We start from the raw sequence: 72,089 nt of genomic DNA, 5'->3' as shown, positions 1-72,089 counted from the left end.
TTGAAGGGTATTATTTATACTCATTAATAATTGATAATGAATGAAATCAACACCTAACTATAAAGCAATAAATGACACAATATTTACATGGTTCGGTCATCAAGACCTATGTCCACGGGAGTTCTTCGGGTTTTTCACTATACTTCAAGAGAGTGACATGTTACAAGTGTAGTGCTAGAATGAGTAGAATCCCCCAACTCTAATGATAGACCTTCTATTTATAGACATGAGAGTGAGCCCTAATGCCTCAAGCCCATTCACTAAGATAATTAGGCCTAAAGCCCCTTAATGCCTTAGTAAATTTATCTTTAACTCCTAACTAGTGTGTAACCCGTCGAAATTCGACGGGGAGCCACTTTATGTTGTAATTATTATTGTACATTTTTTTTATTACAACATATAAATAATTTTTATATAAATTATTTAAAAATTTTATTTTATTTTATCAAAATAAATTGCTAGTATAGATCAAGCCTTTTGGCTAGTTATAGTTTTTATTGAGAGTTAAAATAGATTGTCTTTTTATACATTATTTGATGAAATTTCATAAAAAGTTGATGTAAGCTTGACGATTTTAAAAAATAATAAGAAAAAGATTTAGGTCTATTTGACATAATATATGATGAAGAATTGACACATCGTATTTTTTTGTTAATTTTTATGATGGAGTACTAATTTTCAGGAGTGTAATTTTTATAAATTGATAGACAAAATTTAAGACCATGTTTTATATATGAATATCATCTCATCGGAACCTTACAAAACTTTTGAACATCATCTTATCTGTAGCTTGAAATATCACATTAAACTTTGTACATTGAACTTCTAATCATTATCTTTTTTGAAGCTTGTTATATGAGATTTGGCTTATGGGTATCATCTCATCTTATTCTTGAAAAGATAAAACTTAACTCGTAAGCAACATCTCATTTGGAGCTCATAAGACCATAACTGATTTGTGAGCATCATGTCGTGCGAAGCTTGAAAGACTATAACTAACTTGTGAGCATCTTCTTGTGTGGAACTTGAAAGACCATAACTGATTTGTGAACATCATCTCGTCTATAGTTTGATAGACAGAGCTTAGTTCTAAGAATTACTCACTTGGAGCTTGAAAGGCTGGAGCTGAGTGCTAACCATTATCTCATTTAAAGCTTCAAAGGCCGAAATTAAGTTGTGAACATCATTTTGTTTGGAACTTGACAAACTATATCTAATTTGTGAGCATCATATTGTTAGAAGCCAAAATACTTGTAAGACTATAACTGACTTGTAAGCATCATCTCGTGTAGAACTTGAAAGACTATATAATTGACTTGTAAACATCATCTCGTTCATAGTTTGATAGATTGAAGGGAGTTCTAAGCATCAGTCATTTGGAGCTTGAAGGACCGCAGATGAGTACTAAGAATTATCTTATTTGAATCTTAAAGGACCAAAATTTAGTTATAAACATCATCTCCTTTGGAGTTTGACAAAGCACTTATAACTTATGAGCATCATATTGTTTGGAGCCAAAATTGAGTTTTGAGTACATCTCAAATGAAGCTTGATAGACCATCTCTGATTTTTTAACATTATCTTTCACTCGGAGTTTGAAAGATCAAAAGTAAATTTTAAGAATCATCTTGTTTAGAGCTATACAAAAACATATACCAAGCGAAATGCTTATAAATAAATTAATCAATTTGTATTATCACTAATTTAGTACAATTGACAATTTTCTACGTTGAATAAATAAAAAACTTATGCAGACATATCAAGATAAATTAGTTTTAAATATATTAAGCCAAAATTTATATTTTAGTTTATTTATAAAAATGTTAGTGATCAGAAAATCATCTTATGTTTAACGCACAATTATAATTTTCAGCTTTCTCAATGTTAATATTGTTGTAAACTCGTCATTTTTTAAAATTGAATTAGATAACTAAAAATTTAGAGTTTTCTCATCTACACCAAACTACATTTTCCTTAAACATATATCAAATAATTGAATTTTTCAATCCGGTTATTAATTAATCCAATCAAACTAAGTAGCATATTTAGTTTTTAAAAATTCAATAATAATAATTTGTACTATAGTTGGTTGATTTAATATTATAGGAAATAACAAAGCTAAATTATTTGATCTTTTTTAAATATAACTATTTAACAAATATAATTAACATATGAAAAATGCAATGTATTACGTCATTATTTTAATATATCAACTCACATTATTCATTAAATATAATTATAGCCAAAGTAATATTAGATAAATTGAATTAATTTTTAATATGAATATAACTATTTATTTGGCAAACTGAAAGTTAATTGACGAAATTAAATTGGCGTTGCAAATATATAAAAGATGAGATACCACATACAAATATTATATAGGTTGTAGTCAATATGAACTTGCGAATAAATAGGTACCAATGTCATAAGACATGTGGAGTATCTTAATATATACTTTTTCTACAAAGATTCTACATTTTCTAAAATGTAATAAAAAAAGTGTCATAAAAATAAATATGAAATTCAAATTGCATAATTTTATTTTTATAAATATGTTTTTATATAGATTTTACACTTTTTAAAGTATCATAACGCCAAATATTGAATTATAGAATTAATAAAAATATAAATAATATAAAAAAAATCAAATTTATTAATTCATTATTTTAATACGTGGACTCACATTATTGACTAAATTTTATTATTGGTCAAAATAATGCTAGATAAATTAAATTATTTTTTAATAAAAAATATAACTACCTATTTGGTCAACTAAAAGTTAATTGACCAAATTAAATTGATGGGGCAAATATATACATAATGAAATCAACTAAAAGTTAATTGACCAAATTAAATTGATGGGGCAAATATTATATTGAAATATATACAAGTATTTATATAGTATGTGATCAAGATGGAGTTTGATTAAAAATCATTGTGGGATAACTTGTGAAAAAAATGAGAATAATGATAATAGATAATTTTTGAAATGGTGATATTCTAGATATGCCACATAGTAAACCATTTTCCTATTATAAAGAAGATTCTCACATTAATATTATATTAAACTTTATCATGGAAAAATTTGAATTACTACAAAATATAAATTTTTATATCCACCAAGTTAATTAAAATTGTATGTTTGGTAGATAACTATGACTTTCATTATAATACATCCATAACATAAAATATGAGAAAATAAATTAAATTGTTGCAAGATATGAAATGACACATTTAAAATATAACATAGTAAGAAAATAATTGCAAAAATAGTAATAATGAAAATACATCATAATTAAATTATAATTTTTTTATTTAAACTTATCAAAAATTTAGATCCCATGTCAAACTTTGAGTAGACCTAATCATTTAGATAACGTAATCAAAAGAACAATAAGATTAAACTTCCATTTCACAAGAGAATATATAAAGGATGAGATACTACACACAAGTATTTATATAGGCTTTAGTTAAGATGGAGTTTGATTAAAAATCAATGTGGGATAAGAGATGTGACTTGCGAAAAAAATGAGAATAAAGGAGATTAGAAAGTTTTCAAAATTATTGAACTATAGAATACTACATACACTTCATTTAAAAAAAAAAGAATACTACATACACATTTTCATAGTTCAATTTTATAGAATAATAGTCATCATCTTAATTGATTGCACCATGATTGAGGATGAATATATTCTCTTGTGAAATCGAAGTTTAATGTTATTGTTCTTTTGATTAAGTTATATCTAAATGATTAGGTCTACTAAAATTTTGACGCGGGACCTAATTTTCTTGATGAATAAAAACAAAAATTATAAATTTAATTGTGACGTATTTTCATTATTACTATTTTTGTAATTATTTTCTTACTATATAGATTTTAAATGTGTCATTTAGATCCCATGTCAAACTTTGAGTAGACCTAATCATTTAGATAACGTAATCAAAAGAACAATAAGATTAAACTTCCATTTCACAAGAGAATATATAAAGGATGAGATACTACACACAAGTATTTATATAGGCTTTAGTTAAGATGGAGTTAATTTGATTAAAAATCAATGTGGGATAAGAGATGTGACTTGCGAAAAAAATGAGAATAAAGGAGATTAGAAAGTTTTTAAAATGATTGAACTATAGGATACTTACATACACATTTTCATAGTTCAATTTTATAGAATAATAGTCATCATCTTAATTGATTGATGATGAATACATTCTCTTGTGAAATCGAAATTTAATGTTATTGTTTTTTTGATTAAGTTATATCTAAATGATTAGGTCTACTAAAATTTTGATGCGGGGACTAATTTTCTTGATGAATAAAAATAAAAAATTACAAATTTATTTGTGACATATTTTCATTATTACTATTTTTGTAATCATTTTCTTACTATAGAGATTTTAAATGTTTCATTTGAAGCCTATTATATTGATATCTTGCAGGAATTTAATTTATTTTCTCATATTTAATTTTTTTTATTGATGTATTATAATGAAAGTCATAGTTATATACCAAACATACAATTTTAATTCACTTGGTGGATACAAAAATTTATATTTTGTAGTAATTCAAATTTTCCCATGATAAAGTTAAATATAATATCAATGTGGGAATAATGAATGACTAATGTAAGAATGTGTGAATGACCTTTTATTTAGGTAATGAATTGCTAAAGTTTGATATGTTTTCAATGTGGGATAAATGAATTAAGATAGCAAAGAATAATGATTGGAGAAGATCTCACCTAGGATTGAGGATGAATGTGGTGTGTCTAAAATGTATTGCTTTATAGAATTGATAGATGACTAATGTAAGAATGTGTGAATGACCTTTTATTTAGGTAATGAATTGCTAAAGTTTGATATGTTTTCAATGTGGGATAAATGAATTAAGATAGCAAAGAATAATGAATGGAGAAGATGCCACCTAGGATTGAGGATGAATGTGGTGTGTCTAAAATGTATTGCTTTATAGAATTGATAGATTAGAATCCCCCAACTCTAATGATAGACCTTCTATTTATAGACATGAGAGTAAGCCCTAATGCCTCAAGCCCATTCACTAAGATAATTAGGCCTAAAGCCCCTTAATGCCTTAGTAAATTTATCTTTAACTCCTAATTAGAGCCTTCAGCGCCGTGGGCTTCGTTATCTTGTGACTGCGTAGACAATTCGGGTTCTTTATCCCGCGCGGGTGCTTCGGGCTCTTTATCCTGCGCAGGTGCTTCAGTTCTTTTTACTCCATCGCCTGGAAAGTGGAATTCTCCATTTATCTGTGCTGAATAGTCTCTTCGAACTGCGTAGGTGCTCAATCGAACTTTTTATTATCCCAAGTCTTCACTTAAACCTACGCTGGTTAGTTTACTCAATAACAATAATAATAATAATAATAATAATAATAATAATAATAATAATAATAATAATAATAATAATAATAAATATTATTATTATTATTATTATTATTATTATTATTATTATTATTATTATTAGGTAAAATAGACTTAAATTACTAAGCACAGCGCTGATGAGTATTCCAGTCCTCATCAATAATATATGCTTATATTATTGGTATTAGTTACACCAAATGTTTATTCTATTTTAAAGTACTGATTATTTTTAGTGCTAATTTGATTTTTAGCATGGAGAATAATAGACCTTCTAAAAGAGAAGCAGAAAGAAGCGAGTCTGAAACTGAAAGGTAATATTTATTATGTATAGTTTATTGTTTATTTTTGTTTTTAAAGTAATGATTACTATTAAGAAATATATATTTTGTTTGGTTTGTTATGTAGAGTTGTGAAGCCGAGAAAAATCAGAAAGGACTTAGCAGATGCATCTAAAAGTCGTCCTTTAAAGGTATTTAATTTTATATTTCAATTAGTATGTTACATATTAATTTTATTGATTGGCTTATATTAACTAATGTTTTCTTATGGTATATTGTATGTAGTGAAACTGTGAAAGAGAGTAAGAAACTGAAAGATGTTTTAATAAAATCCAAAAAAGAAAAAAGAAGTTCAGGTAGTTGTCAAGCAAGAAAGGTAAGTTTTATTTGTAATTTATTGTGCTGTATTTCGAAAGTATACATTTGTGCCACAGAATGTAATTGTTACAGTGTATACATGTAAACATTATTAGTAAATTTGTCTAGAAAATGATTCTGATTTTAGAATTTTTACAATATTCAATATAAAAGTATACTTTCTATTTGAATAATGTACATGTGTCTACTCATAAGTATATTACTTTGATTAAATTATTTCAAATGGTATATTGGCTGGAAACTTTCTTCGTGCCCGATAGATCGCCAAATTGGTGAGCTGGGTCTGGGATGTGTAACAACGCCACGTACCTTTAAATGCTTAATTTTTCAATTTTCAATGTTTATTTGCAATGTTTGAAAGTACGTTTTGTGAGGCGAAACGTTTTTCGTTCGCCTCACGAAGCGTAAGTTTCGAAACGGGGTGAGGCGTTAAAAAAAACGGAAATCATATAAAATGCATAAATTTATACCTAATATCATAAAACACTTAAAAATATAGCAAACATTCCAAAACACATAAAAACCTAACAAATATTCCAAAACTCAAAGTTCTTAACTACTAAGAAGTCTTTAAAATCTTAAATTAAAATCGGATAAATCATCAAATGTCCAAGAAGTGTGAAACATCCTCATCTCCATCTCCATCTCCATCTCCATCTCCATCATATTCATCTTCTTCATCCTCATCAATCAATCCAAGGTTCACACCTATATGATCATATAATCTATATGTTAAAGTTCTTCTAGAATATTATCAAGTTTCTTTATTTTAAGAATCTAATAAGTACAAGTAGAGTACCTCTTTGCCTCTTCCTTTGTCTACTTGAGCTTTCCACCGCTTGAATTGTTAGCGGTGATTCATCTTCCTCAAGTTGGCTTGGGTTGGTTATCCACTCATCATCCGAAGCCGGTTCTTCAACCACCAATGGATCCACATCATCCTTTCGTTGTTGTATCATCATGTACTTGTACTTCAATTTCCTATTGTACATGATGTACACTAAATCGTTCAACCTCGCCGTGGTTAAACGATTTCTTTTCTTTGTGTGCACATGATTGAACTGAAGGAATATTATATTGAATTAATACTCTAATGCCCGATGATCATTTCTTGGATTATTATTAATTCATCATACAACGATTAATCTTAACATGCTCCTATGAATTTAACAGCTGCACATTGGTGTTAGGAATACTTACTTGAGAAGCGGATGCAGAGGTCGTTGATGATTGAATCAAAAGACTCAAGTTCTGATCTTCTGAACTGTATCCCGCTCAGCTTTCACCGTTGGATGGACAACGAACTGTGAAAGTCCCAGGAGAGAAAGACTGCTATGCACGATCGGCGCTTCTCACTGCTCTCAAAAACCCTAATTTTATCTGTGTATTTTCCTGAGAGCTGACAGTTGTATTTATAATAAAATAAATACGTGTGAGGCGCCTGATCTCTGTGCTAGGCGTTTTCTTCTCCATCTTGAGCTAGGAGACTTTGGGCCAGTCCAGGGACCAGATACAAGGAATAAAGATGGGCCTCAAATAAATTAATTATCTATGGTCAGTTCAGACCATAAATAATTTATAAATATTAGTTCATTCCGCTAGAGAACCAATATTGACTTACCCATTTATTGCCGGTAATGAGTCGGGGCTTGTATTTAGACTTATTAAATCCCCATATTTAAAATATCCGACATCCATTAATTAATTAGAGCTCTGACAGCTTAAATTAATTAATCTCTTTGTAATCCTTAAGTAGTACCACTCATACCTTATTATTGCGCCTGAACTTAATCAACCTGCAGGGTTTAGCGCAATAAATATTATTGAGCTCCTTAAGAGGATGTCATTATCCTATACCGGACACGAGTACTAATACAGATAATCAAATATCATATATTAACCGTTATCACCCAAGATACAGAGTACTCAAGTTACTAATAACTTTCACTCATAGTAAGTCAAAGTGATATACGAATTAACATATATATATATATGAAATCTTATTAGTATTAAGATCTTATAAGTCTTCGAGATCTTTGATTCTTCACTTAAGTCAGATAGAAGAATATATCTCACTGTGGTCATATCAATACGTAATGACGTACCAGTATAGATAAGTAGCCAAGACAAACTATTTCCATCTATACCGCAGCCTAAACCAATAACTTGTCCTAGAGTTATTTCGGCTGAGATTATTTTATATCTCTTAAGGTTATTCCAATTATATGGTCTTCTGTGATCTACAACACACCATATAATCTACTTATATAGAGATAAAGAACATACATATGCAATCATGAACACAATCAGATAGGAGATTAAAACAGTGAACATAGGAATCATTGTATACAAGCTTAAAAGGTTCTTGCTTTCAGTATACAAATCCAACATGAACATACTCCAATTGCGCTTACATGCGGAGGCTGAACAAGTAAGTCCAAGGATCCTAATGGCAAATGCTTTAAGCTCCGGAACATCATCACCAAAATTGTCCCACCATGTAACTAATATAGAAGAAAACTTTGTATTAACTATTTATGATAAAAAATTAAATTAAAAGACTAAATCATTTAATAATACCTGGTGGACGTGTCATGTACGATGCCAAAGATGCTCGAATGCCAAATAATCCTTTCTTGTGGTTGTACTCATCGAGTTGCATATCGATCTTAGAGTAAGTATTTTGATTCGGAACGAGCCGATCTAAACACTTGTACAAACCACTCTTGATCTCGGAATGTGTGGAAACATTTGGACTCCACCTATATCGGGGATTGAGATAATATCCAGTCGCATGCAAGTCTCTATGCAACTGAGTATCCCACTTCTCGTCAATAATATCCCAAATTTCTTTGTACGAAGACGCTTTTCCCTCGAAGTTCATGGCTATCTTCTTCTTTGCCTCATCCATAGCCCCATAAATGAACCCCATAGCCGGCATCTTCTCACCATCAACTATCCTCAAAACTTCAACAAGTGGCTTAGTGGTTTTAATGGAGTAAACCACACTAGGCCAAAATGTGTTGTCGTTCATCACAATTTTCTTCAATTCCTTACCATCAGCTTTAAGCACATCCTTGCCATTCTCTTGATACAAACATTGTTTGCAACGGTTGCTTCAATTCAAGCATGCTCTCTAATGTCAAGTAGGCAGTGGCGAATCGTGTCGCAGCGGGTCGAAGCAAATCTTTTCCTGCCATCTTTTTGAAAAGAGCTAGCACCCATTGATGGTTGTATAAGTTGCTCACCTTCTTCGCCTTGAGTAATGCATTTTTATGTTGCGGCAACTCACCAATCTTCTCAAGCATTAAGTCGATGCAATGTGCTGCGCATGGAGTCCAATACAATTGTGTCCGCTTCTCCATCAACTTCTTTCCAGCTGCTTTGTAATTGGCTGCATTGTCGGTCACAAGTTGGATGACATGCTCTTCACCAACTTCCTCCACAACAACATCAAGCAACTCAAAAAGTTTTTGAGCATCCTTCACACAGTCTGATGCGTCAACTGTTCTAAAAAAAACAGTGTGATGAGGGATAAGGCCCTCACCAGCGCAGCACCTGATTCGTACCCCATATTCTGATAGCATTAATGATTAACTATTATAACGATTATTGTACAAATTGGGAAACTAACAGTGCAGGATAAAGAGTGAAGACCCCAGCGCTGACTTAAAGACAGCGCGGACGCCAAACGTAGCCGAGAAGGCTGCGCAGACGCCAATGTAGCCGAGAAGGCTGCGCAGATGCCAACGTAGCCGAGAAAGCTGCGCAGACGCCAGCGTAGCCAAGAAGGCTGCGCAGATGCCAACATAGCCGAGAAGGCTGCGCATACGCCAGCGTAGCCGAGAAGGCTGCGCAGACGCCAATATAGCCTAGGAAGCAGCGAAGACACCAGCCCAGCCTAAAGAGCAGCGCAGGCACTAGCGTAGCCAAGAAGACAGCGCAGGCTTATCTCAAGGTGAATGCCCGAAAATGCTAGTACGGGCAAGAGCTTCCCAACTACTTTCTGAAGGAGGCAAAAGCTGCAAAGCCGTTGGAGCAAGGACAGTTACCGGTGACAACGACACCAAGGACGCGCTGAGCACGTGCCATGAAGAGAAAAGACAACTCTACCCCTCCATCTTTGTTCCTTATAAATAACACATCTGTAACAGAATAGGAGGCCGAATTCTAGTTTTTACCAACACATACTTTGTATTCTTGAAGAACTATTCCATTGGAGAACGTTGAAGCATTCATCTGATCTTACTCTTCAGGTTTCGATCTTTCGTTAATCCTTTAGTTTTAGGGCGTTGGTGAACTGACCCCTCACCACAGTGCCATACTGATTGTTCACCAAGAAATTGATTAGACTTCTATTTCTCATATCCGACCAACCATCGGATAATATGGAAACGCCAGTCTTCTTCCAGGTTTCTTTGATCTCATCCACTGTCTTCTCGGTCGTCTTCTTCTCCTCATCTAGTATCCAATTCCGTAGCTCATGCATAGATGGAAGCTTTAGTCCTCGACCATAATTTCCAATCGATTGTACCATACTCACGAATGATGCACTTGTTGCAGCATGAAACGGGATAGCATTCTCGTAAAAGAATCTTCCAATGTCTAAGCAAACTTGATTTCGATGCTCTTTGGGCTTTGGTGGAGGTATTTGTCCATCTTTGTCGCTCGCCATATACCTATCCATAGGACCTCCTACTCCTCTAGTAGAAATAGTACCGCTAGGGTTAGACCCTACATTCTCTGGTATAGGAGCATTGTCAGTGCCACTGCCACTGCCACCACCTACAATAGGAGCATCGCCACCTTGGTAATACGATCCACTATCGACCATCTCTTTATAATTTCTTTGCTTCTTGTGCTTGTTGTCGGTGAAGGCACTCAAGTACATCTGTATCTCTTTCTTCACATCATCAGGTACCTTTCGACATATTGCCACTTCTTTATGATTGCATGCAAGGTGATCCTTCACTCTTTTTACACCTCCAGAAATTTCCTTGCTGCAAAATTTGCATCTGAAGTATTTGTACTTAACTGGTTTATCGGTGGGTGGATCGATTTCATCAGCGTATTTCCAAGCGGGGTCTATTCTTCTGTTATTATTGTCACTTATTGTCTATCTGCGATGTTAAAAAAAAGACGAGCTGTTCAACTTAAATTAATAAAATAAACTTATTGTGCACTGAATATAAATAATAGAGTAAAGTTAAGATACACTAATAGACCTCTGAACCTGAACTCTTTCATAATATTGTTGATCTTAAATAATAAAATAAATAAAAGTGATAAGGCAGTTAGTGCGCCACTTGTGAATTAACACAGCATGCAAATAAGCATTAACATATAAATGCATGCCACCTCTTGCTACTTTTGCTATTAGTGGCCATGAATTAATAATTTAATACCAAATACTATAAATTAAAGTAACAGCCACAACAATAATAAAATACTTACATGCAAACTCTTCAAACTTGATTCTGCTGCCAAGAGATGATGAAGGAGACGAGTCAGACCACTGATGAGTATGCTGCTGCCAACAGATGGAGAGGAGACGCGAGAGAGGAGCCGCTTTGCTGACTGCGTGCTTGAGTTACACAATTCTAGGTTTTTTTTAATATTTATAATCTCTTAGCAATTAGTTTCCTACTCTAATTAAAACACTAATTACTCACAAATTAAACAAGCCCATGCAAATTAGGGCTATTACTAATCAAGCCCAAGAATTTTCGAATAGAATATTTATGGAATTTCTTTAAAAATCCATACATTTACTGAAGTATTTGAAGATTACGCCTTTCACTATGAAACGCCGCCTCACCGCTTCGTTCCGCATCGGCGAGGCGGAGGCGCACGCTCCAAGTTTTGGGATGTAAACGGCGAGTCACAAGCGGTATATTACCGCACCGCTTTGAAACTCCGTTTAAGCGCCGCCTTTTTCCATTTTTTTAAACAGTGTTTATTTGTGAATAAATGAAAAGTAAACTTTCTGTTTTGATAAAAGTATACTTTTTGTTTGAATAATGTACATGTGTCTGCTCATAAATGTATTACTTGTGATTGAATTCATTGAAATGGTATATGTAATGACCCGCATTTTTATTTTTATTTAATATGGTATCGCGATAATTAATATCGCATCTTTCAGTAAATGAAACCCAGCTGCCAGTTATATATGAATCCAGTTTATGGTCCTGATTTTTTTATCAGAGACGGAGTTATTATTTAGCTTTATACTTTTATAACATATGAGAAAAACGTGACGAGAATTATTGAGCCATTCAATAATTTATTATCCAGTTTAATAACTGACTTAGCAAAGTCAAATTATTAATTTATATGCGATAGAAATATTATTTCTATTATTTACTTGGAAGTCGTGATCTAATTCCGAATCATAAGAACGAGTTAAATTAGATATTTAATTCGTAGAGAGCTATAACGAAGCGTCGTTATTTAGTAGAACCCAATATTAGTTTTACAAATACTTGTAACTTCAATACTTTACAAATCATTATTTTTTTCCACTCCCTAATGTTTCCTACACTATACGCATCCACTCCACCAAATCCCATTATACCTACCTCCCCACCACCACTCCTTTTCCCCCACCACACTAGTGCACCACCAACTCCACTCAATCGTTTGGCACCAACAAAGATAGAAAGTTTAAAGAAAAGAGTGTTGCAAAGACTAGTGGAAAGAAGGAAAATATCAACTCCCACCACCCTTTGCTCCCTCTCTTTACAGCCACCAAGAGCTTTCTCCAAAGAGCATAGAAGCCTCCACTTCGTTCAGCCAAGTTCTCAAGGTAAACCTTGCTTTAATGTCTCACCTTCTTCGAATGATCACCTGCAATTACTGAAACAACAACACAAAATTTCAGTTCCAGTTCATTCGACACGCCGTATCCGAAAAGCAAGTTAAAACATTCATTCAATTCTCTGCCAAACTTTAAGGTAAGAGTAGCCTTGATTCATCATCTCCTTCCAATTACAACTTACAGTTATTGAAAGAAACAAGTTTGATCTTTCAGTTCAGTCATTCCAGTTCTTTTAACTCAACATCACAGCAGCCAACCAAGCCCAAAACATTCGCAAGGTAATTCACAATCTCAAATATCCTTTCCAGTAAACATTCATATTAAAGCATGGGCATGATCAATTCAATCATAGAAGACCTTATAGCATCTTGAACTTACTAAGCAACCAACTACGCTTTCATGAACAAGTAGCAGTTCGTATGTAGTTTTAAACGAGCATAATTTGAGTTTATGCAAAGCAAGAAGAGATTACACTTTATTCTTGCCTAATTCACGTTAAGAACCGAGATAATTGAGTAAGAAAAAGACTTATCTTGAGAGGAAGGGCTGACTGCCCGATGACGACGACGATGGTCGGAACAGGGCGAACTCGCCAACCTCATCGGGACCCCAAATAGCAGCAACGATCCGGCGGCTGGACGGCAGCGGCGGCTGGACGCGGGGCTGGAACAGAGGGGGCCAAGTCCGGCGGCTGCTGTTGCTCCGCCGGAGGAGATTCGAGGGAGAGACAGAGGCGACCCCGGCCAAGATCGAACCAAGGCAGATCGTAGAGGCAAAACAAAGGCACGGCGGCGAACCCGGAGCGACAGATTCAGCTTTAAAAGAAGGGGAAACGAACGGCGTTGACCTCGCCGGATTTCAGAAGCCGCGGAGGAAGGCGGCGGGTTCCTGGAGTGTGAGGCGAACACGATGAGAGAGAGAGCGGAGAGAGAGAGAGAACAGCCCGACGCAGCCACGAACGAGACGCAACCGCTCTGTTCGACCGGTACCGAGCCCGAGCAGCGGCTGCTCGGCAGCGGCGACATTCCAGATTCTAGGGCTCGATTGGGTTCTGCGGATGGACGAAGGAGCAGAGAGAGAACGCGGCCGGGGTTTCACGAGTCGGCAGTCGAAGCCGACCAAAGCAGATGCCGGTTGAATGGCCGGAAGAAGTGCAGACGCGGCGGCGGAGCTCGTGTAGAGCGGGCGAGAGAGAGAGAGATGTCTTGAGCGGCTCTTCCAGAGAGAGAAAAGCAAGATTGAATCTTGAGAAAGAGAGAGAGACCGAGAATTAGAAAAGAGAGAGAGATTGGGCTATCAGTTGGGCCGATATATTTTAATTGTTTGGGCTTTTCCCTTTTAATTTTCGGGCTTGAATTTTAATGGCTTGGGCTTCACATCTAAATTCGAATTGGGCCTTTATCTATATTATTTGGGCCGAATTATTTGAGCTTGGGTTTGTTTTATTCTAAAGGAATTGAGCTTCCAATTTAATTGATTGGGCTTTCATTAAATTCGAACTGGGCCAGTCTTTAATTTTAATTGGCCCTTTTCATTAATTCTATTGGGCTTGATTTATTTAAGGAGTTGGGCTGATGCATATTTTATGATGGGCTATTATTCCAAACCTCAATTATTATTTGGACCCCTATTTTAATTGTTTTGGGGTCGAAGACTTTTTAAGTTGGGCTTTAATTCTTTTAAAGCTTGAGCTGAAGTTACTCCTTTGAGCTAAGCCTAGCAGTATCAATTTTTGATGGAGCCCAATTATTTATCAGTGGGTGAGCCGATTCGTATTCAGTAAATGAGCCGCCCAGTTTATTTAATATTGTTTTTGGACTTCAGACTTTAAAGCAAGCCATTACTGTTTATTTCATTAAGGCCACTGGTTTATTTAATTAATTGGCTACTCTCTTTTGAGCCTATTAATTATTTGAGGTTTAGTAATTATGTTTCTATCGAAAAGCCCGATAGTTTCCACGAGCTCACATCTTGAGAAAAGCCTAGTTAATTCTTTTATTTCGAACGAGTACAAAGGCGAGATTTATTTCACGACTAGAATATTCCGATAAGGAAGAAAGAATCACAGCTTTATTCGACCGCGTTATATGAGAATTAGCTAAATCTATTAATGAGGATTAATAGTAGAATTCCCAATTATCGCTCAGAAGATTAGTTCATGCATACCAGATTCATGCATAGTTAATTATGCTTTCTCATTATTTGAGAATTTTCCTCGAGGCAATGTCTTATTTTACATTCTCGTGATTAAGGTCAAGCGCGAGAGTAAGAACTATTCAAGAAGTCACAGTACTTAGCAAAACTTTGCTATCAGGTGGGCAATTTCTTACGCGTAAATAAAATGCTATGCATGTGTTATGCTTTATAATGCAAATTGGATCTTCAAGTATGGTATGCTTTATTATGCTGCACGTTAAATGATTTACGCTTGATTACGCTTATTTACGCTTGAATGCTTTACGCTGATAAGTTTATGCCTGTGATTGATGCTTGCGTCTGTTGGGGGAGGCCTCCCTCAACAGTACGATGCCATGTCCGCTGAGGAGGGCCTTCCTCACGGCGCGATGCCCGTGTCCGCTGAGGGAGGCCTCCCTAGCGGCGCGATGCCAGTATTCCAGTGTTACAGCGTCTATTGGGGGAGGCCTCCCTCAATAGTACGATGCCGTGACCGCTGAGGGAGGCCCCCTTCACGGCGCGATGCCCGTGTTCGTTGGGGAAGGCCTTCTCCACGACACGATGCGTGTTGATGATTGTTAATGATGAAGAATGCGCTCATGCTGTTTATGAATATGGAAATGTTTAATGAGCAAAGGATTTGAAAGAAACTTATGCCTCTTATGCGAAGTTGTGTTTTGTTGTTGATATTATGTTATATGCTTGGCACTGCCCACTGAGTACTCTTGTACTCAGCCCTTCGTATGTTTATGTTTGTGCAGGTTGAGATGTGATGGGCGATGAAGTGTTGCTGAGTGGAGTTTTTGTTGAACTTAAAGTAGGCTCAGAAAGGATACATGTCTTCATACATGTATCTCAGTTATGCATTCCGCTGTAAACACTGATTATTTCAGTTACACCTTCCGTTGCAAACTCTGATAAAGTTTTACTCAAGCCTCTAACGATGCCTTTTTCCTTTTTAAGGAATATAACGCGTATACAAGTTCTTTGAGTACCCTTTTTATGCGAACTATGCCTTTTTCCTTTTTAAGGAATATTTCACGCGTATTCAAGCTCTTTGAGTATTCTTTTATGCACCCCTTTCTAAACCCGCTCCTTAATTTTCCTTCCCCAGTCATGGTTTTCCCGGATTAATTATCCTTAATTAAGGCCGGTCGTGACAGAGTGGTATCAGAGCAGTTCGTTTGCTCTGAGCCTAAGAGTTTATTTAAGCCAAACTTAGAATGGATCACTAAAGAGTCTAGAGTTCAATCGACAAAGCTCAGCACTTCATCGCATCACACTCAACGATGCAAAATGGTATGCTCTTCCAAGTTTTGAGTGAATGTTTACAAAAAGTGAGAACTATCGTAATAGCAAAGTGTGTAACTGTCAATAGCTATGTTATGTTGTTATTGACTGAAATGATTTACATAAGTGCGATTAAGTATGCCTATGGAATGAATCCCTATGAACATAAAGCTATTAAGATATGAGATCACCACTACGACAGAACATAGAAGCAAACATAGAAGAAATTAGATTGTATCTTTTGGTGGCTATAGTGAAGGCAGCAAGATAAGTGATACGTATAGAATAATTCTTAAGCTCGTGATTTTATGGCCCCTATGAATCTCCATGACTTATGCCTAAGTATCCAATTTAGATGATGAGATATTATATGTTTAAGAATTGATATGACTCATGGATATGAGATGCTAAGGACCCTTAGAGCTTACTACATCAATGTTGTCATTGGAGTTATGACTTGTTTACAAGTTAGAATAAGTTAACATGTACAAGAATTCTTTTGAGGCTTGTATTAGATTATGCTAGAGTGTACTAATTGGCACATCCCTGCTATCAGAATGCCGCCTAAGAGAGGACGCCCTGTGAGAAACAATAACAATCGCAGAAATCATAACGCTGTACCAGAAGAACCACAAGATGCTCGAGGACATAACCCATCCCCTCCGCCCCCGACTAGGAGAGTCGAAGAACTCTTTTTAAGGCAAAACCCACCTACGTTTGACGGAACGAGTGAACCAGCTGAAGCTGAGATTTGGGTGCGTGCAATGGAACGCATCTTCAACTTTCTACGTTGTACTGATGAGGAGCGCCTATCTTGCGTCTCATTCCAGCTAACAGGATCAGCTGACTTCTGGTGGGAAGCACGACGAAAAATTCTGACACCTGAACAATGGGCAAGTTATACTTGGGAAGATTTTAAGACAGGATTGTATGATAAATATATTCCGAAAAGTTATAGGAAGAAGAAAGAAGCTGAGTTCTACGAGTTGAAGCAAGGAAAGAAATCTGTGGTTGAATACGACAAAGAATTCTGCAACCTGTCTAGGTTTGCTCCGCAACAAGTGGACACAGATGAGAAGATGGCAGAGAAATTTTGTGCCGGTCTGCGACACGAAATTAGGATGACTCTAGCAAGCCACGGAGGACTCTCATACACGGAGTCTCTGAACAGGGCACTTGACATTGAAGCTGCAATGCCGTCGGACAAGTCAGCCCCACCATTTATCTCAACGCCAAATAATCCACCAGTAGCCTCACATACTCTCAAAGGGAAGCGCAAGTGGGACAACAACGAAGACAATATCAATCAGACTAGTAAGAAAGTGTGGCAAGAAAAAGAACGGGCCGAACAGTTTATTCAACCAAGGCACGAGGCACAGACTAACCTCGAGCCAACTAGAGGTAACCAAGGTCAGAAAGGAATTTCACCTTGCCCAAATTGTGGTAAGATGCATAGGGGTGTCTGTCGTGCCAGAACTAACGGTTGTTACAATTGTGGCCAAAAGGGTCACTACTCCACGCAATGCCCCAACAGACAACGAGGTTCAGCAATTGGGAACACTCGCACCTCCTTGCCAGCAATACGTGGACACTTGCGAAATCAGCCTCAATCACAGCAGTGAAAATCTTATGGAGACACCGCAGACAAGAAGAAGCCACGTGGGAACTAGAAGATAAGATGAGGGAGAAATACCCCGAACTGTTTTAGCAGAGATATGCAAATTTCGGGACGAAATTTTTGTTAAGAGGGGTAGTATGTAATGACCCGCATTTTTATTTTTATTTAATATGGTATCGCGATAATTAATATCGCATCTTTCAGTAAATGAAACCCAGCTGCCAGTTATATATGAATCCAGTTTATGGTCCTGATTTTTTTATCAGAGACGGAGTTATTATTTAGCTTTATACTTTTATAACGTATGAGAAAAACGTGACGAGAATTATTGAGCCATTCAATAATTTATTATCCAGTTTAATAACTGACTTAGCAAAGTCAAATTATTAATTTATATGCGATAGAAATATTATTTCTATTATTTACTTGGAAGTCGTGATCTAATTCCGAATCATAAGAACGAGTTAAATTAGATATTTAATTCGTAGAGAGCTATAACGAAGCGTCGTTATTTAGTAGAACCCAATATTAGTTTTACAAATACTTGTAACTTCAATACTTTACAAATCATTATTTTTTTCCACTCCCTAATGTTTCCTACACTATACGCATCCACTCCACCAAATCCCATTATACCTACCTCCCCACCACCACTCCTTTTCCCCCACCACACTAGTGCACCACCAACTCCACTCAATCGTTTGGCACCAACAAAGATAGAAAGTTTAAAGAAAAGAGTGTTGCAAAGACTAGTGGAAAGAAGGAAAATATCAACTCCCACCACCCTTTGCTCCCTCTCTTTACAGCCACCAAGAGCTTTCTCCAAAGAGCATAGAAGCCTCCACTTCGTTCAGCCAAGTTCTCAAGGTAAACCTTGCTTTAATGTCTCACCTTCTTCGAATGATCACCTGCAATTACTGAAACAACAACACAAAATTTCAGTTCCAGTTCATTCGACACGCCGTATCCGAAAAGCAAGTTAAAACATTCATTCAATTCTCTGCCAAACTTTAAGGTAAGAGTAGCCTTGATTCATCATCTCCTTCCAATTACAACTTACAGTTATTGAAAGAAACAAGTTTGATCTTTCAGTTCAGTCATTCCAGTTCTTTTAACTCAACATCACAACAGCCAACCAAGCCCAAAACATTCGCAAGGTAATTCACAATCTCAAATATCCTTTCCAGTAAACATTCATATTAAAGCATGGGCATGATCAATTCAATCATAGAAGACCTTATAGCATCTTGAACTTACTAAGCAACCAACTACGCTTTCATGAACAAGTAGCAGTTCGTATGTAGTTTTAAACGAGCATAATTTGAGTTTATGCAAAGCAAGAAGAGATTACACTTTATTCTTGCCTAATTCACGTTAAGAACCGAGATAATTGAGTAAGAAAAAGACTTATCTTGAGAGGAAGGGCTGACTGCCCGATGACGACGACGATGGTCGGAACAGGGCGAACTCGCCAACCTCATCGGGACCCCAAATAGCAGCAACGATCCGGCGGCTGGACAGCAGCGGCGGCTGGACGCGGGGCTGGAACAGAGGGGGCCAAGTCCGGCGGCTGCTGTTGCTCCGCCGGAGGAGATTCGAGGGAGAGACAGAGGCGACCCCGGCCAAGATCGAACCAAGGCAGATCGTAGAGGCAAAGCAAAGGCACGGCGGCGAACCCGGAGCGGCAGATTCAGCTTTAAAAGAAGGGGAAACGAACGGCGTTGACCTCGCCGGATTTCAGAAGCCGCGGAGGAAGGCGGCGGGTTCCTGGAGTGTGAGGCGAACACGATGAGAGAGAGAGCGGAGAGAGAGGGAGAACAGCCCGACGCAGCCACGAACGAGACGCAACCGCTCTGTTCGACCGGTACCGAGCCCGAGCAGTGGTTGCTCGGCAGCGGCGACATTCCAGATTCTAGGGCTCGATTGGGTTCTGCGGATGGACGAAGGAGCAGAGAGAGAACGCGGCCGGGGTTTCACGAGTCGGCAGTCGAAGCCGACCAAAGCAGATGCCGGTTGAATGGCCGGAAGAAGTGCAGACGCGGCGGCGGAGCTCGTGTAGAGCGGGCGAGAGAGAGAGAGATGTCTTGAGCGGCTCTTCCAGAGAGAGAAAGGCGAGATTGAATCTTGAGAAAGAGAGAGAGACCGAGAATTAGAAAAGAGAGAGAGATTGGGCTATCAGTTGGGCCGATATATTTTAATTGTTTGGGCTTTTCCCTTTTAATTTTCGGGCTTGAATTTTAATGGCTTGGGCTTCACATCTAAATTCGAATTGGGCCTTTATCTATATTATTTGGGCCGAATTATTTGAGCTTGGGTTTGTTTTATTCTAAAGGAATTGAGCTTCCAATTTAATTGATTGGGCTTTCATTAAATTCGAACTGGGCCAGTCTTTAATTTTAATTGGCCCTTTTCATTAATTCTATTGGGCTTGATTTATTTAAGGAGTTGGGCTGATGCATATTTTATGATGGGCTATTATTCCAAACCTCAATTATTATTTGGACCCCTATTTTAATTGTTTTGGGGTCGAAGACTTTTTAAGTTGGGCTTTAATTCTTTTAAAGCTTGAGCTGAAGTTACTCCTTTGAGCTAAGCCTAGCAGTATCAATTTTTGATGGAGCCCAATTATTTATCAGTGGGTGAGCCGATTCGTATTCAGTAAATTAGCCGCCCAGTTTATTTAATATTGTTTTTGGACTTCAGACTTTAAAGCAAGCCATTACTGTTTATTTCATTAAGGCCACTGGTTTATTTAATTAATTGGCTACTCTCTTTTGAGCCTATTAATTATTTGAGGTTTAGTAATTATGTTTCTATCGAAAAGCCCGATAGTTTCCACGAGCTCACATCTTGAGAAAAGCCTAGTTAATTCTTTTATTTCGAACGAGTACAAAGGCGAGATTTATTTCACGACTAGAATATTCCGATAAGGAAGAAAGAATCACAGCTTTATTCGACCGCGTTATATGAGAATTAGCTAAATCTATTAATGAGGATTAATAGTAGAATTCCCAATTATCGCTCAGAAGATTAGTTCATGCATACCAGATTCATGCATAGTTAATTATGCTTTCTCATTATTTGAGAATTTTCCTCGAGGCAATGTCTTATTTTACATTCTCGTGATTAAGGTCAAGCGCGAGAGTAAGAACTATTCAAGAAGTCACAGTACTTAGCAAAACTTTGCTATCAGGTGGGCAATTTCTTACGCGTAAATAAAATGCTATGCATGTGTTATGCTTTATAATGCAAATTGGATCTTCAAGTATGGTATGCTTTATTATGCTGCACGTTAAATGATTTACGCTTGATTACGCTTATTTACGCTTGAATGCTTTACGCTGATAAGTTTATGCCTGTGATTGATGCTTGCGTCTGTTGGGGGAGGCCTCCCTCAACAGTACGATGCCGTGTCCGCTGAGGAGGGCCTTCCTCACGGCGCGATGCCCGTGTCCGCTGAGGGAGGCCTCCCTAGCGGCGCGATGCCAGTATTCCAGTGTTACAGCGTCTATTGGGGGAGGCCTCCCTCAATAGTACGATGCCGTGACCGCTGAGGGAGGCCCCCTTCACGGCGCGATGCCCGTGTTCGTTGGGGAAGGCCTTCTCCACGACACGATGCGTGTTGATGATTGTTAATGATGAAGAATGCGCTCATGCTGTTTATGAATATGGAAATGTTTAATGAGCAAAGGATTTGAAAGAAACTTATGCCTCTTATGCGAAGTTGTGTTTTGTTGTTGATATTATGTTATATGCTTGGCACTGCCCACTGAGTACTCTTGTACTCAGCCCTTCGTATGTTTATGTTTGTGCAGGTTGAGATGTGATGGGCGATGAAGTGTTGCTGAGTGGAGTTTTTGTTGAACTTAAAGTAGGCTCAGAAAGGATACATGTCTTCATACATGTATCTCAGTTATGCATTCCGCTGTAAACACTGATTATTTCAGTTACACCTTCCGTTGCAAACTCTGATAAAGTTTTACTCAAGCCTCTAACGATGCCTTTTTCCTTTTTAAGGAATATAACGCGTATACAAGTTCTTTGAGTACCCTTTTTATGCGAACTATGCCTTTTTCCTTTTTAAGGAATATTTCACGCGTATTCAAGCTCTTTGAGTATTCTTTTATGCACCCCTTTCTAAACCCGCTCCTTAATTTCCCTTCCCCAGTCATGGTTTTCCCGGATTAATTATCCTTAATTAAGGCCGGTCGTGACAGAGTGGTATCAGAGCAGTTCGTTTGCTCTGAGCCTAAGAGTTTATTTAAGCCAAACTTAGAATGGATCACTAAAGAGTCTAGAGTTCAATCGACAAAGCTCAGCACTTCATCGCATCACACTCAACGATGCAAAATGGTATGCTCTTCCAAGTTTTGAGTGAATGTTTACAAAAAGTGAGAACTATCGTAATAGCAAAGTGTGTAACTGTCAATAGCTATGTTATGTTGTTATTGACTGAAATGATTTACATAAGTGCGATTAAGTATGCCTATGGAATGAATCCCTATGAACATAAAGCTATTAAGATATGAGATCACCACTACGACAGAACATAGAAGCAAACATAGAAGAAATTAGATTGTATCTTTTGGTGGCTATAGTGAAGGCAGCAAGATAAGTGATACGTATAGAATAATTCTTAAGCTCGTGATTTTATGGCCCCTATGAATCTCCATGACTTATGCCTAAGTATCCAATTTAGATGATGAGATATTATATGTTTAAGAATTGATATGACTCATGGATATGAGATGCTAAGGACCCTTAGAGCTTACTACATCAATGTTGTCATTGGAGTTATGACTTGTTTACAAGTTAGAATAAGTTAACATGTACAAGAATTCTTTTGAGGCTTGTATTAGATTATGCTAGAGTGTACTAATTGGCACATCCCTGCTATCAGAATGCCGCCTAAGAGAGGACGCCCTGTGAGAAACAATAACAATCGCAGAAATCATAACGCTGTACCAGAAGAACCACAAGATGCTCGAGGACATAACCCATCCCCTCCGCCCCCGACTAGGAGAGTCGAAGAACTCTTTTTAAGGCAAAACCCACCTACGTTTGACGGAACGAGTGAACCAGCTGAAGCTGAGATTTGGGTGCGTGCAATGGAACGCATCTTCAACTTTCTACGTTGTACTGATGAGGAGCGCCTATCTTGCGTCTCATTCCAGCTAACAGGATCAGCTGACTTCTGGTGGGAAGCACGACGAAAAATTCTGACACCTGAACAATGGGCAAGTTATACTTGGGAAGATTTTAAGACAGGATTGTATGATAAATATATTCCGAAAAGTTATAGGAAGAAGAAAGAAGCTGAGTTCTACGAGTTGAAGCAAGGAAAGAAATCTGTGGTTGAATACGACAAAGAATTCTGCAACCTGTCTAGGTTTGCTCCGCAACAAGTGGACACAGATGAGAAGATGGCAGAGAAATTTTGTGCCGGTCTGCGACACGAAATTAGGATGACTCTAGCAAGCCACGGAGGACTCTCATACACGGAGTCTCTGAACAGGGCACTTGACATTGAAGCTGCAATGCCGTCGGACAAGTCAGCCCCACCATTTATCTCAACGCCAAATAATCCACCAGTAGCCTCACATACTCTCAAAGGGAAGCGCAAGTGGGACAACAACGAAGACAATATCAATCAGACTAGTAAGAAAGTGTGGCAAGAAAAAGAACGGGCCGAACAGTTTATTCAACCAAGGCACGAGGCACAGACTAACCTCGAGCCAACTAGAGGTAACCAAGGTCAGAAAGGAATTTCACCTTGCCCAAATTGTGGTAAGATGCATAGGGGTGTCTGTCGTGCCGGAACTAACGGTTGTTACAATTGTGGCCAAAAGGGTCACTACTCCACGCAATGCCCCAACAGACAACGAGGTTCAGCAATTGGGAACACTCGCACCTCCTTGCCAGCAATACGTGGACACTTGCGAAATCAGCCTCAATCACAGCAGTGAAAATCTTATGGAGACACCGCAGACAAGAAGAAGCCACGTGGGAACTAGAAGATAAGATGAGGGAGAAATACCCCGAACTGTTTTAGCAGAGATATGCAAATTTCGGGACGAAATTTTTGTTAAGAGGGGTAGTATGTAATGACCCGCATTTTTATTTTTATTTAATATGGTATCGCGATAATTAATATCGCATCTTTCAGTAAATGAAACCCAGCTGCCAGTTATATATGAATCCAGTTTATGGTCCTGATTTTTTTATCAGAGACGGAGTTATTATTTAGCTTTATACTTTTATAACGTATGAGAAAAACGTGACGAGAATTATTGAGCCATTCAATAATTTATTATCCAGTTTAATAACTGACTTAGCAAAGTCAAATTATTAATTTATATGCGATAGAAATATTATTTCTATTATTTACTTGGAAGTCGTGATCTAATTCCGAATCATAAGAACGAGTTAAATTAGATATTTAATTCGTAGAGAGCTATAACGAAGCGTCGTTATTTAGTAGAACCCAATATTAGTTTTACAAATACTTGTAACTTCAATACTTTACAAATCATTATTTTTTTCCACTCCCTAATGTTTCCTACACTATACGCATCCACTCCACCAAATCCCATTATACCTACCTCCCCACCACCACTCCTTTTCCCCCACCACACTAGTGCACCACCAACTCCACTCAATCGTTTGGCACCAACAAAGATAGAAAGTTTAAAGAAAAGAGTGTTGCAAAGACTAGTGGAAAGAAGGAAAATATCAACTCCCACCACCCTTTGCTCCCTCTCTTTACAGCCACCAAGAGCTTTCTCCAAAGAGCATAGAAGCCTCCACTTCGTTCAGCCAAGTTCTCAAGGTAAACCTTGCTTTAATGTCTCACCTTCTTCGAATGATCACCTGCAATTACTGAAACAACAACACAAAATTTCAGTTCCAGTTCATTCGACACGCCGTATCCGAAAAGCAAGTTAAAACATTCATTCAATTCTCTGCCAAACTTTAAGGTAAGAGTAGCCTTGATTCATCATCTCCTTCCAATTACAACTTACAGTTATTGAAAGAAACAAGTTTGATCTTTCAGTTCAGTCATTCCAGTTCTTTTAACTCAACATCACAGCAGCCAACCAAGCCCAAAACATTCGCAAGGTAATTCACAATCTCAAATATCCTTTCCAGTAAACATTCATATTAAAGCATGGGCATGATCAATTCAATCATAGAAGACCTTATAGCATCTTGAACTTACTAAGCAACCAACTACGCTTTCATGAACAAGTAGCAGTTCGTATGTAGTTTTAAACGAGCATAATTTGAGTTTATGCAAAGCAAGAAGAGATTACACTTTATTCTTGCCTAATTCACGTTAAGAACCGAGATAATTGAGTAAGTAAAAGACTTATCTTGAGAGGAAGGGCTGACTGCCCGATGACGACGACGATGGTCGGAACAGGGCGAACTCGCCAACCTCATCGGGACCCCAAATAGCAGCAACGATCCGGCGGCTGGACAGCAGCGGCGGCTGGACGCGGGGCTGGAACAGAGGGGGCCAAGTCCGGCGGCTGCTGTTGCTCCGCCGGAGGAGATTCGAGGGAGAGACAGAGGCGACCCCGGCCAAGATCGAACCAAGGCAGATCGTAGAGGCAAAGCAAAGGCACGGCGGCGAACCCGGAGCGGCAGATTCAGCTTTAAAAGAAGGGGAAACGAACGGCGTTGACCTCGCCGGATTTCAGAAGCCGCGGAGGAAGGCGGCGGGTTCCTGGAGTGTGAGGCGAACACGATGAGAGAGAGAGCGGAGAGAGAGGGAGAACAGCCCGACGCAGCCACGAACGAGACGCAACCGCTCTGTTCGACCGGTACCGAGCCCGAGCAGTGGCTGCTCGGCAGCGGCGACATTCCAGATTCTAGGGCTCGATTGGGTTCTGCGGATGGACGAAGGAGCAGAGAGAGAACGCGGCCGGGGTTTCACGAGTCGGCAGTCGAAGCCGACCAAAGCAGATGCCGGTTGAATGGCCGGAAGAAGTGCAGACGCGGCGGCGGAGCTCATGTAGAGCGGGCGAGAGAGAGAGAGATGTCTTGAGCGGCTCTTCCAGAGAGAGAAAGGCGAGATTGAATCTTGAGAAAGAGAGAGAGACCGAGAATTAGAAAAGAGAGAGAGATTGGGCTATCAGTTGGGCCGATATATTTTAATTGTTTGGGCTTTTCCCTTTTAATTTTCGGGCTTGAATTTTAATGGCTTGGGCTTCACATCTAAATTCGAATTGGGCCTTTATCTATATTATTTGGGCCGAATTATTTGAGCTTGGGTTTGTTTTATTCTAAAGGAATTGAGCTTCCAATTTAATTGATTGGGCTTTCATTAAATTCGAACTGGGCCAGTCTTTAATTTTAATTGGCCCTTTTCATTAATTCTATTGGGCTTGATTTATTTAAGGAGTTGGGCTGATGCATATTTTATGATGGGCTATTATTCCAAACCTCAATTATTATTTGGACCCCTATTTTAATTGTTTTGGGGTCGAAGACTTTTTAAGTTGGGCTTTAATTCTTTTAAAGCTTGAGCTGAAGTTACTCCTTTGAGCTAAGCCTAGCAGTATCAATTTTTGATGGAGCCCAATTATTTATCAGTGGGTGAGCCGATTCGTATTCAGTAAATTAGCCGCCCAGTTTATTTAATATTGTTTTTGGACTTCAGACTTTAAAGCAAGCCATTACTGTTTATTTCATTAAGGCCACTGGTTTATTTAATTAATTGGCTACTCTCTTTTGAGCCTATTAATTATTTGAGGTTTAGTAATTATGTTTCTATCGAAAAGCCCGATAGTTTCCACGAGCTCACATCTTGAGAAAAGCCTAGTTAATTCTTTTATTTCGAACGAGTACAAAGGCGAGATTTATTTCACGACTAGAATATTCCGATAAGGAAGAAAGAATCACAGCTTTATTCGACCGCGTTATATGAGAATTAGCTAAATCTATTAATGAGGATTAATAGTAGAATTCCCAATTATCGCTCAGAAGATTAGTTCATGCATACCAGATTCATGCATAGTTAATTATGCTTTCTCATTATTTGAGAATTTTCCTCGAGGCAATGTCTTATTTTACATTCTCGTGATTAAGGTCAAGCGCGAGAGTAAGAACTATTCAAGAAGTCACAGTACTTAGCAAAACTTTGCTATCAGGTGGGCAATTTCTTACGCGTAAATAAAATGCTATGCATGTGTTATGCTTTATAATGCAAATTGGATCTTCAAGTATGGTATGCTTTATTATGCTGCACGTTAAATGATTTACGCTTGATTACGCTTATTTACGCTTGAATGCTTTACGCTGATAAGTTTATGCCTGTGATTGATGCTTGCGTCTGTTGGGGGAGGCCTCCCTCAACAGTACGATGCCGTGTCCGCTGAGGAGGGCCTTCCTCACGGCGCGATGCCCGTGTCCGCTGAGGGAGGCCTCCCTAGCGGCGCGATGCCAGTATTCCAGTGTTACAGCGTCTATTGGGGGAGGCCTCCCTCAATAGTACGATGCCGTGACCGCTGAGGGAGGCCCCCTTCACGGCGCGATGCCCGTGTTCGTTGGGGAAGGCCTTCTCCACGACACGATGCGTGTTGATGATTGTTAATGATGAAGAATGCGCTCATGCTGTTTATGAATATGGAAATGTTTAATGAGCAAAGGATTTGAAAGAAACTTATGCCTCTTATGCGAAGTTGTGTTTTGTTGTTGATATTATGTTATATGCTTGGCACTGCCCACTGAGTACTCTTGTACTCAGCCCTTCGTATGTTTATGTTTGTGCAGGTTGAGATGTGATGGGCGATGAAGTGTTGCTGAGTGGAGTTTTTGTTGAACTTAAAGTAGGCTCAGAAAGGATACATGTCTTCATACATGTATCTCAGTTATGCATTCCGCTGTAAACACTGATTATTTCAGTTACACCTTCCGTTGCAAACTCTGATAAAGTTTTACTCAAGCCTCTAACGATGCCTTTTTCCTTTTTAAGGAATATAACGCGTATACAAGTTCTTTGAGTACCCTTTTTATGCGAACTATGCCTTTTTCCTTTTTAAGGAATATTTCACGCGTATTCAAGCTCTTTGAGTATTCTTTTATGCACCCCTTTCTAAACCCGCTCCTTAATTTTCCTTCCCCAGTCATGGTTTTCCCGGATTAATTATCCTTAATTAAGGCGGGTCGTGACAATATCGGCTGGAAACTTTTCTCGTGCCCGATAGATCACCAAATTGGTAAGTTGGGTCTGGGATGTGTAACAACACCACGTAACTTTGAATGCTTAATTTTTCAATTTTCAATATTTAATTATTAAATGTAATACTTATGTTTAGCACTTATTCAACATTCAAATGATAAGTATACTTTCTTTTTAATAAGTAATTGTTTAAGCTCATAAATGTATTTCTAAAATATAATATAAAATATAAACATAGTAATCTTTGTTCTTATGTAGGTATAAAGTTAAATGTAAACCCGCAAAGCTGTGTGATTTGATTTCAATATTAAATGAAGCTAAAAAAAATAGTATTAAGAATGTGGGGTTTGGGGGTTTATTGTCATTCACTGATTGAAAATATGTTTGTTGGAGTAACATCTTTTGGTTTATAGAAAATTTCAATCCTCATTCGCGAGTTTTAGCTTTTGAGAATGGGCAGAACATAGTTTTCACAGCTGCAGCTATAGAAGACTTGTTTTTATTACCTAGAGGTACAGGTGAAGGGTCTTCTGTTCTGTATTATGAGAGAAAAGATGAGTTAGATTTTGAAGAAGTTCAGAATTATAAGGAACGGTTGGGTTTAGGTGATGCACCTACCCTAAAATTTGTGTTTGATCTGTTAGCTAACAGTAGTGATGCTCAGTTTAACAATGACGGTGATGATTTTGTCATTTTCTTTATTCTCTATGCAATGTGTACTTTTCTGGCTCCTACCGCTAACACAACAATTGAGCTGAGTCTCCTTAGAACTCTCCTGGATGTTAGAAACATTGGTAAACGTGATTGGTGCTCGTTCGTTGTGAAAAAGTTGTGTAAGGCATTAGAATCATTCAAAGAAAAGAATTATAGGGTGATTAATGGATGTCTGCCAGTTTTACCTCTTCTCTACTGCCACCGTTTCAAGTGGTAGGGTATTTGTCAGCCATATACCCTGCCACTTATTCAGCATTGGACATCTCAAAAGTTCAATGATCGGTTTAAGGAAGAGATTCATGGGGATTCTGTGTTTGGCCGTGGTGAATGGGTGGAAGGTGTGTTCCCTATTAGTGAACACAAAAATGAAAAAATGACTGCAGACATGGATGGAAAGAAGGAAAATAGAGATGCAGAGGAACCAAAGTAATGTCCACGAGATGAAGCTTTTCTAACAAGCTCTGAATTTATCACGTACAAGCTGCCTGAAGGCGAAAAAACAGGTATGTGCATTAGTGCCATATCAAAAAATGTAAGTTTATATATTTTATTAACAATTATCATATTTTATTTTGTTATTTTCGTTCCTATATCTAAATTTATTATATTTTTATAGGATTCGCAAAAGTCATTTCTGATTCTGAAGAGAGACTTCAATGTGATTGTGTCCAATCACATGGATCGTGTTGAAGAGTTGAAGAGTTGAAGAGTTGAAGAAGAGCACGCCAAAAATTGTTGAAGTAGAGTGTGGACCGTCTGTATCTCCTACTCCACCTTCACAGACGAATAGTGAATTCTGGAAAAGTGATGAAGTTATTAAGAAAGTGGAAGAAATTATTAAGAATTTTAGCACGGTCAATAAGGAGAAGATTCTGAACAATGACTATCCTATCTTTGATTTGAATGAAATTCTGTCTTGTTCTCAACAAAGTTTTCAGCCAAGTAACTTTTGATTAATTTTTATTTTCATTTAATCTTTATTATTTAGTTTAGTATTATTTTTACAGCTTACCATTTTATTTATTTGTAAAATCAGTGGAGGAGGACAGAGTTGAACAATGTTTGGACAAGGAAAATGTGCAAGTTGGGCAGGAAAATGTTCAAGCTGGGAATGAAAATATGAAAGAAGTTAATACTTCTTTGGATGGTTCAGATATTGTGATCGGATTATCTTACAGGATGCGTAAGTATAAACACTATTTAATTTTAGTTTATGTCTTTATAAATTAGTTTAGTATTAGTTGCTACAACTTATGATTTTATACATTTATAAATGCAGAAGAATAGTATGGAGTTCTTGAAGAGATGATAAAACCACAACCTGAAACGCAAGTGAATGCTGATCCAAATCTAAAAACGTTTACAAGGAGGAAGAAGAAAGGGATTGAGGATCCAGATGTTCCAACTTTTCGTTTGTTGAGTCAATCTTCGGTGGAAGAATCTCAGGAATATGCAGGTGAAACGAATGCTGTTAGAAATTGCATGACAATTGCTAATTGAACTTTTAATTTTTATCCAGAGAAGTAATAAATGTATAACTTCCACACAATGGAAGTAAACTTTTCTATTTTTGTTTTGAGAGCATGAAGAAACTGAATCAAGTAGATGTTGAACAGGAAATTTATCAACAAAAATCTACTGATATAGAAATGTGTGAAGCTGTCAGGGAGTATTGCAAGTTGGATAAATTTGATGAAGGTAATTAATACTTTTATTACTTCCTTTCTTTACAATTCAATAATTTTATGAAATGTACAAATTTGTGATAATAAATATAATACTTAAACTGAATTAAAATATACATTACTTATGAAAAAGTATTTCTTGTTTAATGAATATAAACTTGATTTTTGTAATAGTGATGAATATGTGCTCGGTTGATCCTATGCAATGCTCCTCCAATATTGAATGGATGACGGATAAGCCTACTTTCAAGAGCTAAATCAGGATTAATAAGACCAAATATTGGAAGGAGATGAGTCGCCAGGAAAAGGATATCGCCGACTTCTGTTTCCATGAGCACAGGCCTATTAACACGTATGTAAATTTGATGTCTTATTTTCTATTGATTCTTCTATTATTATAATACTTTTAAGTATAACAACTGACTAATATCAAATTTCAGGAGCAATGTGTTTATGCACAATCTATATCGCTGGAAGTTTGTAATGAACTTCAACGGTATTAGATCTTTGAGTGATAGTTGTTTCATAGATACAATTGTGATTGATGCTTGGGCTTTGATGCCAAATAAAAAAAAACAAGTTTTACTCTTTGAAGAAATCAACTCAGCCACGAAACTTCTATTTTAACACGCAACATTCAGTACGTTCTAAATTCTTTGTATTTATTATTTTTTTTGAATTGATAATTTCATAATTATTTCTTCATTTTGTCATTGTTTTTGTTGCAGTCTTATCTTGAATGCATTATGAGATGTGATGATCCTAAACTTATTGAAAGTAAAGCATTTGATGTGAGGAGCTGCTGGCACTTCTGCTTAAAACAAATGATTCAACTTAATGACTTGAAGTCATTCACATTCGTAAGTGAAATAATTTATAATACTTTTATTATGCAAGTTATAGTTTCAATTTTTTCCTTGCAATTCAATCTGCTTTATTTCATTACTTACACAAGTAAACTTTATGCTTGAAGAAAGTACATGTGTCTGCTCATAAATGTATTACTTTTGATTAATTTCTTTCAAATGGTATATCGGCTGGAAACCTTCCTCGTGCCTGATAGATCACCAAATTGGTGAGTTGGGTCTCGGATGTGTAACAATGCCACGTACCTTTGAATGATTAATTTTTCAATTTTCAATGTATACTTGTGAATAAATGAAAAGTAAACTTTATTTTGTTTATTTTTGAGCAGTTTTTCATCCCTATCTGTATCAATTCCCATTTCATTCAATATTGATCAAAAGAAGATTCAATATTTGGACAACATCTTGGGAAACTGTGAAGAGGGGAATGAAATTTGGATGCTCCTCCAAGTTGTGGTATGTCTTTTTAGTGAAGTATAGTAATTTACTGATTGGTTAACTTAAATATTGTTTATATAACTTAACAAATTGTTTATGTTTTTCAGAAACAACAATTCTCGATTTTTCTTCATGACATGAAGCATCCAAAAGCTGGAATGGTTGAATCATTTCCAATTGAAGATGTTCCTCTTCAATGAAAAAGTGACAAGTCAAATGTTGATTGTGGTGTATATATCTAATGCATCACATGGAACACTTTCATGGGTTTCCTTACATCAATACTGAATTGTCACAGGTATAATTTTTTTGCATTCATGTTTTGTTATTTCTGTCTTATATACTTATGCCAAACTGATAGACACTTAAATAAATTATATTTCTTATGTAAAGGCACCTCAAAGGAGAAAGCTCAGAGCCATGTACTGTTCCAGGATCATATTGTGTGATCTCAATACGTGCAGGGATGAAATTCTAAATGAGATCCTTACCTTTGCAAAAAGGAAGAAGTGAGTGTGATCTCATCAGAAATTACTAAATATTTTCTGGATTGTTAGCTTTTGATGACTTTGAAACTTTGAGATTTGATATTTAGAAGTTTGAAACAGTTATATTTTTTGGATTGTGATCTATTAGAATTCTCTTAATTGGCATTTAAGTGACTTCAACACTTCGACATATATTTTGCTTATGATCTGTGTATTTTATCTAACTGCATATTTAAACTAGAAAGTATATATTTGTACATACAAATATATACTTTCTAGAAATCTAATGTACTAATTTTATATTTTATATATGTAACAGCCCGACTTCCCAAGGCAAAAGAAAATAGGAAAAAATAATGGAAAGTCTTAATAAACCAGAATAAACTTGACAATCTACCCATTAAATTGGGTATTCATATTCCAAAGAGATAAAATGAAAGGAGGTAAATTGAAAGGCCTTAAGAGTTTCCAATCAAATGACAATATTCAAACTCAGGATCACATAAGTTTAGTTTCATGTTTCAGATAACTAACATTCCTCAATCAAAATACTTGAGAGTAAAAAATCTAGGCTCAACAAAAGATATTGTTTAGAATCATAACATAAGGTCTTAAGACAAGAGGACGAAAGACAAATAAAGGCTAGTATTACAGCGGAAGTCAAAACACGGAGTTGAACCCTAGCCTCAGCTCTCCCCGTCAACACCAGCCATCAACCTGAAAAACATTTGAAAATAATTTGGGCTAAGTACTAATGTATTTAGTGGGCTGCAGCTTTTAAAACATTTCACAATTCGTAAGAGCAGTTTATCCAATCATTCATGACATAACTTAGAAGGTTTTAAAGTAAAGGAACTTCTAAGCATGTTAAAACATTTCATTTTATTAGCGCGCTGTTGTCACACTCTGTTCTGTTACTCGCTGTGATCCCGGACCTTTTAGCCACCGACGGATCCCTCATTCCCATGATACTTGCCCTGAGGACGTAACTCAGACAAGTTGAATTGACCTCGGGACGCTACCCAGGCAGGCCTTACATGATACATGCTCCGGAACACATCCAGCCGAGCACCCTTATAACGTCTCTTGCATGAATTAGTGCCCGATGGAGATCAACCCACCGAAACAACTAACAAGTGTACACAATTCTCAAATAACGTGTTAGGCCATAAGAGAACCTCGATCGATCCATGAATTGCGAGCTTTAAACATAACAGAGCGCACAAAAATATTTATTGGATAAACAGTTTTCATTTCATGAAATATTTAGAGCTTAATAACTCAAGCATACATTTGGAAAGTAAGCCCACCTGATTATAGCTCTAGTTGTGGTGCAGTAGCTCTCGTCTAGGTATTACTCTCGCGCTTGACCTTTATTGCGAGAATTTAAATAAGATATTTGCTCGAGCAAAATTCTCAAATAATGAGAATACGAAATTAAATATGCATGACTCTCTTATGCATGATTTATTATTCTTGATAATTCTATTATTAATCCCAACTATCGGATTGATTAAGCAAGATAACTAACTGAAGCTCGTCTCGTACGATCGGATAATCAACTATGACTAACCCGTTCGTCTTAGGGTGTTCTAACTTACAGGGTATTAAAAGATCTCGCTCTATTTAATCGATTAAAAGAAAATAGCTAAGTCGGCTCATTCGCTTAGTAATCTCGTAAGAATTAATCGTAATTGGGCAGTTGCGTCTAATTAACTCGGCTAAACAAATATGAATTGAAGTAATAATAATATAAGTCGAATAATTAAAAGGCTCAACATAATACAGCCTAATAATTAATTAAGAGTGGGTTTGAATTAAAATAAATAATTACAATTCATATATATATATATATATATATATATATAATTCTGGAGCCCAAGTAAAATAATAAAATTTGGGTTGAATAATTAAAATACAAGGCCCAATTGAAATGAGATTATTGGACTCAAATAATTAAATGAATCAGGGCCCAAATAAAATATTAGCAGCCCAACTGAAATAATTAATTCTGGGCCCAAGTTAGATAATTAAACTTAGCCCAATTCAAAAGAAGTAAAAATAAAAATAAAACAAAGCCCAACTTTCAGCCCAAAAGAAGAAAAATAATTGAATCTGGGTCCAGAATCAAATAAAATGGTGAGGCCCAAGGAAATGGCCCAACTCTTCTTATTCACCACCAACTCGTCTCTCTCTTTCTCTCAATCAGATACTCCCTTCGGCCCTCTCCCCCTCTCTCCCTCTCCCTCTCGATCCGGCCTCAGCCGAGGCGCCTGCCGCCGCCGCCGCTCCGCGACCTGGCGAGTCGGCGCTTCGCCTCTTCTCCCTCTCTTCTCAAAGCAGACGCCCCTCTCTGATAATAGATGCTCAAGGCAAATAGGGTGAGCCCTAATTCCTCCATCACCTGAATCCGCCACCACCACTTTCGAAATCCGGCGAACATCCGTTGCCGGCGGGTGAGGCCGCCCCTCCTTCTTCTGTCGTCCTTCCTCCCTCAATTTCTCTCTCAAAAGTCCACCGAAGAAGATAAACTGAGGGGTCCTATTCTCTCCCAAAATCAGAAATCGCCGCCGCCGCCGCCTATGGAAGAACGGCGAACGGTCGCTGGTCTTCGCCCTGCCTGACTCGGACGCTCCCTTCGCCCATCTCCTTTCGGCTTCAATCGTTCTTCTCTCCCTCGAATCTATTGAAGGAACGAAGAAGCCCTAATTTCTGCCAGAGGAAAGAATACCGCCTCCGCTGCATCTGGAAGGCCGGCTTCGCCGCGCCGCTGCACTCGCGGCGGCGGCCGCTGGTCGTCAGGCCGTCGGCTGCTCATCGCCATGGTCTCCGAAATTCCGATGAGAGTCGACCTCTCCTCTCTGAACTCACTACTGGTCGAGCGCTAGTCCCCTCAGCCCACTCTCGATTTTGCCATTGCTGCTGCATTCCTCCCGACGGGAGGTGAAGGCCCGTCGCCTCCGTCGTCCTCACCGATTCCTAGGGCTCGACTGGACAGGGCAGTCGGCCCCTCTTCTATAAGCTAAGTTATCTACTCTCATTCTTCTTCTACTTAAATTTCTAGTTGTTAAGGGTGGGGGTTCTCATAATTTGCTGTTCTAATGTATGAATCATAGCTTTGCTGTGAAATGCCATAAATCATCATTCGCATATGTGGGTTGCTATGAGTTCTATAGACATGAATACAACAGGAAATTATCCGACTCTAATTGTTATAGAGTATGTAACTTTGCTAAGTTTATCAAGCTTATGGTCATCTATCATTTGAAACTGATATGCTGTTGGTATGGATGTGGGTACATTGAAGGAATGGCATACTATAATACCTTGAATGTTTTGCTTGGTTGGTTGGTTGTATGTTGCTGCGTAGTATTTGAATGAACGAGTAACTGAGAAATCAAAATTTTCTTGTGTTAATGCAGGTGGAATATGGAAGAGGTGGAGAGATTGAATACGAGCTTACCCTTGAAAATTTTCTGGCAGAGCAAAGCAAGGATTGAAGATCTCTGCTATTCTTGAAATCTTTGAATGAAGAATGTAGAGGATGAAGAAAATGGTGTGTTCTTGGCTGGAGTTGAAGCAAATAGAGGGAGATGTTGGCTGCATACTTGAGCATGCTAGAGACAAGGTATAGGGTAGGGTGAAGGTGATTGGAGGAGTGGGGCTGCTGGAGCAACCTAAGGAAGAGGTGGTAGGGTGTAGGGAGAAGGGAATTGGTGGAGTTGGGCGGCTGGCAGCTGGCAGCTGGGCTGTTTCAGCCACATGCGCCCCCTCCCCCTCCCATTTTTTTTTCTCTTTTGCCTTTTCTTTCTTTGTTTAGCAGATGATGTTTTCGAATTGGGGCTAGGAAATTGTTTGGTAATTGATAGATAGGTTGTAAAAGTTGTGGTGGATATATGAATAAAATCCTTGTGTCTTGGAAATTCTAAGTCCGTAATATGTAATGCGCGTTTATGCATCTACTCGATACTCGCTTGCAATTATCGATAGATTGCAAAATAATTCTAAATTAAATCCGTAGATTTAATTCGTCTTGTTCATCTAATATTTAAATTAAATCCGAAGATTTAATTTTCCTCACAAGTCGGAATAATCCACGATTCAAGCAGAAATATAATAGTAGTTATAAATAATAATAATAGAAATAATATTTCTATTAAATAACACGACTTTCATAAGTCAGTTATGAATCTGAAATAAAAATTATTGACTATTTCAATAATTGTTATCGCGGTTTCTCACGCGAAGCTAACGGACGTAAATAAAATAATAACTCTGCTTCCAATAATATAATTCAAAAACATAAGCGGATAAGCCTGTGATCAACCTAGATAACCACTGGGTTTTATTACAGAATTATGCAATAAATAATTATCGCATTACTGGTTTTAATATAATTAAAAGAGCGGGTTATTACATACTACCCCTCTTAACAAAAATTTCGTCCCGAAATTTCATATCTGGGTCATCTAGTTTGGAATATTAGACATTCATTCCATTCAGCTCGTATGCGGCATTAAATCATACACGGCCTTAACTTTCTAACAACGCGACATCGTTCTTCAAACCAGAAATTTTCTTCAAAATCTGGTATGTCATCACGTCATGGAACTTGCCCTTTTCTTTTCTTGGAGATTATAGTGTGATCCTTCTCTCGCTACAAAGTATTGTAGCTCTGACTCGATTAAGTCTATCAATTCTAGGATTACGTCAAATTCTATCATAGAAATAACACGCAAGTAACGTCCTTAGCATTCAGTCTTCCACCCTCAGTTATCCTAACTTCTGAAGTTGTTTCGGACGATTGCAACGTCAATTCTAGTTTCTTACTAGCAGTAGGTGGAATGAAAGAGTGAGACGCTCCAGTATCAAACAAAGCTATAATCGACACGTCGAAAACATTAATCATACCTGCTAAGTTTTCCTGATCTCCTGCTGCTTGGTGTTGGTTAAGGGCATAGGCCCTAGCATTCCGTGGTTGTCCTTGGTATTCTCCAGGACCTTGGTTTTGTCGTTGTTGGTTTCCAGGATTTTGTTGTTGGGATGCTCCTCCTCTTTTCTTTGGGCATGCTGAAGCAAAATGCCCAGGTTCCCCGCAGTAATAACAAACATTCATTCCCTTCTTGCATTTCCCTAAATGGGGTTTCTGACACTTTGGACAAGGTGGTGGAGCCATAGCTTGCGGCTGTTGGTTCTGGTGCTGATTTTGATTTGCCGCCCATGGTTTCTTTCCATTTCCATTCCCAGGTTTTCCACCAGTTCCCTCGTTCCATTTTCTTTTTCCTTTACCACTATCCTGAGATGGTACAATTCCAAATTGTTCGGGAGATTTTCCTTTTCCTTTGGTAGCAGTGATTCAATGGTGAGGGCTCTGCTCAGTGTTTGTGCATACGTAAGACCTCCTTGGCTTGCTAAAGAAATCGCTATCTCATGGCGCAATCCATTTCTGAATTTTTCTGCGCGCTTCTCATCAGTGTCCACAAGCATCAGAGCATATCTTGATAGCTGATTGGAGGCTCTATCGTACTCCGTAACTGTCCCAGCTTTCTGTTTCAGATTCCAGAACTCGTTCTGCTTCTTCTGTCTATAGCATCCTGGTATGTACTTCTCATACAACACAGTCTTAAAATCTTCCCAAGTGAAGTTTTCCCACTGTTCATCAGTCATTGTGCGTCTCACTGATTCCCACCAGAAGTCGGCTTCGTCCACCAGTTGGTAGGCTGCACAAGTTACTTTGTCTTCGTCATCGCAACGGATGTAGTTAAAGATACGCTCTATGGCCCTAATCCATTTTTCGGCGTCTGTTGGATCGCCCAGTCCGTCAAACGTTGGAGGTTTTTCCTTACGAAACTTCTCTTCAGCAGTACGATTTGGTGTTACTTGTTGGATTGGCTCTTCAGGGATGAATCCTCTGCCGCGTCCGCGACCACGACCACGTCCTCGTCCCCTACCGCGTCCTCTTAGTGCGTCTTCCATTCTGGTTTACGAACGATATTAACACAACAATGAGACTCATTTTTCATACATACCAGATATGTACAAGATATATCGCTTCTATGGTGTAACCATGTGAAAGACTAGTTCTATGTGGCAACTAATCTTAACTTAAGTGGAATAACTTAAGTGAAACCTTAATCTCATGACATTTCTTCTACGTTGTAACATATCTATGTTAAACGCTGCTATCTTATCATTCCTTACTTAAATCGATCAAGCGGGGCTATCACGACTAACATTTCTAAAGTATCTTTAGGTAGTACTCAAACGGTTCGTAAGAGGACTCATCATTCAAGTCATATAGGTGATGAACCTAAAACGATAATATAAAACCTTTCATTCATTCAATCATTTGTTTCTTTTGAAACCTTAAAAATATTTGGACAGTGCATGTCCCTTTCATGGAAACTTTCCTCAAGTCAGGAAGATTTAGGAAATCTAACTCAATCATAAATTCATTGATTCGTTAAGGGCTCGGGTAGTCCCAAACACGACATACATACATTGGTTATATGAGTCGGAGACTCAAAATAACAATATGAAAGCGATAAGCAATTCGTATAACATCATTCATTGAAAGCGCACACTTCTTGAAAACTTGAGAGCATTTAAAATCATTGAAACTTTTAAATCGTACCTTTTCGTTGCGGCAGTGTGACGGCGAGCTGAGGGTCAACAAATTTTTCTTAGAAGTCTAGAGACACTAATCTAGACTCGATGTTAGAAACCTATGGTTATCAGAGACATGAAAGAAAACTTACGCTCTGATACCACTTGTAACAGCCCGACTTCCCAAGGCAAAAGAAAATAGGAAAAATAATGGAAAGTCTTAATAAACCAGAATAAACTTGACAATCTACCCATTAAATTGGGTATTCATATTCCAAAGAGATAAAATGAAAGGAGGTAAATTGAAAGGCCTTAAGAGTTGCCAATCAAATGACAATATTCAAACTCAGGATCACATAAGTTTAGTTTCATGTTTCAGATAACTAACATTCCTCAATCAAAATACTTGAGAGTCAAAAATCTAGGCTCAACAAAAGATATTGTTTAGAATCATAACATAAGGTCTTAAGACAAGAGGACGAAAGACAAATAAAGGCTAGTATTACAGCGGAAGTCAAAACACGGAGTTGAACCCTAGCCTCAGCTCTCCCCGTCAACACCAGCCATCAACCTGAAAAACATTTGAAAATAATTTGGGCTAAGTACTAATGTACTTAGTGGGCTGCAGCTTTTAAAACATTTCACAATTCGTAAGAGCAGTTTATCCAATCATTCATGACATAACTTAGAAGGTTTTAAAGTAAAGGAACTTCTAAGCATGTTAAAACATTTCATTTTATTAGCGCGCTGTTGTCACACTCTGTTCTGTTACTCGCTGTGATCCCGGACCTTTTAGCCACCGACGGATCCCTCATTCCCATGATACTTGCCCTGAGGACGTAACTCAGACAAGTTGAATTGACCTCGGGACGCTACCCAGGCAGGCCTTACATGATACATGCTCCGGAACACATCCAGCCGAGCACCCTTATAACGCCTCTTGCATGAATTAGTGCCCGATGGAGATCAACCCACCGAAACAACTAACAAGTGTACACAATTCTCAAATAACGTGTTAGGCCATAAGAGAACCTCGATCGATCCATGAATTGCGAGCTTTAAACATAACAGAGCGCACAAAAATATTTATTGGATAAACAGTTTTCATTTCATGAAATATTTAGAGCTTAATAACTCAAGCATACATTTGGAAAGTAAGCCCACCTGATTATAGCTCTAGTTGTGGTGCAGTAGCTCTCGTCTAGGTATTACTCTCGCGCTTGACCTTTATTGCGAGAATTTAAATAAGATATTTGCTCGAGCAAAATTCTCAAATAATGAGAATACGAAATTAAATATGCATGACTCTCTTATGCATGATTTATTATTCTTGATAATTCTATTATTAATCCCAACTATCGGATTGATTAAGCAAGATAACTAACTGAAGCTCGTCTCGTACGATCGGATAATCAACTATGACTAACCCGTTCGTCTTAGGGTGTTCTAACTTACAGGGTATTAAAAGATCTCGCTCTATTTAATCGATTAAAAGAAAATAGCTAAGTCGGCTCATTCGCTTAGTAATCTCGTAAGAATTAATCGTAATTGGGCAGTTGCGTCTAATTAACTCGGCTAAACAAATATGAATTGAAGTAATAATAATATAAGTCGAATAATTAAAAGGCTCAACATAATACAGCCTAATAATTAATTAAGAGTGGGTTTGAATTAAAATAAATAATTACAATTCATATATATATATATATAATTCTGGAGCCCAAGTAAAATAATAAAATTTGGGTTGAATAATTAAAATACAAGGCCCAATTGAAATGAGATTATTGGACTCAAATAATTAAATGAATCAGGGCCCAAATAAAATATTAGCAGCCCAACTGAAATAATTAATTCTGGGCCCAAGTTAGATAATTAAACTTAGCCCAATTCAAAAGAAGTAAAAATAAAAATAAAACAAAGCCCAACTTTCAGCCCAAAAGAAGAAAAATAATTGAATCTGGGTCCAGAATCAAATAAAATGGTGAGGCCCAAGGAAATGGCCCAACTCTTCTTATTCACCCCCAACTCGTCTCTCTCTTTCTCTCAATCAGATACTCCCTTCGGCCCTCTCCCCCTCTCTCCCTCTCCCTCTCGATCCAGCCTCAGCCGAGGCGCCTGCCGCCGCCGCCGCTCCGCGACCTGGCGAGTCGGCGCTTCGCCTCTTCTGTTGGATTTGTATACTGAAAGCAAGAACGTTTTATGCTTGTATACAATGTTCCCTAAGTTCACTATCTAATCTCCTATCTGATTGTGTTCATGATTGCATATGTATGTTCTTTATCTCTATATAAGTAGATTATATGGTGTGTTGTAGATCACAGAAGACCATATAATTGGAATAACCTTAAGAGATATAATATAATCACAGCCGAAATAACTCTAGGACAAGTTATTGGTTTAGGCTGCAGTATAGATGGAAGTAGTTTGTCTTGGCTACTTGTCTATACTGGTACGTCATTACGTATTGATAGGACCACAGTTTGAGATGTATTCTTCTATCTGACTTAAGTGAAGAATCAAGATCTCGGTGACTTATAAATCTTAATACTAATAAGTATTCAGATATATATATTAATTCGTATATCACTTTGACTTACTATGGGTGAAAGTTATATACTAACTCGAGTACTCTGTATCTTGGGTGATAGCGGTTAATATATGATATTTGATTATCTGTATTAGTACCCGTATCCGGTATAGGATAATGACATCCCCTTAAGGAGCTCAATAAGGTTTATTACGCTAAACCCTGCAGGTTGATTAAGTTCAGGCGTAATAATAAAGTTTGAGTGGTACTGCTTAAGGAATTATTAAGAGATTAATTAATTTAAGCTGTCAGAGCTCTAATTAATTAATGGATGTCGGATATTTTAAATACGGAGATTTAATAAGTCTAAATACAAGCCCCGACTCATCACCGGCAATAAAGGGGTAAGTCAATATCGGTTCTCTAGTGGAATGAACTGATATTTATAAATTAATTATGGTCTGGGCTGACCGTAGATAAATTAATTTATTTGAGGCCCATCTTTATTCCTTGTATCTGGTCCCTGGACTGGCCCAATGTCTCCTAGCCCTAGAAGGAGAGAAAGACGCCTCCTACACTAATTATGTGCCCACACGTATTTAATTTTATTTTAAATACAGCTGTCAGCTCTCAGGAAAACACACTGATAAAATATTAGGGTTTTGAGAGCTGTGGGACGCAGGGAAGAAAAAAAAAATGTGTGGGGCTTATTTCTCTCTTGGGACTTTCATAGATCGTTGTCCATCCAACGGTGAAAGCTGAGCGGGATACAGTCGAGAAGATCAGAGCTGGAGTCAGATTTTCGCAGGAAACCAAGTTCTGGCAGTCTCCGTAAAACGGGCATAACGTCCTCCACAGAACTCCGATTCAGACGAATCAGGCGGCCACGGAAAGCTCTTTCGAAGACGAAGAAGTCGTATTTCTGCACAAAATACGATTGGAGGTCGTTTGAGGGGTCAAACGGAGCGTTGAAGTTGGCTGACCTATTCAGCGACAGATTGACGAATTCTTCTGAATTCTTCAGGTATTTCTGAACTCCAACGTGCAGCTGTTAAATTCATAGGAGCATGTTAGGATTTAATCGTTGTATGGTAAATTAATAATAACCAAGAAACGATCATCGGGCAAACGGAACGTTAATTCAATTTAATATTCCTTCATCTTCTCCCTCTCTTCTCAAAGCAGACGCCCCTCTCTGATAATAGATGCTCAAGGCAAATAGGGTGAGCCCTAATTCCTCCATCACCTGAATCCGCCACCACCACTTTCGAAATCCGGCGAACGTCCGTTGCCGGCGGGTGAGGCCGCCCCTCCTTCTTCTGCCGTCCTTCCTCCCTCAATTTCTCTCTCAAAAGTCCACCGAAGAAGATAAACTGAGGGGTCCTATTCTCTCCCAAAATCAGAAATCGCCGCCGCCGCCGCCTATGGAAGAACGGCGAACGGTCGCTTGTCTTCGCCCTGCCTGACTCGGACGCTCCCTTCGCCCATCTCCTTTCGGCTTCAATCGTTCTTCTCTCCCTCGAATCTATTGAAGGAACGAAGAAGCCCTAATTTCTGCCAGAGGAAAGAATACCGCCTCCGCTGCATCTGGAAGGCCGGCTTCGCCGCGCCGCTGCACTCGCGGCGGCGGCCGCTGGTCGTCAGGCCGTCGGCTGCTCATCGCCATGGTCTCCGAAATTCCGATGAGAGTCGACCTCTCCTCTCTGAACTCACTACTGGTCGAGCACTAGTCCCCTCAGCCCACTCTCGATTTCGCCGCTGCTGCTGCATTCCTCCCGACGGGAGGTGAAGGCCCGTCGCCTCCGTCGTCCTCACCGATTCCTAGGGCTCGACTGGACAGGGCAGTCGGCCCCTCTTCTATAATCTAAGTTATCTACTCTCATTCTTCTTCTACTTAAATTTCTAGTTGTTAAGGGTGGGGGTTCTCATAATTTGCTGTTCTAATGTATGAATCATAGCTTTGCTGTGAAATGCCATAAATCATCATTCGCATATGTGGGTTGCTATGAGTTCTATAGACATGAATACAACAGGAAATTATCTGACTCTAATTGTTATAGAGTATGTAACTTTGCTAAGTTTATCAAGCTTATGGTCATCTATCATTTGAAACTGATATGCTGTTGGTATGGATGTGGGTACATTGAAGGAATGGCATACTATAATACCTTGAATGTTTTGCATGGTTGGTTGGTTGTATGTTGCTGCGTAGTATTTGAATGAACGAGTAACTGAGAAATCAAAATTTTCTTGTGTTAATGCAGGTGGAATATGGAAGAGGTGGAGAGATTGAATACGAGCTTACCCTTGAAAATTTTCTGGCAGAGCAAAGCAAGGATTGAAGATCTCTGCTATTCTTGAAATCTTTGAATGAAGAATGTAGAGGATGAAGAAAATGGTGTGTTCTTGGCTGGAGTTGAAGCAAATAGAGGGAGATGTTGGCTGCATACTTGAGCATGCTAGAGACAAGGTATAGGGTAGGGTGAAGGTGATTGGAGGAGTGGGGCTGCTGGAGCAACCTAAGGAAGAGGTGGTAGGGTGTAGGGAGAAGGGAATTGGTGGAGTTGGGCGGCTGGCAGCTGGCAGCTGGGCTGTTTCAGCCACATGCGCCCCCTCCCCCTCCCATTTTTTTTTCTCTTTTGCCTTTTCTTTCTTTGTTTAGCAGATGATGTTTTCGAATTGGGGCTAGGAAATTGTTTGGTAATTGATAGATAGGTTGTAAAAGTTGTGGTGGATATATGAATAAAATCCTTGTGTCTTGGAAATTCTAAGTCCGTAATATGTAATGCGCGTTTATGCATCTACTCGATACTCGCTTGCAATTATCGATAGATTGCAAAATAATTCTAAATTAAATCCGTAGATTTAATTCGTCTTGTTCATCTAATATTTAAATTAAATCCGAAGATTTAATTTTCCTCACAAGTCGGAATAATCCACGATTCAAGCAGAAATATAATAGTAGTTATAAATAATAATAATAGAAATAATATTTCTATTAAATAACACGACTTTCATAAGTCAGTTATGAATCTGAAATAAAAATTATTGACTATTTTAATAATTGTTATCGCGGTTTCTCACGCGAAGCTAACGGACGTAAATAAAATAATAACTCTGCTTCCAATAATATAATTCAAAAACATAAGCGGATAAGCCTGTGATCAACCTAGATAACCACTGGGTTTTATTACAGAATTATGCAATAAATAATTATCGCATTACTGGTTTTAATATAATTAAAAGAGCGGATTATTACAATATACTTAAAAAATCTTATATTGGGAAAAATATACATTTGTTAGCAACCGCACAAATGTATACATGTTATATAAAAAATAAATTTTACTTGTTAATTTTCAGGTTTTATTTAGAAACATGAAAAGTATTACTTATTGTCAATGAAATTATAAACATTATTACTTGAAAATGTAATACATAAATATTCGAACACAAACAATCAAGTATACATTTGATCTAACAAATGTATACCTAGTAAATATATGTATAACGAAATGTAAATTTTACTTCAAATTTATCTTGACTACTAAGTTTTTAGTTTTTATATAAAAACATGAAAAGTATTAATTATTCCGGATGAAAATAAACATGGTATACATTTAATGATAGGTAATACTTATATTCACATAAGTATTCATTTAAGCATGGAAATGTATATCTTAGATAAAATAAAAGTAAATATTTTCATTTGGGTTTATTATTGAATGACTAGGGTTTATTATTCAGTGTTTAGGTTTAAAAAATATTGAATGATGGTTAATACTTATATTCACATAAGTATACATTTTAAGCATGGAAATGTATATCTTACATAAAATAAAAGTAAATATTACCATTTGGGTTTATTATTGACTGGCTAGGGTTTAATATTCCCTATTTAGGGTTTAATATTCAGTGTTTAGGTTTACAAAATATTGAATGATGTTTAATACTTATATTCATATAAGTATACATTTAAGTATGGAAATGTATATCTTAGATAAAATAAAAGTAAATATTGCCATTTGGGTTTATTATTGAATGGCTAAGGTTTAATATTCGGTGTTTAGGGTTTAGTATTCCCTATTTAGGGCTTAGTATTCAGTGTTTAGGTTTAAAAAATATTGAATGATAGGTAATTGTTAGGTCCGTTGGGGTCTCGAATAGGTGTATGGGGGGGAGGAAATACACCTATAGGCTATTTTTCAAGCGAAAACAAACTGACACAATCTTTTTTCAATTAAAAGAGTTTAGCAAGACTTAGGTTGGCGACTGATACTGAATACTCTTCAGTATAAGTTATCAGTTAAGTCAAAGACTTTAACTGATACACGTTAAGCTTCAGTCGAGTTTGTAAAATAGAGGAGTAATATGAATCTCACTGACTATCCGAAGATTTATCAGTTCGACTAATATTACTGGTAGCGGAAATTTTTTCTTTCGAAATAGCCTTTGTGATTAAGTGAGTTGTCAAGATTTAAGTTCCACTTTGCTATTAATCAGTTTCAGTTGAGAAAACGTTTGTGCACAGATAAGAAAGGTAAATACTGAAAGCGATAAATAACAAGGGGATTTTTACGTGGTTCGAAAAATACTTCCTACATCCACGGTCAGTTGATCAAATTGACAACTTCACTGGGCTTGTGCTTACGGGTGCACAACAAACCTAAACAATCGAAGATCCAATCTTCAGTACCAACACACTGGGTTGGATTTCTCACTCTTAGCTTCACTGAGACAAAATTATGCCTTTCCGCAAAGACTAAGATCTCTTGGAGTCAGAACATTGGTCTAAACTCCTTACAACTCAAAATCTCAATTCGGTCGGTTGAAAAGAGGTTCGAAAACTTGCCAACTAGATTACAAAGAACATGTTCTCTGTAATCAGTTATACCTAGGCTTTGGATACACAATATTTGCCTAAGTTCTAAGAGAATGTATGTGATCATCAGTGACTGATTTTTAGCTTTGGGATTTTCTTCTTCAATTCAAACTTTGGAATGACTTTGAATTGCTGAGTGACGAATTCGGCAGCGTTTTAGCTTATGTAGTTGAATCGGTGAAGATTGAAGTGATCCTCGAGCTCTATTTATAGGAGAGGTCTTGAATAGATCCGTTGGTTGAAATGGTCTTCAAGAATTCATCATTTGGAGATAGATTTGAACTTTGCTGAGGCTTCAATCTTCGAGGTTCTTTTGTTTGGTGAGAACGGCTACTTTGAGAGCAGGAGATACGACGTCTCTGAAAAAGGTAATCACCAAAAAGGAAGGCTCTGCAGAGAAAGGACGATCCTCGAAATCTCTGCATTTAATGCGGATGTACTTCTGGAGTGTGTGGCTTCCTTTAAGCTTTGGAGCTTCAGTCCGAGGAAGAATGTTTAACTGATACTTGGCTTTAGTATCAGTCCGCTGAATCCACGTGGCTCGCATTAAATAATCAGTCGTAACTGATTCTTGGACTAGTTAGTCAAATATCAGTATTTGACTCTGCCTTAAATCGTCAACAGTCGGCAACTTCAGTCTTCAGTCTTCAGTCCTCTGGCTTTAGTCTTCAGTCTTCAGAATAGCAACTAAACTAGAAAAGAACTCTAACATTTGAGTTCGAACAGTTCTAGTCTATTACAAGTGAAACTTATTGATTTTGGTATAATCAAAACTAGGATTATGGTATTTCATTAAGTTCTCAACAATTTCCCCCTTTTTGATGATGCCAAAACCACACAACAGTTCTAAGACAAGAAAAGACCGAATAATAACAACAAGTTACTAAACATGGTGGATACTATTATCCCTTAACAAGATAACCTATTAACTTGCATTCGAAGGAAAAATACAACAGTTCAAAAGAACAAAACGAAGACATAACTAAAGTAAATAATCAGAGCCTGGACAAAAAGATATTGTCTTCAGGTTGAGATCAAAAGAAGTTCATTTCATTTCTTTAAAGATAACTGATGAGAAATCATTTGAGGTACAGAGCAGAACATACAAAGGAGTAAAAAACATAAAAACACATGGAAACCCATGGACTCCAGCAGTCTACCTATTTGCACCTTGAACTTCGTCTTCATCTTCATGTTCCTAAGCTTGTTTCTTTTGTACTTGTTTTCCATTGACTCAAGGTCTTACTGGTTCGTCATCCTTGAACTTCTGGTGATCCTTTTGCTTTACCAATCTTCAGTCTTTCGAGAAGATGCAGATAACCAACTTTGAGAAGGTTTTTCTCTGACTTCTACTTTCCCCCTTTTTGGCAACATCAAAAAAAGAGAGCTGATGATGGAAGCTATGATCAGAGGGTACCCAACTCCGAGTCGCTAGTGTGAATTTTGATTAATTGCAATGGTGGTTGTACTTTGTATAATCTCCCTAATTAGCTTCAGTTTGCTAATTGGCTTCAGTCTTCAGTCGACTAATTTAGTTTCAGTCTTCAGTTGGCTTAAGACTTCAGTCCTCCAGTTGGCTTAAGAGTATTTCTTCAGTTGGCTTAAGACTTCAGTCCTCCAGTTGGCTTAAGAGTACTTCTTCAGTTGGCTTAAGACTTCAGTCCTCCAGTTTCAGCTTCAGTTGATTGCAATGGTTGTACTTTATATATTTTCTGATGATATTGTGAATGTTGGTTGATATGCACTGATCTTGGTTGGTCTGTGATGCACTGAACATAGCTATCAACTTATGCAGGGTCTAACTAATGCAGTGAAAGAGTTGGCCCCAATGGCAGAGCACAGAAACTGTGCTCGCCATGTCTATATGAGCTGGAAAAAGAATTTCAAAGGATTGGCATTGAAGAACCAATTCTGGCAAGCAGTAAGGGCGACATACACAGAGGAATGGGATGCAACAATGAAGACTCTAAAAAGTTAAAATGAATTGGCATATGAGGATTTGCTTGCAAGAGACCCTACCAGGTTTTGTAAAGCATTTATCTCTACATGTTCTGTGAGTGATATGGTGGACAACAATGTGTTTGAAACTATTAATGGCTATATTCTTAAAGCTAGGGGGAAGCATATTATACATATGTTAGAGGAAATTAGAAGTAGGTTGAGGGAGAGACAATATAAGAAGTTAGAGCATGTAAATAGTGTCACTGATTCCATTACACCTGCTGTTAGGAAGAAGCTTGAGAAATTGAAATCACAAGCTAGATTTTGTACTTCTCACCCTGGTTTAGGAGGTAAGTTTGAAGTCTCAAACAGAGATGATAGGTTTATTGTTTCTCTTTATGAGAGGACATGCAGTTGTAGGGCTTGGGAAATCACAGGTATACCTTGTATACATGTTGTGTCTGAGATTCATTTCATGAAGGAGGATACAGTCTTGTATGTGCATAAATACTTGAGCACAGAAACCTATCTGAAGGCCTACTCATTCCCACTTGAGCCAATCAATGGTGAAAGGTTATGGCCAAAGGCTACTGGATATCCAGTAGAGTCCCCACAAGTGAGGATCATGCCCGGCAGACCAAAGAAGAAGAGGAAAAGAGATAAGGATGAGCAGGATCCCAAGAACCCTTCAAGGCTGAGAAAGACTGGTGCAATCATGACATGTCAAAGATGTGTACAGGTTGGGCATAACTCAAGGGGATGTAAAAATGATGAAGTAGAGAAGCATGATGGTGAGAAGAGAAAGCCTGGTAGACCAAGAAAACACCCACTGCCTGAACCCACAGACCCTACAGAGGCTGCATCAGGAGGAAGAGGCAGGGGCAGGGGCAGGCCCAAGGGCAGTGGAAGTGGCCGGGGTAGGGGAAGTGGCAGGGGCAGGGATTTTGCAATGGAGAGACAAGAGGTATGCTCAAACACTACTTAAGTTTCTTTACCTATTTTCCTCAAGTATTTTATCTTTATGTTGATATTCTCATTTCATGTAGGCAAGTAAAGGAATTGGACACTACATTAGTGAAGAAACAAGCAACTCATATGTTGCCACTGGAAGTTATGTGCAGCAGATACCAAGAGGAGAGGAGATATCCATGACATGCCCTACACAAGAATCCCAAACCAACCTTTGAAGAATTTCTGATGAAGTTTCACCATATTTTTTGTTGTTTTTGCCAAGACATTTACCATGTTTTCTGATGTATTTTGTCAAGACAGTATCTTCTATGAAAACTGAATAGCTTTGATCGATTGTATCTACTTATGAATTCTGTTTTTGCAAAGCATCTCAATCAATCAAATTTGTTTGTTGTGTTATCTGATGAAGTTCAAGAATCCAACTATTATTATGTATGTTATTTGACTTATAAACAGGGATACATCTTGGAGAATAGAATCAACAGTTATTGCAACAAACTTGATTTTTTATTCAAAGGATAAATGCATTGCAATACATAGTCATTACAAAAGTATGTTACAATGACAATACAATAGAAATGTCAACACACACAATCTATCCTAACTAAGAAATGAGTGCATTACAACAAAAACTACTGCAACAACATAAACACAAAGCAACATTTTGTTCTTCAAAAACATGTTGCTCTTACACTTCTCCAATCTGAGGAGTCTCAACTCGTCCTCCAAAGATCTAATTCTCTTCATATCTTCCTCCATATATTTCTGTAGGCGATAGCATTCTCCAATCCAGAAGTTTAATTTTTCATCTTCTTCATCTTGATTTCTAGGGTTTGTTTCAGGATCCACCCACTCAAAGAAACCACATTGTTTCTGCAACAAAAAAAATTGATTCTAAGGAAAACTCGAAAATATAAGTAAACAAGACAAAAAATACCACCAAACTCACCTCTATGTTCGCGCACCTCAAGAATCATCGCCCGGGATTGAGTTGCGTTCTGGAAGTTTTCATCTCCACCAGAATTCGGCATGTACATTCAGGGAATGACAAAGGTGTGGCCATGGAGGAGGGGCCTGAACATGAGGAGCCCGAGCACTGCATCTTCTTCTTCATCCCAAACCCTAAGCGAGGCAAATGAGTGTTTGATTCTGAATTTGCCCAAATCAATACCTAAATCGGTGATTTAAATTAGAATTGTGTCAAAACGACGTAGTTTTAGGTGTTATTAAACGTCGTCGTCTCTTCTTCCCACCGGCGATGCCACGTCAATTTTCAGATAACTTAAAGACTGCCATGTCAGCACTCTATTTGGGGTTTTCTCAAAATCATGGCAAAATTGATCAGTTGGTTAAATTCAGGGAAAATTTGATTAAAAAAAAGTTCATGGAAAACTTGGAAATCCGACCAAAGTTCATGATTTTTCTCGTAACTAACCCAAAATAATAATAATAATATTATTATTACTATTATTATGCAAATTATTCTTTAAGTAAATTAATTAAACTAATGATAGTCCAATTAATTAACATTAGTGTAGTCCATTTAATTTAAAATAGGACAGCCCAATATCTATATCTATATATATATAAAAGCTCAACCTGAGCCAATTGGAGCCATTTTGGCAGGAAATTGTATCATCCTTTTAACCAACATGTATTCATTTTTTATTTATCTACTGTGTAAATTTACAAATATTCAGAGGATCCACACCTCCAATACTTTGGGTCCAAGAAAATACTTTGGCTCCAAGAAATTAATCAATATAAATATCAATTTAATTGTTATAATTCCCACAAATCAAAGGATGCTTTGGCTCCAAGAAATGATCTAATATAAATATCAGTTCAGCCTCACAAGTTCTCATTCATTCTGCCATTCCCATAAATCAGGGGAGAGAAGAGGAGAAAAGAGAGAGCAAGATGGTTAGTGGTTATGGCCGATCAGTTCGACGGTGACGGCAGTGGATCGGTATTATGAAGAGGTGAAGAGAGATAAATAATGAAAAAGAAGTTACTGTAAAGGGATTGTGGCTGGACAGCGCTGCCGGGCACCGCCTGCGCCACGGCGGCCGACGATGAGAGAGCAAAGTGGCGGCGGCGGCAGGGGTGGCTGCTGCCCATTCTGATAAGAGAGCGAGGGAGATAGATGGAAGGCGGCGCCGGATCTGGAGAACAAAGGCAGACGGCGAGGAAGGATGGATTCCGGCGAGGTGACGAGAGAGATGGTCAGAGAGGGAGAGATGTCGGGGGCAGAGAGAGAGAGGCGCCGATTCCGACAATGGCGCCGGCGCGACACGGCACAAGAGGAGCCGAGTGGGTGAGAGTATATGTGAGTGCGAGTGTGCTGTGTGTTTTGTGCTTTGAAAAGTAGAGAGAAAATGAAGAAGCTCTCTCTGCTTTACAAGAGAGAGAATGAAGAAATTGAAAAAAAAAATAGAGAGAAGATGAGATGATGCGGCGCTGCTTGGCTTTACAGTTAAAATTAGGGGTTTAAATTGTACTCCATTTGCCTTTCAAAAAAGTTGTACTGCATTAGCTCCAGAAAAGAAAAATTGTACTGCAATTTGTATTCTTTTTTATCATCATTTTATATTTTTTTAATTAATTTTGTTTGCCTAGATTGTTGAAACTAATTGATCTTTTTAAAACATGAGAGATTGATTTAATTAAATTTAGTTTGAGCTTTTTATTTCAAATATTTTAATTCAATTAAGATTCCAAAATTACTTGGATTTTTATATTTCAAATATTTTAATTCAATTAAGATTCCAAAATTATCATATTATAGACGGATGGTTGATTTATATATATATATATATATATATATATATATATATATATATATATGAGTTATATACCTTTTTATATAAACTTAAATATAATATTTACAAATAAATATTCGTTAATGTTAATTACAATTGTAAAATAAATATTTGTATATTTGTATATAACTTATTTATTTGAATTCAGGAGTATTCACAATCATTTAATGTATCAAATTGTGAAATAATATCTTCACTATTTATGTAAAATACTAAATGAAAAATATAAAATTAATAATAAAATATATTTTATATTTAAAATTTACATTTTAGATGGTAAACATATTTAGTTATATGATTAAATTGTTATCATATTTATTTATATAGTTAAATTAGTGTATATTGTTATATTGAAAACATTATTCTAATGATATTATTCGCTTTAAGAAATTGATACTAATTATTAATTTACAAAACTTTCTATTTTTGTAATTTACCTACCTTTTGAAATAGTACTACTAATTAATAAAACACAAATACTGATAAATCCTTATTGTTTTAAGCAACCCACTGTAATACCATTGCTCTAAGCAATAATAAGCATGCAACATGCTTAATTAATTGTTTTATAATTACTCATCGTTGATAATGATAACTAATTATTAGTTAGGACTTAAATTGCTTGAACATCAAACAAAAAAATCCATTATAAACAAATATGTAAGTTCAGAGAGAGAGAAAAAGAGAAAAATTCACTAAAATACGGATATGCGGGTACCGGTCTAATATTCGCATCGGGTATTAGGGTACCCGACAGTAGCGTCGGGGTCGGGATCGGGTAGGGTAATTTGGAAATTTTTGGGGTTGGGTACCCGCAAAAATTAGATAGGGTACCCTGGTGAAGCATGAAATCTTACCCTAATTAAGAAACGATAAACGAGACAAGATGTATGTGGTTCGATCATAAATGATCTACGTCCACGGGAGTTCTTCGTTGGTTTCACTATACTTTGAGAGAGTATTTACATTTTTACAAGTGTGTTGCTCCCAAATAAACTATCATCCTCCTTTAATGCTAATGCTAACCTTCTATTTATAGATGTGAGAGTAAACCCTAAAGGCCTTAGGCCCATGAACTTTAATAATTGGGTTTAGGCCCTTTAAGGCCTTAATACACTTTAGTCCTGATTTGACCCATCTGCGCTGTCCTTCGTTGCCCGTGTTGAGTAGTTCCTTGAGCTGCGCAGGCGAGTCTGCACCGCTAGGTCCCTTCGTCTGCGCTGCCAAGTTTGTTTCTTCGTCTACGCTGCCAAGTCCGTTTCTTTGTCTACGCCGCCAAGTCCGTTTCTTCGTCTACGCTGCCAAGTCCGTTTCTTCGTCTACGCTGCCAAGTCCGGCTCTTTGTCTACGCTGCCAAGTTCGGCTCTTTGTCTACGCTGCCAAGTTCTGGCTTTTTGTCTACGCTGCCAAGTTCTGGCTTTTTGTCTACGCTGCCAAGTTCTGGCTCTTTGTCTACGCCGCCAAGTTCTGGCTGCGCAGCTCTGCTCTGGCCACGCAGCTTTGCTGCACTGCTCTGGTCTGGCTGCGCAGCTCTGCTGCGCTGCTCTGCTCTGGCTGCGCAGCTACGCTGTGCTGCTCTGCTCTAGTCTGCGCCGCTCTAGCTGCGCAGCTCTGCACTTTGATCAAGGCTGATTGACTCTTCGTATTCATTTGTTAGCAAGTCTTTTTAATTAGACCTGCGCTCGTTAGTTCCTTTGATAATAATAACAATAATAGTAATCAAGTAAAATGTTCTTGTGTTGCCAATCACAGCGCTGATGAGTATTCTAGTCCTCATCAGCTACTCCCCCCTAGTCTGGTTGAACTGTGTCTTCTCTGTTCAACCAGTGGTGCGTGATATAGAGTCGGCGCTGTGGTGCTCACCCGAGTAGGGTCCAAGTGTTTTTTAGCCCTGCAGCCCTGTAACTTATCCCGAATCGAATACTTGTAAGCTTGCAAAATAATCAATGATAGAATATTATATCCCTGCCAATTTGTCAACATAAAAATATCCCAACTCTGTCAAAACATTTAGAATAACAACAAGAATAATAAGAGTGAAGCAACTCCCTTTCGAACGTGCTCGTTGAGCCGCTTTTTGATTATTATCATTGTGCTCGTGCTAAGGCAGCTCCGGGAGCTTTGTACTTAGGCAGCTCTAAATTTCTTAGGCGGCGAAATTCCCCAAACTTCTCAAACTTCAAAGCATAATCCCCAATATAGTCATTAAAGTTCAGTTGCACATGCAAAAGATAATGTTCCCAATAAAAGTAAAAACAACTCCGGAAGTTAAGGAGTGATACAACAACACCCGAATCAATGAATTGAGTTCAAAGTACGTGATCAGCGCAATCTTAACAATCAGCAAGTACAGCCCAAGAAAATAACTAATTCATCAAGAATTAACATAATGAAAGGAGATAACTTAGCTTCCTCTTATATTAGTGTTTATCAACGCCGGAAATTCAGCGCAGGCGATGAGATGGACCGATATATGGCATTGACCTGGTGAAGAACAAAGAATGCGCCGCAGCGCTGGTGAAGAGCAAAGCATAACATCACAGCGCTGGAAACTTCGTTGTATCAAGATCAATAAATCCCATAGAGTTGAGACGCTAGAGTAATTTGTTTGGCTTGGTGATCATAAAAACTGAGACTTTGTCATCCCAGCTAGTTCACCTCAGTGGTGGGTGTGAGTTGCCGACGACGTGATTTAGATTTCGAAAGGCGACATCTTCGTATGTCAAGGAGCTCTCAAGCTGAGAGTGCATCTTCAATAATATCAGCCCATCTTAATCACGAGCGGCAACAAAGGAGAGAGGCGGCGCTGGCTGCGTTGCCGAGCAGCAACAAGCGAGGAAGGCGGCGCTGCCGAGCAGCAACGAGCGAGAGAACAAGTTAGAGAGGCAGCGCTGCCGAGCAGCGACAAGCGAGAGAGGCGGCGCTGCCGAGCAGCACCAAGCGAGAGAACAAGTGAGAGAGGCGGCGCTGCCGAGCAGCACCAAGCGAGATAACAAGTGAGAGAGGCGGCGCTGCCTAGCAGTGACAAGCGAGAGAGGCGGCGCTGCCGAGCAGCACCAAGCGAGATAACAAGTGAGAGAGGCGGCGCTGCCGAGCGGCGACAAGCGAGAGATGCGGCGCTGCCGAGCAGCGACAAGCGAGAGAGGCGGTGCTGCCGAGCAGCGACAAGTGAGAGAAGCGGCGCTGCCGAGCAGCGACAAGCGAGAGATGCGGCGCTGCCGAGCAGCGACAAGCGAGAGAGGCGGCGCTGCCGAGCAGCGACAAGCGAGAGATGCGGCGCTGCCGAGCAGCGACAAGCGAGAGAACAAGCACGAGCCCCTTTCCCTTAGGTTTTGAATTTTTTTATCCCTAAAAAATAGGATATAAGAGGTGATGGGGGTATACACCCCCTACTCCCCCCCCCCCAGTGTCGTGCGCGTACTTTAGAAGTCAAGCACGATTGTTGAAGACCTGGAAGAGCTAAGAAGGTACCCGAGTAGGGCTGAAAAGTCGGTGCCGAGAAGTAAACCGAGAGAGCGATTGAGTTGCCATTTAAGGCTCATCCCTTGTCAATTAGGCATACATGATTCCCTGCACTTGTTAAATAAGAACTTGTCGATCTTTGTAAAAATAGTAAAGACAAAGTATTTCAGCGCTGCAGATGAACTAAGATAAAAGATAGTAGTTTTTCCTTTAGATTATTTTGATGTCATCAATGATGACTAACTTAAGGCTCAAGTATCCGCAGAGCGGCTGAGTTGCCATTTAAGGCTCATCCCCAGTCTAACTTTCGCGGCTTATGATGTTTATGCGCGGAGCATAGACATTGAGGCCTTCGTCATGCAATTAATGCCTTGAATTGTGCAATTGATGCCCCGAAGTTTTGCAATTAATGCCCCGAAGTTTTGCAATTAATGCCTTGAATTTTTGCAATTAATGCCCCGAATTTTTGCAATTAATGCCCCGAAGTTTTGCAATTAATGCCTTGAATTTTTGCAATTAATGCCCCGAAGTTTTGCAATTAATGCCTCGAATTTGTGCAATTAATGCCTTGAATTGTGCAATTAATGCCTTAGTTAAGATAGCTTTAGACGATCCGCGCCGAAGGTGACTTAGATAATCGGTGGTAGCTTAAACGAGACGATTACACTGACTGCACTAAGATAGCCGCACCGGTTGCACTGAGATAGCCACGCTGGCTGCGCTGAGATGATCACACTGGCTGAGCTGAGATAGCCACATGGGCTGTGCTGAGATGATCGCACTGGCTGAGCTGAGATAGCCATACTGGCTGCGCTGAGATAGCCGCACGGGCTGAGTTGAGATAGCCGCACGGGCTGAGCTGAGATAATCGCACTGGCTGAGCTGAGATAGCCACACTGGCTGCGCTGAGATAGCCGCACGGGCTGAGCTGAGATAGCCATACGGGCTGCGCTGATATGATCCCTCTAACTGCACTGAGATAGCCGCACGGGCTGAGCTAAGATAGCCACACTGGCTGTGCTGAGATAAATGCAGAGCAGACAGTTCCCAAAAATTCCGGTCAGTGCTGTCGTGTACCGCCCACTAATTCGAGAGTTCTCGTGAATAAATATAAGTGTGGAAATACCCATTTTGATGGCCCTTGTAAAGAACAAAGTAAAAAATAGAGCAAAATTAGTTCGAAGACATATTTGAACCCAAAGATTATAACCAAAGCAAGTAGACGAAGATAAGGATGGGCCAGAGTTGGCTGCGCAGCTGAAACGCTGCGCTGCTGAACCGCGACGAGAGAGAAAGGCAGCGCTGGCTGCGCTGCTGAACCGCGACGAGGGAGAGAGGCATCGCTGGCGTTATACATTTCATTTCTTTGCTATGCATTTCATTTCTTCCACAATCAAGAGTGTTTTGGACAAGTTCTCTTTCAATTTAAGAAGATCGCTTTGCTTAGATCCCAAGTTCTTCGATTGAGTAGTCTCGGATTCAGCTACCGTCTCAATCTGAAGCTTAAGCTGCTCGGTCAATATGGAAACGTAGCAATTATCCTCAAGAACAACCTACAAACATAGATATCGAGTCTCTAGAATGAGAGCATAAAAGCAAAAGAGCAACAACTAGATAGAACTCCCAAATACGAGGGAGAAAGGCAGCGCTGGCTACGCTGCTGAACCGCGGCGAGGGAGAGGGGCAGCGCTGACATGCTGCTGAACCACGGCGAGGGAGAGGGCAGCGCTGACGTGCTGCTGAACCACGGCGAGGAAGAGGGCAGCGCTGACGGGCTGCTGAACCACGGCGAGGGAGAGAGCAATTGCGCCGCGGAACCACGGCAAGGGAGAGGTCAGCTGCGCCGCTGAAACTCGGCAAGGGAGATATGCGGTTGCGCCGCTGAAGGTCGGCAAGGGAGAGGTGTGGCAGCGCTGCCGAAACTCGGCAAGGGAGAGGTGCGGTTGCGCCGCTGAAACTCGACAAGGGAGAGGTGCGGCTGCGCCGCTGAAACTCGGCAAGTGAGAGGTGCGGCTGCGCCGCTGAACCACGGCAAGTGAGAGGTGCGGCTGCGCCGCTGAACCTCGGCAAGGGAGAGGTCAGCGCTGGCTGTTCCAGCTGGCCTCCGACGACGCCGTGGGCGTGGCGTGGAACGAGCAGGTCTTGAAATTCTGGCCGCCATATCCATCCGTGGAGGAGACCGACGAGAGCGTATCATGCGGCATGGGCTGCTTCTTGATCATCTCTTTGGGGTCTGAATTCTCGCTGAAATACTTCTGCGCGTCGAAGATGCTTATCTCCGTGTCGTCGACGGCGACAAGGATCTTTTGTTGGGATTTATGCTCGTTGGATTTGAGGTACGAGGAGAAAAATGCATCTTGGAAAGAGGTGGCGTTGTGTGGGGATGAAGAGGAGCTTCCAAGACACCAAACATGGGCTGCTGCTGCTGTGTGGAGTTGTACTTGAAACTTTTGACCATTGATGCTGGATCCATTGCTGCTGAACCGCGGCGAGGAAGAGAAGCAGCTGCGCTGCTGAACCACGGCGGGGGAAAGAGGCAGCTGCGCTGCTGAACCATGGCGAGGGAAAGAAATAGCGCTGGCTGCGCCGCTGAACCGTGGCGAGGGAAAGTGGCAGCGCTGGCTGCGCCGCTGAACCGTGGCGAGGGAAAGTAGCAGCGCTGGCTGCGCTGCTGAACCGTGGCGAGTGAAAGTGGCAGCTGCGCTGCTCTGCCGAGCGACAACAAGAGAAAGAGGCAGCCAGAGCTGGCTGCGCTGCCGAACTTCTATTGCTTGATTCCGATAGGAGGAATTTGACATTTCTTGTAATGAAAGCTCAAGAGCGGCGGCGATGCTCGCCGGACTTCGATCATAGCAAAATACTGGTGATGCCTTAGCTCAATTTCCCACAGACGGCGCCAGTTGGTGAAGCATGAAATCTTACCCTAATTAAGAAACGATAAACGAGACAAGATGTACGTGGTTCGATCATAAATGATCTACGTCCACGGGAGTTCTTCGTTGGTTTCACTATACTTTGAGAGAGTATTTACATTTTTACAAGTGTGTTGCTCCCAAATAAACTATCATCCTCCTTTAATGCTAATGCTAACCTTCTATTTATAGATGTGAGAGTAAACCCTAAAGGCCTTAGGCCCATGAACTTTAATAATTGGGTTTAGGCCCTTTAAGGCCTTAATACACTTTAGTCCTGATTTGACCCATCTGCGCTGTCCTTCGTTGCCCGTGTTGAGTAGTTCCTTGAGCTGCGCAGGCGAGTCTGCACCGCTAGGTCCCTTCGTCTGCGCTGCCAAGTTTGTTTCTTCGTCTACGCTGCCAAGTCCGTTTCTTTGTCTACGCCGCCAAGTCCGTTTCTTCGTCTACGCTGCCAAGTCCGTTTCTTCGTCTACGCTGCCAAGTCCGGCTCTTTGTCTACGCTGCCAAGTTCTGGCTTTTTGTCTACGCTGCCAAGTTCTGGCTTTTCGTCTACGCTGCCAAGTTCTGGCTCTTTGTCTACGCCGCCAAGTTCTGGCTGCGCAGCTCTGCTCTAGCCACGCAGCTTTGCTGCACTGCTCTGGTCTATGCTGCTCTGGTCTGGCTGCGCAGCTCTGCTGCGCTGCTCTGCTCTAGTCTGCGCAGCTCTGCACTTTGATCAAGGCTGATTGACTCTTCGTATTCATTTGTTAGCAAGTCTTTTTAATTAGACCTGCGCTCGTTAGTTCCTTTGATAATAATAACAATAATAGTAATCAAGTAAAATGTTCTTGTGTTGCCAAGCACAGCGCTGATGAGTATTCTAGTCCTCATCATACCCGACCCACCCCGTTTAGCGATAATAGGTTGGATTCATTTTATGTTCGTATATCAATGGTTACTAATTATTGATATTTGAAACTTGAAATTTTTTTATTCTCGATAATATTATTTATATGAAACTCTATGAAATTGATTTATAGAAGATATTTTGTTATTTATTATATATATTTTGCTTTATTTGATATTATATTTCTTTTTATATATATAATTATATTTCATATATTTGTGAATTTCATACCCGTGCTATGCACGGGTAAAAATACTAGTTTAAATAAAACAATCCAAGTCCCTTTTCTTAAAAGAAATTTCAGCCCAAGACCAATTTAAAACCGGCCCAACTCTTCTAGCACAAGACTTCAATAAATTCGGGCCCAATAGAATAGGCCCAACACTCAAACCCCCAAACTCTTCTCTTCAAAACAAAACACACGCACACACTCAGATTTGTATCTCTCTCTCTCGGTTCACACTGGAAATCCGCCCCTCATCCTTCAGAAATTCGCCGCCGCGGAAGATCGCCGGAGAAACGACGGTAAGCCACCTCGGCTCTCTCTCTCTCTCTCGAGCCCCGGCGAAGTGGCAGCGGCAATTCACCACACCGCCTCGCATCTCTCACCCTCTGTCTCTACCGACACCAAGACTTCCTCCGGCGAGCCCATCGCCGTCGGTCGCCTCTCTCTTCGACTCAAAGGCCCCGCCCGGACAGACAACTCGTGCCGCCTCCCTCAAAATAGACGGACGAGCAGCAACAACATCTGCAGCCGTCGACGACACAACGCACTCCCCAACCCTCTCTTTAACCTCCGACCCTGGCCGGACAGCAGCGGCACCGCCGCCGTGCCCTATCTCCCTTCGACTCTCATTCTTCAGTCAGCCACCACCACCGTCCGATGCCCTGACTCGACACTCACAGCCACAAAAGCAAAAATACCAAACCTAAGTCTTTCCTTTTCTTCTACTCATTTATCCAACATGTACAGTCATTCAGTGTTTTGCAAAAATAATTATACACAAGATGAGTATGTACATATATATATATGTATATATATTCTGAGTTATATTCATATAAGCACCAAGAACATGTATATGGATGAAATGGGTCGTCTATTGCTTATCATGGAAAGGTTTGTTGTACCGAATTTGAAGTATTATAACTGTGAGCAAGTATAAAATGGACAGAGAAATTCATAGACGAAACCTTTGGTTTGAGTTACTGAAATCTGAGTTTAATTTGTGGTTGCTTGATCTACCTGTAATACGACTGAGGCTCCGTGAGTGGAGCCAGGGACGGAGCCAGGAATTTTTTTGGGGGGCTGAACTTCTACGCCCCCGAAACCGAAATTTTTTTGGAGACATTTAGTACATTTTTATAATAATAATAATAATAAACAACATTTTCATAAATAATATAGTTCTAATACATTTGAAATAACATAGCTATAAAAGTTCAATACATTACAAATAACCTAAGAATAAATACTTGGTGAACTAGTTGTTTCTGTTTGAGAAAGTAATGACAATTGATTGCGACGTGTACTCATCGACTGAAAACGTTGCAATATTTTCTCATTATCAATTGTTGAGAAAATATCTTTTTCAATGTACACGATCAAACTGTCATTCATCCACTCGTCCTGCATACGATTTCGCAAATCACTTTTGACGAGCTTCATTGCAGAAAATGCTCTCTCAACAGAAGCAGTAGCTACAGGTAAAACCAATGTCAACTCAATCATACGATAAACTAATTGAAAAATTAAATGATTGCCACTTTTAACCATTTCTTGAGCAAAACTTCTCAAATCAGTGATCGTAGAAAAGTGAGGATGATGCCGCACAAGTACTATGAAATTACGGAGTTGTTGTGGCAGACATAAACAATCACCTGTTAAGGATTTCACATTAATAAAGATATTATGAAATTATTGTAAAAAATAATAAATAATCACCTGCGGAGAAGTCTTCAGGATACCAAGTAGTAAAACGCATAAGTTGATTAATGTCGAATTGGGAGAAAGAATCTCTTGGATCAAGACATGTCATGCATCTAAGTAGATCGGTGCTAGCTTCAGAAAAACGATTATTCATCTCTTGTATGATTAAATCAACAACCTAACATTGCAAGAATAAATAATAACTTATTGTTAAGACATGAAAAAATAAAATAAATAAAATGAATTAAATATTTGAAATTAAAAGAAATATCTCTGTAAAAATCTCCACACGGTAATAATGATCATTGGTGATGCTCTGCCTTCTATAACCAGGTCGTGTTATCGTGTCTTCCATATCAATCAAAGAAATAGCATTCACCTCACAAAATCTATTGACTTCATCACAAATTATTTCCCACCCAGTGTTTCTGAAGTCATGTAGTTGAGATTTCACTGCATCAATCAAAATCATGGCTTGCACAATATTTTGATCCCTTCTTTGTAATGCATATGACAATTCATTTGTGATTCCTAACAAATATCTCATCAAATGCATCACAAACACAAACTCATAATCATTCATCTTCCGAAGCAAACCTCTTGCAGTACTTCTAACCTCAGAGCTAGTGGTATCATCACGTATATTCTCCAACACTTTCTCTACTGAAGGCCACATAGCACATAAACGAAGCAAAGTCACATAATGTGAGCCCCATCGAGTATCTCCAGGTCTTACCAAACTTGTCTCCTGGTCTCACATCTCACAAATCACAAGGTGGAATCAGCAAAGTGGGTTTCATCTCACAAATAAAATTCGCATATGCTAAGCAAACTACCTCTTGGTCTCTAAAATGGAAGGTGGAATCAGCACAGCGGTGGTGTCGTGGTGGACCGGTGGTGCGACGGCCGACAGTGGTGGCACGAGCGGCAGGTGGTGGCGGCGCAAGGTGGGTTCAGGCTGGGTGAGTTTCTCTCGCAGCCAGGGTTTGTGACGCTGCCCGTTTTTAATTTTCGTTTTATATATATATACATATATATTATATATATACAAAATATTTATAAAAAAAATTCAAAATTTGGGGGGGGAGGGGGGGACTAGGCTCCGTCCCTGAGTGGAGCTATAAGATAAATTCAAATATGATTTCTTCAATCCTCACAAGAGAAATCAAGGAGAAGGTGAAGTGATTAAAGCAGAAGTTTACCTTACCCCTTTGAGTTTCTTGCTCGGGAGAAAATGGATGAATTGTGTTGTGGAGTGCTTGTGTAAGGTAAGAAGCATGAGCCTTTCTATAGTAGGCATGGCCTTTGCAGAGAAGTGAAGGGTAATGTTAAGTGTTGGAAAACTAGGGGTGGCTGGTAAGAAGGTAGAGTATGGGTGTTGCTTGGACAATTAAAATCTTTAGGATTGAATTATCGAAACTACAATTCTTCAGGGTTCGCTAATTAAATAGCTCGTGCAAATGCTCAATCCTCAATTTAAGTAAATATGCAATGCATAAGAATTTAAATACATGAATTTTACAAAAGGTTTTGCAAATTATTGTTGGAATTAAAAATATATTCATTTTCTTTTATCCATCGTGAATCATCTTAACTTCTAAGTTCAAAATTACTCCAAACTTAGCTATGAGGAAACAGGTTATTACATTACCGATCGAGCTTTTATCGAGTCAAATGTTGAATAGCTCACGAGTAGCTTGACTCGTTTACAGCCCTAGTTGTTGCTGACTTCTTCCTGCAGTGTAATTTGCATGATTGCATTGCACGTAGATTGATAATGTCTTTTCTCATGGCATCAAGAACAAACACGACTACTCGATGAGTTGGAACTACCACTCTTAATCCTCTTCTCACGCAACCTCCTAGCTTGTCGAACATCACCCGGTGTTAGCACAACCCTCGAAGCAATATCCTCAGGAATACACCAATCTTCATAATTCGGTAGTGTCATCACCTCATCATAATATATTTCACAGAGAGTAGCAGTGGAAAAGTAATCATTCACATACGATGATGGGTTCTGGTTCACCTTTTTGCATCAAAAGAAGAAGAAAAAAAAAAGATCATTATTGTAAACGTAATGAATAAACAAACATAGAAACAAACATGATTGGAATGGAATAATAATAACAGATGGCACTAATGGCACTAATATGGCCACAAGTACCATTCGTGCAGCACCCTAAATAGGGAATCTAAACCCTAAATGGATAATCTAAACCCTAAATGGAGAATCTAAATCCTAAATGGAGAATCTAAACCCTAAATGGATAATCTAAACCCTAAATGAGGAATTTTAAATCCTACGGGCAAATGTTCAAAATGGTCATATGACTGCACCCATCTACATAATATCAGCACAAGTATATGGCACTAATGACACTAAAATGGCCATAAGGACCATTCGTGCAGAACCCTAAATGGATAATCTAAACTCTACAGAGAAGTATTCAAAATGACCATATGACTGCACCCATCTACATAAGACAAGGCAGTGTATCAACACACAAGTATATGGCACTATTGGGACTAAGATGGTCATTAGTACCATTTGTGCAGTACAAATGTACTCAATCACATGGCCACAGAAAAAAAAAACACACACACACACAAAAACAAATCAAATAACAAATAAACAATCAATATTGATCATATTGCAGCTGCAGCATGAGGACATGGTATCATTTGGAACTGGAACACAAGACACGTGCATGTGTGACTGCTAAGATCAACAACATAACTTTTGTTATCAGATGTAACCTCAAACTTTGTTCGATTAGTTGGTTGGGCAGACATTTTCAGTCCCAAATCAACTGATTTAGCCAATCTCATTGATGCCCAATTTGTCAACTCGAGAGGTCTTTCCATAGCAAGAATCTGTCGCTCATAGAACTAAGATCCAATTCTTGATCGAATAGTCTCCAAAAGGATGCAAACAGGCAGCCTTCTAGACCATCAGAGACAATTGTTCAAACACTCAGCAGGATTAGAGGTCATGAGCAAATAACGACGGACAGGGCAGTGTGTGAACGAGCTCATCTACTTGGACCAATGTTCATCAACTTCTCATATGCACGAGCTTTAACAGACTTCAGATTCTCCATATGTTGCTCAAAATCATAAATCTTGTACGCCCTTGCAGCTAGCTTGAAAAGAGTAACAACGTGACTTCCCCAATGCTTTAGATTGCTCTGTATGTGAAAGGCACAAAGTGCCTGCGGCATTCCTGGAAAGACATGCTCTATTGTTTTTCTGATACTCACATGCTGATCAGAAACAAACAATAACTCATCACGCACACCAAAAGTATGTCGTAGTCGCTTAAGAAACCAAATCCACGATGCATCACACTCTTTATTCGCAATCCCAAGAGCTAAAGGCAATATCTGTTCATTTACATCTTTTTCAACAACAACAAACAAGATACCTTTGTATTTGCCCTTCAAATGAGTGCCATCAAATAACTATCATAGGATGACACGACTTAAATGTTCTAATACAAGCAGAAAGAGCAATGAAAGCATACTCGAACACATGATTTGCATCAGTCTGTACATCTACAACGGAACTAGGATTTACCTGCTGTAACATGTGTAGGTACTTCAGCATTATGTAAAAAGGAAGTATCCAGGTCACCGTAGGTCATCTTCAGAGCCAAGTTCCTCCCAGCAAGTGCAGTGTAATATATGACATGAATACCATATTTCTGTTGTACCAACGCCCGAATAGCTTTTGGTGTAATGGTAACACCTTTATCCATCACATCCGAAACAAAATAAGATGCGAACATCTTAAAAGACACTTTTGAGGCAGCATGGTACCTCAGGTCCATCGCACAGTTATGAAGAACAAATTCATTAATAGTCCACATTTTCCCCAATGTCTTTCCACGAGCACCAAACGGATAACCACCTCCAAATTTGCAAACAATATGGTATCTGTACGGTGAGGAATGGACTGTAGTAAACGATGCATGGTTAATAAGATGATAAACACCACAAGCTACAAACATCTTATCCTTGCTTTGAAAAATACCACCAACAGAAAATATGTCGCTGCTCGAGTCGTCCTCCTCTATGCCTAGTTCTTGACAAGGAACTGAAGCTTGATAAGCAGCACCTGGGATAACCCAATGACTAGTAGGGTGGTGATTATATCCACTCTCGTCATCAGAATCATCCCCTGGTGGCAGGCTGTGACGATCTCTACCACAACTGTCATCAAAATCCTTATCATCATAATCATCATCATCATCCCCATAATTACCTCGCCCTACATATAGACAATCTTATCCTTCAGTAAACGAAGTTCAAGCTTATCAAGTAGATCAACAAATGTTATACCATTAAACGGTACATGCATATATTCCCTCCATCCTCCCTCATAAACATTGTTAACCCAACTTCCTCCATGAGCAATAATAACAGATGTTGCACCCATCTACATAAGACAAGACAGTGCATCAACACAAGTATATGACAATAATATGGCCATAAGTATCATTCGTCCAGCACAAATATTGTAAATGTGATGAATAAACAAGCATAGAAACAAGTATAATTGGAATGGAATAATAACAACAAATGTTTCACTCATCTGAGTTGGGCTGGGTCCAACGAGTAAAAGGGTATAATGGGCAGAACGCTTAATAAATGATGAGAAATTTTTTAGATTAGTGGCCAAATATTGTGTTTCCTTCTTCAAAATGTTCACACGAATACATAAATTCATATACCCCCTCTGTCCCATTACAAATGTCCCACTTTCCATAATGAGATGTCCCATTGCAAATGTCTCATTCCTTTTTTGACAATATATTCCCTCTCTATACATAATATTTAAATAATTTCAACCAACCCACTTTATCTACTTTTTACACATTTCTTAATCTTCGTGTCCAAAAATAGTGGAATATTTGTAATGGGACGGAGGGAGTACTATATATACCTTCCTAGTCGTACCTCGCACGTGTGCGGCACACGTAGAAAAGCGAACATCAATATAAAATGGATTAAGTTCAATTAACTACAAAATATGTAGACATACCATTCCTTTTGTTCCTAGACGAGGGTTTCGTTTACTTTCCGTCTTTTTTCTTCTTTTACATATAACTAGTGTTGCCCATGCGATATACAGTATCAAAATTTATAAAATTTTATATACGTAGTGTTGGGGATAGATCCAACAACTGCGGATAAGGACGTCGGGGTAGTCCGGTACGATGGGCACTAGCAACCTGAAACACGAACAACGTTAGAGCCCTTCTTAGAGTACCGGTGGGGGTGTCGATGGAAGAACCTCCGACGCTCAAGTCAGTAAACAATATTAAGAAATATCGTATTGAAAGTAAAAGAAATAGTAAATCGGGTCGATGTGGTCGACGGGGTTGAAGGGCTATTGAGCAATGAGCGGGGCCGTCGGGTCATCCCGGTTGATCTGGTCACCGAAAAATCTAAGGCTGAGAGCGTGGAGGCAGAACAGTGCGAGTGGGGAAAGAATGTGGAGAGAACGTGTTGAAGTGCGAATTATTGTATGTAACGAAGCGAATATTTTTGTTCGATTCGATAATTATTGTATGTAGGGTTGTAAACGAAGCGAATATTTTTGTTCGATTCGATATTCGATTCGAAATTTTGATATTCGTATTCGAAATTATTCGATTTGTATTCGTTTACAAATATTCGATTCGATTCGATTAGTAAACGAATCGAATATGAAATTTTAATATTCGATTCGATATTCGTAGATATTCGATTCGATATATATATATATATATATATATATATATATATATATATATATATATATAGGGGGCGATATTCAGTAAATTGCCCTTAGTCTATAAAATAAGACTAATTTCTGATCATAGATCATAAGGGAGTTAACGGCTGTGATCAAAATTTTGAATAATATGTAGTTCATGATACAAATTCATATAATTCATACACATTTACAGCTGGAGGGTATAATTTAGAAATGATTTTGACCTTCCATATCTACAACTACATAATTCCAATTTTCACGCCTATTAATTATGGAATTTAAGATTTAAAATGATTTACGCTCAGATTCTGCACGCAATTGACGTTAGTGAAAATTAAATGAATTGAAACAAAAATTGAACGCAATCAATTTGAAGATATACAGGGGATTACGATTATGATTTAATACTTCTATTAGAAGTACATCAAACCTTTTGAACCAAAAATATGCACGAATCTATATTTGTTGCATGAATTATATTTGGTTATGTATGAATTTTTACATTTTTTGGATAATCTGATTGCATTAATTTTTTTTTTGTTTATGTATGAATTTTTATTTGTTGGATGAATTATTTTTGGTTTATGTATGAATTTTACTTTTTGGAATAATCTGATTGCATGAATTATTTTTGGTCTATGTATGAATTATGGAATGTGGGATAATGGTTGATACGCAATCCATTAATTAAGGAAAGATTAGTTATTAAAATATTGAAATTACTTTTATATCCTAATACAAATCTAGCGTTACTTTTATGATCAAGATCAGACCGTTGAATTAAGAAAATCTACTGGTCTATATTTAGTCTTATTTTATAGGTTAAGCTTTGGTTTTATTTTACCGCAACCCTATATATTTAATTATGAATATATATATATATATATGTAATTAAATATGTATAATTATATATATTGTTAGGTCCGGAGGGTCTCGAATAGGTGTATGGGGGGGGGAATACACCTATAGGCAATTTTTCTCTGAAAATCCAGAAGGATCTCAAAATAGAGATCAAAACGAAAATTTACACGCAAACTTAGACACCTGTTAACTGAAAGAAGTTTTGAGCAAACAGGGTTGACGACTGATACTGAAATACTTTTCAGTAAAGAGTTATCAGTTAAGTCACTGGGACTTAACTGATGCACGTTAAGGCTTCAGTCGAGTTTGCTAAAACAGAGATGTTACAAGTCTTCCTGACTATCAGAGGATAGATCAGTCAGACTGATAACATACGCAGCGAAAATAACTTTGTTTCGTAATAGCCTTTGTTGAGCACGTTGTTAGTCTTAGGTTTCTCTTTGCATTTAGTCAGTGTTCAGTTTATCAATGGAAAGAGCACAAGTAAGAATGTAAAGCTGAAAGCTGTAAATAACACAGAGATTTTTTACGTGGTTCGGAAAAATACTTCCTACATCCACGGTTGGTTGATCAGACCAACAACTTTACTCCGCAAGTGCTTTTACTAGTGCACTGCAAACCTATCCGTGTGCTTAGCCGGGTGCACACAACCGAATTAACTGAAGATCCAATCTTCAGTACCAACACTTCACTCGCGTTGGATTTTCCACTCCTAGCACGAACCTGCACTAGGATCTCACGGAGTCAGAGTACCTTCCTAAACTCCTTTTCAACTCAAACACTCGATTCTGTATCTCGAAGGGAGGTTTGAAATCTTGCCAACTAAACTTCAAAGAACAAGTTCTTTGGAGTTAGTTTTGACCTAGGCTTTGGGTAAACAGAGGTTTGCCTAAGGTCTAAGAGAATGTGTGTAATCAGCAGTGACTGATTTTTGGCTTTGGTATTCTCTTCTTCGATTCAAGCTTTGGAGAGATTAAGCTTTGGCTAAGAAACAATTTGGCAGAGTTTCAGCTTATGTTGTTGAATCGGTGAAGATTGAAGTGATCCTCGAGCGCTATTTATAGGAGAGGTCTTGAATAGATCTGTTGGCGGAGAACGTCTTCAAGATTTCTTCCGTTGGAGAGCTTTTTGAATTTGGGCTGAGGCTTCAATCTTCGAGGTTCCTTGTTTGGTGAGAACGACTATGTTGAAGACCAGGAGATTTGACATCTCTGATAAAGTAGCCACCAAATAGGAATGACCTCTCCAGAGAGGGTGATCACTATTTTATTAGCAACAAAAATACCGCAACTAACACGGTGTAATCGTAGCACAGAAATAGCAAGCAGAGTATCGTATCCACAGAGACTGTAAAACGAAATTACTTTATCTATCTCCTAAACAGACTCTCACAGTATGCAGGTAAACGAAAGCAGGAAGGTTTAATTAACTTAAACTAAAACGCAAATAATGATAAATAAAAGCACGTAGGAAAAATTCGAATAATAAAGACAACTGATCCTAGGGTAGTAAATTCATTAACTAAATCCACATAATAAATCCATTAATCCTATGTACCAGTTTAATCCAGTTATGATGAGAGATCACTAAATTAATCAATTACTCTCGCTAGAGCAGCAACGATCGTAGATTAGTAAATTATCTATCTCCGTTAGGTCTCAAGAAAATCTACTAACTCCCAATAGCTCCTAAGAATAGCTCCCTATGATTCACCTATCTCCGCTAGGTCTCAAGGTTAAAATCATATCATACATTCCTGAATCCGCTAAACAGTTATCTCCGCTAGGTCTCAAACCGAATAGCTAAACATGCAAACTATTGATCAGATAATTCACAAGAAATTAAGCACCAGGAATTATGAATCATAAACTGGAAGGCACAAAGGTATTAACAAATAAATCACATAAATTCAATCAACTATTTACAAACCCTAGAATCAGCTAAAGGAAACTAGCCAGACATAATAAAAGAAAGCATAAACATAATTAAAAAGAACACAATTGAAAGAACTGAATTAAATAAAACTCTGAATAAAACAATTGTAGCGGCTTGAATCTTCAATCTTGTGGAAATCCAATCCAAGCAGTAAAAACTGGAAAGCAATAAATTCTAAAGCTATGAAACTGAGAAAATAAAGTTGGGAACTGAAAAAGGAACCCTAGATAGGTCAAAAGAAGACCTATTTATAGTACCAGGGTAAAATACAGAGTTTGAAACCCAGAAGAACTCCAAAAACGCGCAAAAACTGAAAAATCCGGGTAGCCGGCGACCTGCCCGGCGACCCATCCGGCGATCATTGGCTCAAGCACAAAAATCCTTCATCTGGCGGCGATCGCCGCGTCTTTTCCAACGTTCCAGAAGATCCGGCGACCCAGGCGGCGGTCGCCGGTCAGGTCGCCGGAAATCCTTCTTCGGGCGGTGGTCAACGGTGTTTGACCGCCGGATTCTGACTGCTGCGCGCGATGTTTTCGTTTCGGCCATAACTTTCTCGTCCGAACTCGGATTTTCGATCCGTTTGCGCTCACGAACTCGTATCGAGATGATCTACAACTTCTATTTCAGGACATTGTTCCAAATTCGAACTCAATAAATCTGCAAATTCCTTCAAAGTTCGAGTAAGAATCATGTTTCACAAGATAAAGCAAATTAAGCACAAAACAATCATCCAACACTCAATTTCCTATAAAATTAACATCATGATAACATTAAAAACCATGGAAACATGAGTGTTATCAACTCCCCCAAACTTAATCCATTGTTCGTCCTCGAATAATGAGAAGAACACAAACAATAACACAAATGGGTAAGAACTCTAGCTCATCGATGCCTCCGAAAAATAAAGAATGATAGAATTCTCAAATCCTCAACAATTAAGCACAAAAATCACCAATAAACACAACCTATAGCAAAATCAACCTTGACATTCCAAACAATTGAATCTCACAAGGTATGTGTATCACTCAACTCTCAATTTGATGGAACGGGACGTGTATACTCTCATCGAATTCAATGCAATATAGATCACTTACCATAAGCTTGCCAATCGTCTACAATCTCCATCGCTAAAAGTGTGCCAGGACTAAGATCAAAAAGGTCTTTTTCCTTGGGTTATAATGTAGGGACATTGGTTAAGGTAGGGAAATATAGGCTAAGTGACTCAAATAGATCAAGAACACCAACCTTATAGCTTCACAATCAAGCATGGAATAAATTCCATCTTCCACCCAACTATATCACCATAATCAACACAACTCAAGGGATTTAATCATCACAAAACAGAACTAAACACTCTTTTATGCTCTCCATTTATTTCCAACACACGAAGTCGATTTTCTAACAAATTTCTCAATATACACTCGACTTCACACTTTTTTCTCTTTCTTTTTCTTTTCTTTTTTTCTTTTTTTCTTCTTTTTTTTTTTTTCTTTTCTTTCCACAACTTTTCTAGAGCTTATAAGAGTAAATAGTATCATAATATCATCCCTTCTTTTTCACAACCCATTTTGAACATTCACCACATAAGGATCCCCATAACTACATCACCCCCTATCATCCGGCTAAAGAATAAAAGCTAAATAGGCTCAAAGAGGATAACAAAGGATAAAATATTCAAGGACAGTGTTTGGGATAAAAAATGTGGCTAACAAAAGATGGCCTAAAATCATCTCCTAATCCTGGGCACAACAGCAACCTCAACACAGAAACCATGGCAAGTTCTAGAAGATCACCACATGCATGACAAAACTCTCAACAAAGAATAAACTGTGTATGATAAACAGTTATGGCTCAAAATCTCACAGGTTTATTCAACGTCCAAAAGTCAAGGTTAAAATCACTCTAGAATTATGCAAATTAGTTCCAATTATACTTAAATCATCAAAGAAAATCAAATTCCAATTTTTTTTTCATAGAAATCATCATTGGCATCTCACCAGAAATCTAATGGAGCAATAATCATCTAAAAAACAATCACACACCACCAACCAAGCAGGATAAAACAATAAAGCTAACAAAAAGATAAAAGTGATACACATATCTACTCTCACCCCCCTCCCCCAAACTTATTACAGAACATAAGTTCGAAAATAAGTTTGGAGGGATGATGATATGTGTGTCACTACTCACAGAAAAACATGCTCCATGGTGGTGGTATGAACAAGGCGCGAGTTCCCGCATCTTCCAAGCTCAACACTGCACTA

General features: G+C 38.5%; 1 protein-coding gene and 3 long non-coding RNA genes across 6 annotated transcripts; 3 read left to right on the top strand and 1 right to left on the bottom strand.

The window, feature by feature from the left end:
* Positions 1-12,822: 12,822 nt before the first annotated feature.
* On the top strand, positions 12,823-15,953 carry LOC131013976 (uncharacterized). The gene is made up of 3 exons (XR_009097927.1): positions 12,823-13,144; positions 15,119-15,180; positions 15,803-15,953. It is a non-coding gene; the product is annotated as an uncharacterized LOC131013976 (long non-coding RNA).
* Positions 15,954-20,669: 4,716 nt separating this feature from the next.
* On the top strand, positions 20,670-27,877 carry LOC131013975 (uncharacterized). Of its 3 annotated transcripts, none has more exons than XM_057941917.1 (5): positions 21,156-24,778; positions 24,854-24,926; positions 25,018-25,068; positions 27,043-27,104; positions 27,727-27,877. In XM_057941917.1, the coding sequence occupies exon 1, from the start codon at positions 22,812-22,814 to the stop codon at positions 23,913-23,915; it is 1,104 nt and encodes a 367-aa protein (XP_057797900.1). In that variant the 5' UTR covers positions 21,156-22,811; the 3' UTR covers positions 23,916-24,778; positions 24,854-24,926; positions 25,018-25,068; positions 27,043-27,104; positions 27,727-27,877. The 3 variants fall into 3 exon arrangements, with proteins under 3 accessions (XP_057797899.1, XP_057797900.1, XP_057797901.1); XM_057941918.1 differs by having other exon boundaries at positions 25,004-25,068; XM_057941916.1 differs by lacking the exons at positions 27,043-27,104; positions 27,727-27,877 and adding an exon at positions 20,670-21,142 and having other exon boundaries at positions 21,765-24,778; positions 24,854-25,291.
* A 3,887-nt stretch (positions 27,878-31,764) lies between these two features.
* Positions 31,765-32,357, top strand: LOC131013974 (uncharacterized). The gene is made up of 3 exons (XR_009097926.1): positions 31,765-31,856; positions 31,946-32,136; positions 32,232-32,357. It is a non-coding gene; the product is annotated as an uncharacterized LOC131013974 (long non-coding RNA).
* A 1,857-nt stretch (positions 32,358-34,214) lies between these two features.
* Positions 34,215-36,348, bottom strand: LOC131013973 (uncharacterized). Its single transcript, XR_009097925.1, has 2 exons — positions 35,790-36,348; positions 34,215-35,715 (listed from the first exon to the last, which is right to left on the bottom strand). It is a non-coding gene; the product is annotated as an uncharacterized LOC131013973 (long non-coding RNA).
* Between the last annotated feature and the right edge of the window lie 35,741 nt (positions 36,349-72,089).

Source organism: Salvia miltiorrhiza, chromosome 3, assembly GCF_028751815.1.
Source record: "Salvia miltiorrhiza cultivar Shanhuang (shh) chromosome 3, IMPLAD_Smil_shh, whole genome shotgun sequence".
In the NCBI taxonomy this organism is placed as follows: domain Eukaryota; kingdom Viridiplantae; phylum Streptophyta; class Magnoliopsida; order Lamiales; family Lamiaceae; genus Salvia; species Salvia miltiorrhiza.
This window is presented reverse-complemented; position numbering and strand designations above follow the sequence as displayed.

Coding starts and splice junctions, on each gene's coding strand:
- LOC131013975 (XM_057941917.1), top strand. CDS start 22,812: ATGCTAGAGTGTACTAATTGGCACATCCCTGCTATCAGAATGCCGCCT.